The 72,089-nt window shown below is 40.6% G+C and overlaps 1 protein-coding gene across 1 annotated transcript; it reads right to left on the minus strand.

The window, feature by feature from the left end:
• Positions 1-28,439: 28,439 nt before the first annotated feature.
• Positions 28,440-55,291, minus strand: LOC126187800 (venom allergen 5.02-like). The gene is made up of 4 exons (XM_049929084.1): positions 55,167-55,291; positions 46,600-46,681; positions 36,483-36,618; positions 28,440-28,954 (listed from the first exon to the last, which is right to left on the minus strand). Exons 1-4 carry the CDS (start codon positions 55,176-55,178, stop codon positions 28,726-28,728), a joined length of 459 nt encoding a protein of 152 aa, XP_049785041.1. The 5' UTR covers positions 55,179-55,291; the 3' UTR covers positions 28,440-28,725.
• Positions 55,292-72,089: the final 16,798 nt, after the last annotated feature.

Consider the following 72,089-nt stretch of genomic DNA (forward strand, 5'->3'; position numbering starts at 1 on the left):
TTACCTGTCCGCTTCTTTGCGATATGATTGATTTCATTTAATGCAGTTTGAATGCGCTGCGGCACCACGAATAATATTTAAATAGCTGAAAATCTCTTAAAAGGATGGGATAAAATACCAGGCAAGCTTATTAGAAATCATATTGCAAGTTTTCTCTAAGTAACTCTATTCTAAACATTTAGACAGATTAAATTCTTACACACTTTTACAAATCAATGCCTAATGGCGTCCTTCTCTCAGTCTTGACAAAAGAATGCTACACAAGCATACAATATAGCGTCAAGGCTCTTCCTACTCACGTAACTCCAAAAAGACAACAGAGAAATTAACGCTCGGTCACTACTATTTATACTCTATTTAATACATTTACATCTTTGTTTGGTACTTAACAAGATTCGTCTGTGGCGGTTACAGTACTCGCCGACACAGATATTATCTTTAAAAAATCGATACATAATTCTGTTCAAGTATAAAACATGACACATAATGGTTTCTCTTTATTACACGAATTTCACACAATCATTGCCCATGCAGTAATAAAATTTTAATTATCCAGTTAAATTATTTTTTCGTTTTTTTACCATATATAATATGTGTTTTGCCAGGAGACGTTACACCAGATGAACATCGCGAATCGTGGTGGCTTTATTGTAATTATTGTCTTTGAATAGCAGTGTTATTTCTGTGAGGTTCATTGCTTTTAATTGTCTTCTGTACTACTGCAGCAATAGATTTGATTAAAAAAAACTGTAGAAGTTTTGGTCTCACGTGAAATCAATAAGCGGAACGAAACCATCTATCCTCTCGCTCAATGACACAACTGCAATGGAACGGGAGATGACAGATATAAGGCCGATATAGTGATTTTCGTCTTCCGAAATTCTTTCACCGCGCAAGGTCATAATATTGTTTCTCCGTTCAACCGCAGCACAAACACCGAAGAGATAGATATTGAGAGAAATGATCGCGGAATAGAAAACCAACGAAAATCTCTTGATGATGGGAAGCTATCGCAGTCGGATGAGAAACGTGTGAGATTCTACACAGATTATGCGAAAGAACTTGCTTCCCTTCTGGAAAATGGTTACAAATGGTTTTAAGCCCATGTCGCTGGCATCAGTTCGTTGCAGGATTATGGAACGTTTTCAATGATCACACATTTTGACATTCTAAAGAACGAAATTTTCCTCCACAAAAACCAACAGGGATTCCGTGAACACTGATCTTTACGAAACATAGCTAACTCTATTCGTTCATGAAATCTGGAGATCTGTAGACAAATATGCCCTGGGTTTTCTTTGACTTCCGTATGAAATTCCATGCAGTTCCGCGCTGTCCATTAGTGAAGAAAATACGAGCTTTCCGATTTGTGACTGGATCCATGACTTTATAGCAGATACAATCAAATATGGTATTCTTCACAACACGAAACTGGCAGATGTGAAGATAATTTCTGGAGTACCCCAAGGGACTCTTGTAGTGCCTTTACTTTTTGCAATATATAGATAAATAATTTAGTGGATCGCGTCGAAAGGTAAATGAGGCTGTTTGCAGACGGTGCTGGAGTCCGTAGGAAAGTAGCAACGCCAGAACACTGTAGCGTATAGCAGAAAATATTACTGGGTACCGCCGACTGGTTGAGGGACTGTCTCACCTGAGCATAAATGATAGCTCCACCGATGCTCTGCCCTTTCATACCTTGTAGACACGATGCTACCGCCATCTGTATATCAGCATATCCCTATCTCATGACTTCTGTCACCTTAGAATATATAAATGCGTGTTTGATAACCCTGAGTTTCCATGAGGCTTTTCACGGAGATGCTGTTGTACGCAGAGGAGTTGCGACACTAGTAAATTGTAGCGAAATGCGGAAAGGTCTGCAGAGGATCGACGCTTGGTGCTAGAGTACCAACTGACACCAACATAAACAGCTGCAAGACATTGCAAATACATGAACAAAAATTTCCTGCCACATTAAAACTGTGTGCTGGACCGAGACTCGAACTCGGGACCTTTACCTTCCTCGGGCAAGTGTTCTACCGTCTTTCTTTCGCGTTTTGTTCGTTGTATTTGGTCGTAGTGGACGTCACATTATATCCGTTGAAGTTCGTTGTTGATCCATTCACTCAGTTTCTTTACTACAGAGACCAGCAACGTCTTTGACCAAACACGCTGAGCTATCGTGCCTGCGACCGTCCGAGCTACCCGAGCACGACTCACGACCCTTCCTCACAGCTTCAGTTCTACCAGTACCCCGTCTCCTACCTTCCAAACTTCACAGAAGCTCTCCTGCGAACTTTGCAGAACTAGCACTCCTGAAAGAAAGGATATTGCGGAGACATGACTTAGCCACACCCTGGGGGATGTTTCCAGAATGAAATTTTCACTCTACAGCGGAGTGTGCGCTGACATGAAACTTCATGGCAGATTAAAACTGTGTGCCAGACCGAGACTCGTACTCGGGACCTTTTCCTTTCGTGAGCAAGTGTTCTTTGGTCCCATCTATGTCTCTTAGATAACTAATAATGTTCAGAATTAGTGTTAATTTTCTTTGTTTCCATTATGTCACAAATAATGCAATTGGTTTTAATATCTAATTTTTGTAATAAGTGAGTTTCGTAATTGTTGAGTCTTCCTATGGTTTTTTGTTTTTTTGTTTTGTTTTTTTTTCACAATAATCAGAGTTTAACTTTTCAGAAAAAATTTCTTTAATTTTAAACCCTCCTCCATCATTCTTAGTTAAGTTTTAAATAGTTTGCCACGTGTTCAGTGCACCTTACGCCACACGCAGCCATACAATGTTTCTGACAAGCAAAGAAAATTATAATAGTGGTTGTGTATTGTTCATAGAACCGAGGACCTAGAAACGATGGAGAGGCTGTAGCCCTCAGTGGTTCACCACCGCACAACAGGCTACAGCACTCTACCCACCTCACCACCCGCCCCACTCTGAACCCAGGGTTATTGTGCGGTTCGGCCGCCAGTGGATCCCCCTTCCCCCACCCCCCCACCCCCCACCCCCCCACGGCCCCTGGGGGAGGTAGCCCCAATCTTTGCATGGTACAGTAGTAATGGTGCACGCGTACATGGAGACAGTGTACGTGCAGCAATCGCCACAATTGAGGGGAACCAGCCCGCATTCGCCGAGGTAGATGGAAAACCGCGTTAAAAACCATCCACAGGCTGGCCGGCGTACCGGACCTCGCCACTAATCCGCCGGGCGGATTCGTGCCGGGGACTGGCACGCTTTCCCGCTCGAGAAGCAGCGCCAGCCGGGCAATTTAGCAGTGAGTGGATTAGTTTTCTTTAGCTGCTGCATTTGTTTTCGCGAACGTCAGTAAACAAACCAGAAAATAGCGCGCTGAGCAAGAGGTGAGTTATTTGTTTTCAGGGTAGATCTCTCTTTTTCATTCTTGGGAGCAAATAGAACGTAATCAGAATTTTCAGGTGTTGTCCTAAGTAAGCACAGTGAATAGTGAAGGTAATCTCAAAGAGTTAATTTCTTCTGAACTGAACAGTGTTTTATTTTGTGGATATTTGAAGTCAGACATTGCACTTCATGTTATATAAGTTCCATAATGTACTTCAATGTTGAGTTTCAGTTAAGTAATTTTCACAAAATACACAATTAGTTTCTTTTGGTATTTGATTAGATACATTTTCATTATTTCAAATTCATCATTTCACTAAGATTAAAGTTTTGTTTCACGACACTGCTCACAAGCGCAATACAGGGTCAACCATCAGTCAGTACTGCTCAGCAGTTGAATAAGATACGGTAAGGGCCAAGGGCGTACCCAGGATCTGAACTGGGGGGGGGGGGGGGCAGGTCATACTAGTCTCTGGAAACATACAGCACTTCTTATTAAATAAAACAGTAAACCAGTGAAAAACTGCTTTTAATAAACATTTCAAATACGAGAATGCACTTGTAAAATCCGAGAAAACATGCAACATTTCTTATTAAATAAAACAATAAACTAGTGAAAAACTGCGAACATTTTCTAGGGGGGGAGGGCAGCTGCTTTAATGGAGTATCTCCCACATACAAACCATTGCAGCTCTGTGTGTGTGTGTGTGTGTGTGTGTGTGTGTGTGTGTGTGTGTGTGTTTGTGTGTGTGTATGTGTATGTATATGTAGGTGGAGAGAGACAGAGGGAGCAGAAATGATTTTTATGTGTGATATGTTTCATTAAAGCAAAGCTCTTCTCATCTGACGTCTCTGCATCACAGGTAAAAGTTCTGCACTACCAAATGTGGACGAGCCATGTTGGCTTGTCGATAGCTAACTGGCTAAAATGTTGTATGTTGTGGCAGAGTGGATCTCATAAAACGATGCAATTCACCAAATAGGTTGTATCTTAAACGATTTTCCAATGTAAGTTGAAGAACTGATCTTCGTATGCGTGTGCTAAAGACAATACGCGTTTCAAATCACTTTGATCTATGTGGATTCTACAGATTTTATATATATGGGACACAATGACAATCCAGGATAACATAAATCGTACACTTTTAATTTCAAATCCGTGCCACACGTAAATACTGTTAAATCAGATACAGTTCTACTGAGATAATACATACAGGCAACTATAATGACTTCCACGAACGGTTTGTGTGGCAGTAACTATGTTAAACATTCTCAAAGTCAATTCAATTAGTATTTCATTCAACACTAGTCTCGATAGCCACAAATTATCAGAAATAAGTCCCCTTTTCTGTATTAAGCTACGTTCAGGTCACACACGGTAAGTCACCTCGAGAACTTTCAGAAGACATTGCATCACTTTCTGATTAAATTTTTTACGATACGATGGTATTAAACATGCATCATTGAGAAAGGTAGTCACGTTGTATTTCAATGCGCAAACGTGGACTCGTACCTTATTAATTAGAGTAAAGCGGGCCGGCCGGGGTGACCGAGCGGTTTTCGGTGCTACAGTCTGGAACCGCCCGACCGCTACGGTCGCAGGTTCGAATCCTGCCTCGGGCATGGATGTGTGTGATGTTCTTAGGTTGGTTAGGTTTAATTAGTTCTTAGTTCTAGGGGACTGATGGCCTCAGAAGTTAAGTCCCATAGTGCTCAGAGCCATTTTAACCATTTAGAGAAAACCGAGATGTTAGTGAGTTTCAGTTTGGTTTCAGTAGAAGGAAAGTTAACCCGTGACTAACATTAATTTATTTCAGTTTCAAATGTAACGTCCATTCTGCTATTTAAGTATCAGTGTCTGAGAACCATAACTAGGAGTAATCAGACTGAATTATACGAGGACGTGCTGAAAAGAAATTCCTCCGAATTTTTTATCCTGTTCTCAACATTGGTTGAGGTATTACACGTCATGCATATTACCCGGTCGACATTATCGCTTCGCTGACGCTAGTTGCAAACTTCTGCCGCTAGAGAACTCCGAATTGCAGTGTGTAACTTGGTGAAACTGGAGCTGAATTAAATATGAATTGAACTGGCCAGTGGGTGAGGAGAAATAACTTACTATAATCGTGTTTCTAATCGCAGCAAACGTACAACCAATTGAAATCCATGGAAGCATGAAAGCTGTGCACGGTGATGTGCATCAGTAATGTGCGACTTTGGGTTGATCGTTCTCGGAGTGAACGAGACCGTAATGATAACCTCAATGTGTGTGTGAATGACACAGACACTCGAGGGCGTGTACAGGCCATCATTGCAGAAGCGCAGTGCAGAAAACTGTATGCATGGTAGGTTCCTGAGCGGAGGAGATTGGATACCTATTAACATTTTCTTTTGAGTTTTAGTGTGAGGGTAAAGGGTTCCTTAACGACAATTTGAAGGGTGAAGAAAGCCACGTTTACCATTTTGACCCCGAAAACAAAAGAGCATTAATGGAATTCCACCAAAAAGGTTCACCGATGCCAAAACGTCCAACAACAACAGGCTAAGTTACGTTTACAGTGTTCTTGGATGTTTAAGGTGGGCAGCATTTGGAATTCATGCCTGAAGCCACCACCATAAACTTTGGAAGTCACCCCGACGCCCTCAGAAGACCGAAAGCACGAATTTGAAGAGTTCGTCAACACATGGAGAAGCCTCTCTTTCAGCATGACAATGTTATACCACACAAGCGTTGTGATATCTTTAACAATCCGATTTGGTTCACCGTCATCGGTCACCCTTTCTTCAGTCCCGACTTGTCCCCATCCGATTTTCATGTGTGTACAAAACTTAAAGAACACCTTTGAGGACTTCACTTTGACAGTGATATGGTGATTTCTATGCTACCTGGATGTTGAACTTCAGCTGTCTGATCGTGCCAGCTCATACTTCGTTTCTTGCCAAACTACAACGTGGCTGCTAGGATATTTTAATAGAACACGACAAGAAAATACTTTTCGATTCCATTCCTACATCAGCCTATTACATCGCATGTTGACATAAATTTCAAAGCAAGAAATTAGTCTGCAATTCTTTGTCACGTGCAGACCGATGGAAATTTGTTTGGCAAACTCCAGTATGGTTGACATTGCAGAGCACATGAATATGCGGACACGCTGCAGTTCTATACTCAGAGACCAGACGTACACATCCAGGTTGTATAGACATCATTGGATGAAGCGGAGCGAGCAGAGGTGTGACTATATCAATAAAGTCAGTCATTCTCCAGTGATGGTATCAATAAAATGAGCTTTCGTTTGAATAAATGTGTTCGTGACCAGGGTGACTATGTTGAGAATTAAGTATGTAGACATGAACTAAGGTGTTGAATGTAAATAAACTTTGTTTGATTTAAAAACCTTTAAAAGAAATTCAGAGGCATTACTTTTCAGCACGAACTCATATTTAATGTCTCCTGCGTGTTAAAATATAACAAGGCACAAGCAGTGCCTCGCAGTTGTCTGTTGGTGTGAATAAGGTATCCAACTCCGTGAGTCAAAATGAGTACTTGTTCAAACATTGCTCATTTTCTGTTTAACACCTTATGCACAGTCATTCTGCTAACTGGATTGCCGGTAGCAATGATATGGTGTGCTCAAAAGTGGTTCAAATGGCTCTGAGCACTATGAGACTTGACTTCTGAGGTCATCAGTCCCCTAGAACTTAGAACTACTTAAACCTAACTAACCTCACACACAGTAATGCCCGAGGCAGGATTCGAACATGCGACCCCAGCGGTCGCGCAATGCCAGACTGTAGAGCCTAGAACCGCTCGGCCACCCCGGCCGGCGTGGTGTGCTCATTTCATTCTTAAGCTCAGTCTGTATTACACCCGCTTTTTCGTCCAATGTGCCGCGTGCTATGAGGTACTTTAAAATATTTAATAGTCTTCTTAATAAATAAACATACAGCAATAATCTTTTTCGGCTTTTTCAAATCTTCTGCAGTCTTTTCTACCCATCTGAAACACTAATAAAATGAATACTATTGTGCGCGGTGGTAGCCAGTTCACTGGGTAAATACTATTATCCCAACTGAATAGTTTCATTCAACAACTATTTGATGTAAGGTAGAATTTACCATGACGGTGTGTAATCAGTACTGTGTTAGGAGAAGCACTGAAACAGGCAATTAACTGTGAACTGTGGTATGCCTTTGTTATCAACAAACACTCTTACTCACTAAAGTTACAAACAAAAACTAACTAAATCGCTCACATTTTGTCTCTTAAATGCAGAAGACTGCTATTACTGTGTTGTGCTCACCATCACGAATGATGATAGGGTTACCAGCATTACAGAGGAAAAGAACCACTCCACTTTTTAATTTTTCCAAACACACTAATAGTATATCTTTCTTTGATGATAATCTTTGTAAGCTCATAATATTACAGCATGTGGGACATTATCTGGATGGAGTCTTTGTTTAAAAAAAATGGCTCTGAACACTATGGGACTTAACTTCTGAGGTCATCAGTCCCCTACAACTCAGATCTACTTAAACCTAACTAACCTAAGGACATCACACACATTCATGCTCCAGGCAGGATTCGAACCTGTGAAAGTAGCGGTCGCGCGGTTCCAGACTGTAGCGCCTAGAACCGCTCGGTCACTACGGTCGGCGGAGTCTTTGTCTCTGGATTATTTGTGTAATGTCTAGATTTCTCACTCATGTGGATTTTGTGTGATTTGTATATATACGTTTTCTCTAGAAAATGAATGTCAGTGTTTTACGTTTTTGTGTAACATGATAATCTATGAAGAAACTTGTTACAATTATGTTGTAAAATCATGCTGTATGATGGCAATTTGTTACAATTTTGATGTGACGTGGAGTGCAATCTCTTACATTATTGCTGTGACGGGGAGGACAATTTGTTACAATTTTTCTGTAATGTGGACAGTTTGTTACACATTCACTGTAATATAGAGGGCAGTTTCTTTGTTATAACATCGGTCAATTTCTTACACGAAGGACAATTTCTTAGAATATTGCTGTAACATGGAGGGCAATTTATTACAATTTTGCTATAACATGGACAGCTGGCTACATTTTCACTGCAACATAGGTGAAAATTTGTTGCAACTTCGCTTTAACATGCACAGCAATTAGTTACAATTTGATAGTTAATCTGTAACCAACTATAAAAAGGCCGTATGCACAATATGTTACGTTTTGTTATAAATTGTTGTGTTATATATAGCTGATTTCCTTGTGAGGATAACGTAAGAAATTACAAACAGAAGAAGAAAAGTGGCACAATGACAAGAGAGACATAAAGTGAAGTGACAAACAAAGTAATATCTTGTTCTTCACTGATGAGGAAGCCCGCTAACAAATACGGAATAAATCGGTACAGCGATTCTGTCGAAAAATGAAAACTGTTTCTGCAGGCAATATATGCTGTAGTTAGGAAAACTTTATTTTATTTAAAGTAACTTAGAGAGCATTTCCACATGAATTAACTTTGAAGTGCATTGCTACCCTCCACAACAAACACAGTGACTCAATAAAGTAAATACAATATTTGTATAGTCCCTTAACATTGCTGAATAGAGATATTATTTCAGTCTTAGTTTCAAACTGATATTCATTTATGCCTAATGTTGGATAGAAAAACTCTTGCCAGAACTTCTCAGAGGGGAAGATGTGACTGAAGAAGCATGAACTTCAACTTCCCATCAGATCTGTGTCCTAACCACTACTCAGATTTGGGCAGCTATTGTAAAAGAAGACACGCTGAGAGTGATTATGATGAGAAAAGTGATGATGATTATTATGATTACAGTGAGGAAAAAGAAGAATAAAATAATTACAATAAGGAAGATGACATTTATGACTGGAAAACAGTCTCCAACAAACCCCCCAGCACGTATCATCTGGAATAATCTGAAAGAATTGGTAGGGTGATTAGTTTTGAGGCAGTCTTCGAAAGCAGCAGGCAATAATTCACTAGATAATGAAACAATTTCTGTTGAAGAGAAAGTTCGTGAAACACCAATTATTGTTTGAAGTTGCAGAAAATAAAGTGAAAGACTCAATGGTAAGCTGCATATAAGAACATTAAATCTTACCTAGAGAAATGAAGAATGTATTTTTTACACTGAACTGCTTCTGCATCATTATGACAAAGTGACTGATTGTTACATTAAGGACACACTGTTCATATTATATATGATTAGCCCACAAAATACAGTTAATTGCCATTCCTATTTTAACAGGCATATGCAGCAGTAGAAGCTTGGTTGTCTAATGGGGATACCTCAAATATTAATTCAAATCGTAAGAATTTACTTTTTGCAATAGATGACTGGAAAACAGTCTCTGTTGCGGATGAAAATTAAATTAATATTTTTTCCAATTCGCCAGACAGCATAAATTATCAAAGTTCACTGTGAAAATGTTTTGCAATAGGATTTCTATTTATAGTTTTTCTTGTTTTCTTTTCATTCCCACTGTAATACATTATAATGGTGGAGCAGTTGTAGAAATAATTTGTGAAAACACATGACAGATGAAATTTAATGACGAGGCGGTATAGCATTTGCCGAGGTCGAACGTTATGCAGTGTGTGTGTGTGTGTGTGTGTGTGTGTGTGTGTGTGTGTATTTGCTACTAACAGGCAAGTTGCTTACATTATTTCATATTTATGTAGCAGTTTTGACACTAAACTGATAACATAGAGAGATATATGTATATGGCTACACAACAGAGAAGAGAATATATAACGCCATTTTACGAAAATATCTCTGACTTCCAAGTGAAGGTTTCGGAAATAATTCATATCTTTCAACTTGGTGCCATTTTATCGAAGTGACTATCTTATTTTAGTACTATGCCAATGAAATACAGAAGTGTGTGTGCATACACAGTTTCAGAGGTAAACACACACTGAAGGAGAAAGATCACAATGCCAATAAATAACTAATGTACAATAATGAAATTTCGGCAGCATATTTGCCTAGGTAACATATCACAGGTTCATATAGGTCCGAAATAAGTCATGACGAATGTGAAATGCTGATACAATAATATCATGTGTAACTGCCAGAATGTTGAATGCAAGCTTCCAAGTGTGCATGCATTGTGTTGTAGAGGTGCCAGATGTCAGTTTTAGGGACGGAGTTCCATGCCCGTTGCACATGATTGGTCAATACAGGGATGGTGTGATGATGCTGGTGTGAATAATGCGGATGATGATGTTCCACATGTGCTCCATCGGAGACAGATCTTGTGATCGAGCAGGCCAAGGCAACATGTTGACACTTTGTAGAGCATGTCTGGTTACAACAGCGGTATGTGGGCGAGCGTTGTCCATTTGGAAAGCACCCCCTGGGACACTGTTCATGAATGGCAGCACAACCGGTCGAATTACCAGACTGCCACACAAATTTGCAGTCAGGGTGCGTGGGATAGCCAAGAGAATGGTATTGCTATCGTACGGAACCGCATCCCACATCATAACTTCAGGTTTAGGTCCAGTAGATTGAGCAAGCAGATATGTTGGCTGCAGACCCTCAACTGACCTTTGCAGTAACCAATACAAAACCATTACTGACGCCGAGGCAGAACAAGCTTTCAAGCTTTCATCAGAAAACGCAACAGACTCCCACCGTCCCTCCAATGAGTTCTCGCTTGACACCACTAAAGTCGCAAATGGCGGTGGTTTCGGGTCATGGAATGCACATCTGTCTCGGATCTGTCCTTGAAGTAAACAATTCTTTGTGTCACTGTGGTGCCAATTGCTGCTCAAATTTCTGCTGCAGATGCAATAGGATGCGCCATAGCCATACACAGAACACGATGGTCGTCCCTCTCTTTTCTGCCATGTGGTCGTCAGGAACCTGATATTCTTGTGACCACACATTCTCGTCACCGCCGGTGCTAGCAGTCCTGTACAGTGGCTATATTCCTGCAAAGGCTTTCTGCAGTTTCGCAGGAGGAAGACTCAGCTTCTCTTAGACCTATTACACGATCTCGTTCAAACCCTGTGAGGCTTTTATAATGGAGTTTTTGTCACCTTCACGCCCGGGTTCCCGGGTTCGATTCCCGGCGGGGTCAGGAATTTTCTCTGCCTCGTGATGACTGGGTGTTGTGTGCTGTCCTTAGGTTATTTAGGTTTAAGTAGTTCTAAGTTCTAGGGGACTGATGACCATAGTGCTCAGAGCCATTTGAACCATTTTTTTTTGTCACCTTAAAGTCTTTCTTGACTAACATCATCTCACCACGTCCAAACTCAAAAGCGAAGCTCCCGACCATTACAGCCCGTATTTGAAGCAAACGTAAATTGCGTCCTCATAGCGGTGCTACTGGATTCACTTTAATGCCACTGGTGTGAAACTTGAACAACCATCTCTCAGACGTAGAAGCACGCCTGCCAATATTCGTTTACGTTGCACAACTCCTCCTTGGAGTGGCGATTTCTTTCCGCCTGATTATCTTTTAAAATGACGTCATTTTATGTAAATATCTTTGAACGTGAGGCCATTTCAAGGGAAGCATACGTAACTTTTTTGGAAATAATGTATACTGTATCTTCGAACTTGCTGCCATCTTTACGCAACTTCCTGCCTCATCTTAATATTTCGCTGAGATTAACTGGAGGAGGAGAGAGGCTGAAAATCAAAACAGGCCTAGTTACATCGTCTTGTTTTTTTTTTAACTTCTCAGTATCACTTATTGGTTTCCTCCACCATCTTCCGGTTTGATTGGCTCGAGATGAGATTTATACCAAATAAATTAACAAATGTCGGAGCTGATCCTCCTTGGTACACAAAACGGGTTAGAACACTGTTGCAGAAACAACGAAATAAACACGCCAAATTTTAACAGACGGAAAATCCCCAAGATTGGCGATCTTTTACATAAGCTCAAAATTTAGCGCTGACTTCAATGCGAGATGCCTATAACAGTTTCCACAATGAAACGTTGTCTCGAAACCTCGCAGAAAATCCAAAGAGATTCTGGTCGTATGTGAAGTATGTTAGCGTCAATAAACAATCAATGCTTTCTCTGCGCGATAGCAATGGAGATACAGTCGAAGACTGTGCTGTCAAAGCAGAGTTGCTAAACAGAGGCTTCCGAAATGCCTTCACAAAGGAGGACGAAGTAAATATTCCAGAATTCGAGTCAAGAACAGCTGCCAACATGAGTAACGTAGAAGTAAATATCCTCGGAGTAGTGAAGCAACTTAAATCACTTAATAAAACCAAGTCTTCTGGTCCAGACTGTATACCAATTAGGTTCCTTTCGGAGTATACTGATGCATTAGCTTCATACTTAACAATTATATACAACCGTTCGCTCGACGAAAGATCCGTACCCAAAGACTGGAAAGTTGCACAGGTCACACGAACATTCAAGAAAGATAGTATGAGTAATCCACTAAATTACAGGCCCATATCGTTAACGTCGATATGTAGCAGGATTTTGGAACATATATTGTGTTTGAACATTATGAATTGTAACCTCCCCACAAAATTTCGTAAGACAATTATTTAATATAAATGGAGCCAAGTGAAACCTTCCCACAAAAATGTAGAAAGACTATGATTTGAATGTTAACAAGAATACAACCTAACGTAACCTCCCAGCAAATAAATTCAATGACAATGACCATTAGACAAAAATTAGCAATCTGACCCAAGTATAAGTTCCTCACATCATCATCATCATCATCATCATTTAAGACTGATTATGCCTTTCAGCGTTCAGTCTGGAGCATAGCCCCCTTATACAGTTCCTCCATGATCCCCTATTCAGTGCTAACATTGATGCCTCTTCTGATGTTAAACCTATTACTTCAAAATCATTCTTAACCGAATCCAGGTACCTTCTACTCGGTCTGCCCCGACTCCTCCTACCCTCTACTGCTGAATCCATGAGTCTCTTGGGTAACCTTGCTTCTCCCATGCGTGTAACATGACCCCACCATCTAAGCCTGTTCGCCCTGACTGCTACATCTATAGAGTTCATTCCCAGTTTTTCTTTGATTTCCTCATTGTGGACACCCTCCTGCCATTGTTCCCATCTACTAGTACCTGCAATCATCCTAGCTACTTTCATATCCGTAACCTCAACCTTGTTGATAAGGTAACCTGAATCCACCCAGCTTTCGCTCCCATACAACAAAGTTGGTCGAAAGATTGAACGGTGCACAGATAACTTAGTCTTGGTACTGACTTCCTTCTTGCAGAAGAGAGTAGATCGTAGCTGAGCGCTCACTACATTAGCTTTGCTACACCTCGCTTCCAGTTCTTTCACTATGTTGCCATCCTGTGAGAATATGCATCCTAAGTACTTGAAACCGTCCACCTGTTCTAACTTTGTTCCTCCTATTTGGCACTCAATCTGTTTATATTTCTTTCCCACTGACATTACTTTCGTTTTGGAGATGCTAATCTTCATACCATAGTCCTTACATTTCTGATCTAGCTCTGAAATATTACTTTGCAAACTTTCAATCGAATCTGCCATCACAACTAAGTCATCCGCATATGCAAGACTGCTTATTTTGTGTTCACATATCTTAATCTCACCCAGCCAGTCTATTGTTTTCAACATATGATCCATGAATAATATGAACAACAGTGGAGACAGGTTGCAGCCTTGTCTTACCCCTGAAAATACTCTGAACCATGAACTCAATTTACCATCAACTCTAACTGCTGCCTGACTATCCATGTAAAGACATTTAATTGCTTGCAAAAGTTTGCCTCGTATTCCATAATCTTGTAGAACAGACAATAACTTCCTCCTAGGAACCCGGTCATATGCCTTTTCTAGATCTATAAAGCATAGATACAATTCCCTGTTCCACTCATAACACTTCTCCATTATTTGCCGTAAGCTAAAGATCTGGTCCTGACAACCTCTAAGAGGCCTAAACCCACACTGATTTTCATCCAATTGGTCCTCAACTAATACTCGCACTTTCCTTTCAACAATACCTGAGAAGATTTTACCCACAACGCTGATTAAAGAGATACCTCTGTAGTTGAGGTATCTCTTTAATCAGCGTTGTGGGTAAAATCACAAACAAAAAAAATCAAACTCAATTCAGTGATAAGAAAATCTCAGTGATAATGAAATTTCAATTAAACCGAAATATCGGTCTTTGGCCCTGTGTAAAAAAAATCATAATTAATTTCTTACCTCATTCGAAACTGCATGTCAAAGTTCTGCTCTTATTGTTGGCCACGGCTTGGAGGAAATGCATTGTAAGTATTATTTTTTTTGAATTTAAGGGAAACTTTTCTGTAAGGAAATGCAAGGGAAATATTATTGCAAAAAAGGATTGTTTGTTAAAAATGCTTAGTTTGAAATCAAATTATTATTGGGGCGATTCTTGTGAACAAATTTAAACACATTTAAGATCCATTACAATACATTGTTAGCTGAGCGCAAAGCTTATTTAAAAATATACCTCGTCCTGAATCTTGACCAGAATGCCATGTCGACGCCCGTCGACTCCTCACACACAACTGCACTGGGCTGCTATTACCGACAGACTGCCTACATGCAGCTGCACTGCAAACTCTCAACCGACTGCCTCCTCTCGCGGCTCGCTACTCACTACTACTGCATCTCGCAACAAACTGCTTACTCTCGCGGCTCGCTATTACTCTCTGGTCAAAGATTGTTATGCCTCACCATCGCTGCGTACGCGTTTCATAACCCTCCACTGGGGGGGCAAAAATTTGGCAGCGATGGTGAGTCATTTGGACTTGCCAATCGTGGCAAAATTTTTCTAAGTAATTAGCTTTACAATTTACAGAATATTCAGATGTAGTACATGAATTAAATGTGGTGCACATGCACCGTGTACAAAACATTTCAGACAAAGACAAAACATAAGTACAAAACATATCAGGAAAATGTATATACAAATTATTTGATAGATAACAATGTGCACACGCACTGAAAAATTCTTTAGCATTTTCACAACAAATAAACAATGGCAAAAAATCATGTTGACAAGTGCACATGCACTGCAGTTTAAAACATATCATCAAATCACAAAATGTATTAATAAATGGTAAAAGTGCACACACACTGTAGTACAGAAGATGTTTTTCTACAACAAACAAACAAATCAAGAAGTGTAATAAAGTGCACATGCACTATAGAAGTCTTTAGTAATTTCAGGATAACTGATCTCATTAACAAAAGAAAAGAAGTGCACACGCACTGTATATGACCTTTTCATTTTACAATAATTAGGGAAGGAATAGGAAGGATTGCGTCATGGTTGTAGCACTTAGGTTGCACGCAGCTGCACTGAAAGTCCATATATTTCCACAGAAATACAACACCAAGTGAGACCATTTGCTGTTCTTTTCCCAGAAGTATTTATCAGCGTATCCAAGACACTGAGATGTCGTAGTAATATTCCCAGTTTTCATTTTGACAGTATATCAGGTACACCAAACAGTGGGACCATAATAACATCTTCATCGCTCATGGTGGTGGACAGCATGTCGTGTCAACACCACGCTTTTACAAGGCACACCAACGTAGAATTAGTGCAAAACCAAATATAGTGCTCCATGATCATGAGGATGGACAGGACAAATGGATATTACAGTAATTCAGGGTAGTTAGCTCACATACAATTCGTCATTAGTAATAATATTAGTAGTTTGAGGCATTCATAGTCCAACTATTGAACATTTCTGTACCATGAATGTAGTATTACAGAAAAATGTTCACAAAATTAAATTATTGGCATCATGGGTAATCTTATTACAATAAACAGTGGCAGTCCTTGGCCAGTTACAAAGCATATTTAGTATGACAGAATAATGTTCATCTGAACTCTTCATTGAAAAGGAGAGTCAATTATTGGCATAGCATTAACATAATTCATTGAGGTATACTAATTATTGGCACTCAGTGGCCAGCAAGTATTGAATAGTACAGAACATTACACTAATTATTGGCACTCAGTGGCCAGCAAATATTGAATAGTACAAAACATTACACTAATTATTGGCATTTGGCACTCAGTGGCCAGCAAGTACTGAATAGTACAAAACATTACGCTAATTATTGGCACTTGGCACTCAGTGGCCAGCAAGTACTGAATAGTACAAAACATTACACTAATTATTGGCACTTGGCACTCAGTGGCCAGCAAGTACTGAATAGTACAAAACATTACACTAATTATTGGCACTTGGCACTCAGTGGCCAGCAAGTACTGAATAGTACAAAACATTACACTAATTATTGGCACTCAGTGGCCAGCAAGTACTGAATAGTACAAAACATTACACTAATTATTGGCACTCAGTGGCCAGCAAGTACTGAATAGTACAAAACATTACACTAATTATTGGCACTTGGCACTCAGTGGCCAGCAAGTACTGAATAGTACAAAACATTACACTAATTATTGGCACTTGGCACTCAGCGGCCAGCAAATATTGAATAGTACAAAACATTACACTAATTATTGGCACTCAGTGTCCAGCAAGTATTAAATAGTACAACTTTTTTTTTTCATTCAGTATTATTCAGAAATCTCTTAATTCATTATAAAAAAATCAGTTAATTACAGTCATAGCATTAATAATCAGTATTACTCAGAAATCTCTTAAGTCATTATTCGGGACTGGTAATACATATTTTTTTTTTTGTGCTAGCAAAGCATTGCTTTTGGTAATTATAAGAGAAAGCAAGAAGAGAAAAAAGGAAAAAAAAATTTGGTACTTATGAAACAAGGCAGTATATGTGATCACATTTATAAATGATAGACACAAATGGGCAAAAAAAATGTAAGTGCTAGTACAGGTATAATAAGTAACAGGTTTAGTAAGTATCATAAAAAGCTTCTGCTCGAAAAAATACAAAATGGATTATTGAACTGAAAGAAGAAACGCATACTATGCTGAAAAGTAGTGAACTTCGAATTAACAGGTAGTGAAATGTGTATAAAAATATGTTCCATAGCTGTCCTTTCCAAAACCTTCAGTCATCCTACTATCCAATATAACACCTGCTGTTAAAGCAAACTGCAACAAATACTTAAATAACTACATAGTATAAATACATAAACTTCAACATCATCCTCATCTGTAAAGAAAAAAACTTCATTATCCATCACTTCATTATTCATAACTCCATCATTATCATCACCTGTAAAGAAAAACTTCATTATTCATAGTATCACACTCTTCAACATTATTCATCAGCATTCATTATCATCTGCAAAATATATCACTTCATTATTCATTACACAATTATTCCTTATCTCTAACATATTTCATCACTAAAACTAAAATGTGTAGTTCTGTCTGACAGCCTGCATCAATTGCTTCGTATTCTGAAAGAAAAAATTAGTTAAGACTGCTATTCTGCGATGTGTATTGTATATTCTTGTTAATGCTTGTTAATTCTGATCCATTTACTCTTCCTCATAAAGTTTTTTTTTTTTGCATCTTCTTTCGTTTATTCCGTAGGTGAAATTCCCATTTCTGTTTAATTTATTTTCTTTACACGTTATTTCTTTCTGAAAATGATGAACAAAGATTAATGTCTTGCATTCAAATCATATACCCACTAAATAATTACTGATTAACGGTAACAGAATCAAGCATACAGCATAACATGACAGAAAACGTAATATGTCAAAAGCATAGACAGTGTTCAAAGGCAAAATGTACACGGAATATCACAATGCAGCAGCAAAAAATGTAAAAATAGTCACGATGTTGAGATATCTTAAAGCAAAAATGTCAAAGTCAACTGGTGTTTGCTATGTCTTAGCTAATTCATAGTGCATACAAACAAAACAGGAAAATAATCATATATACATAAAAAAATGGAAAATGTGCACGGTCTGACGTGTAACGACAAGAAAAGCGACCTGCTAACCTTATCTTGCCGAGCACTTGCCAAGAAAAATACGACAGTCATCAGTAGGTAATCATATAAATATAATTGCATAAGTGGTCATAAAATGTGTAAGTTCGTCTGGAAAAAATATGCACGGTCTGATGTGTAATCGACAAGAGGAGCGACCTGCTAACCTTACCTTGCCGAGCACTTGCCAAGAAAAATACGACAGTCATCAGTAGGTAATCATATAAATATAATTGCATAAGTGGTCATAAAATGTGTAAGTTCGTCTGGAAAAAATATGCACGGTCTGATGTGTAATCGACAAGAGGAGCGACCTGCTAACCTTACCTTGCCAGGCACTTGACAAGAAAATATACGATAATCGTCAGTAAGTGTTCATGTGAGTATAATTGCATACGTAATCATAAAAAAATTAGGAAATGGCATTACTGTGCGATAAATCATAAAGTATGTTTATTGAATAAAGGGTTTGATGTTGGAGACGTGGTGATTGCCTTTACTTTTTTTCGTTCTCAAAGTTTCGACGTGTACAACATTGGGGTGAGGAATGCTGCGAATCCGATATGGACCTGCGTATAAAAGTTCGAATTTACTGCACTTACCTTTTATTCTACTGGATAAATGGTGTGTACGTACTAATATCTTCTGTCCAACGTGAAAGTCTCGACGTGTACAAACCTGTTTTTGCTGTCTTCTCCGGCGCTCTGCGGCACGTTTGATGTTGTTCAGTGCAATGTCAATTATTTCGTGGTGTCTTAGTCGACGATGTCTCGGAAAATTTACTAATTCTTTAATCTTGTTAGGTGGTTCTACATTTTTCAGTATAACAGACGGAGATAGCATAGTGGATTCATTTGGAATGGAGTTAATTACATCTTGGAATGAGAATATGTGTGTGTCCCAATCAATATGTCTTTTGTGGCAGTATATTCTACACAGTTTACCAATTTCTTTCATTAATCGTTCACAAGGATTCGAAGAAGCATGGTACTTGGATATATAGATCGGAGAAATGTTTCTAGCTCGTAACATACGTGTCCATATTGCAGATCGAAACTGTGGTCCATTGTCGGAAATTACTTTCATCACATGCCCTACATGAAATAGAAAATGCTTTACAAATGCTTTCGAAACAGTTTTAGCAGTAGCTTTGCGTAACGGAGTGAAGGTAACAAATTTTGAAGTGAGTTCAACAGCGACAAAGATGTAGCAAAAACCTCTATTAGTTCTAGGAATCGGACCAAAAATGTCTACTGCGGCCATATGTATTAATTTAACAGGTACAATCGGATATAATGGAGGAATATGTGAAGTTGTGTCTGACTTAGCTTTCTGGCAAATTTTACATGACGCTAAAACTCGTCGTATACGTTTCTCCATGTTGTTAAAATAACAGTTCAGTCTCAATATAAGAAAACATTTTCTTGCTCCGTAATGTGCGTAACTTAAATGAGTGTACCAGATTAGTTTGTTAACAAGTTCGTCAGGGATGCATAATAACCAATTGTTGCTGTCAGGGTGAGAGCGGCGAAATAGAATGTTATTGCGTACAGTGTAGTGATTTCTAATCGTAACATTATTCTTATCTTGGCAAAGGTGTTTAATTTCTTTCCACACATTGTCTTTACTTTGCTCTTTTGCTATGTCCTGTAATGACGACGAAATAAAATTTTCAAATGCAACTTTTGCTGGATGTACATGACGCTGAAATTTGCTTTGCAGAAGTTGGTTGCTACGTCTTGCTGATTGTTGCAAAGAGAACGAGATAATGCGACTGCTACAACATTTTGTGTGCCGGGAATATGAACAATTGTGAAATTAAATTCCTGCAAGTAAAGTTTCCATCTGCTTAACCTGTCGTGAGTGAATTTAGCTGAAAGTAAAAACTGTATCGCTCTGTGGTCTGTGTAAACGGTAGTGTGTCTTCCATAAAGAAAATGCCTAAATCTCGTAAAAGCCCAAACAACACATAATGTTTCAAGTTCAGTAACGGAATAATTTCGTTCAGCAGGTGACAAAATGCGGCTTGCAAATGCGATGTTTTTGATTACTGTAGAGCCATCTTCTTCAATTTCCTGAAAAATATGTACGCCTAAAGCTGTGTTGGAACTGTCGGTGGCAATGGAAAAATCTCTGGTAAGATCTGGGTGCGATAAAAGTGGTGCATTCAACAAAGCGTATTTCAAATAACATTTTCGTGGACAAGATTCTGTGTGTCAAAAGTATTGCTTACATTATTGGAATATGCAACCTGTACTGTATTTAATCAAATTCTATCTGACGTGTTATTGAATGTACGCTGAAAATTGTGCTAATTAATTTTACGTATGTCGTGATAGTCATTTCCATACGGCGCATTGCGATAGAGATTGAAATACTGTTTTTTCTGTACGTAGTTATTTCCTCATGGCTATGCGTTACTATTTGTTGTAGCTGGGACTATACGTGCACGCGGCGAAACATTAAAGCTTGGTTGACCTTGTAGACTGCATTGTTGGTTAGGAATGCTAAGCGGCTGACTTTCATGCTGTTGTGGTGAAAAACGTCTATTGTTACAAAAATGTGTTTACTGTTACTGATAATTTTACACGTACTGATGATTAAAATTTTGTCAGTTATTAAAATTACGCTGGTAGTTGTGGAGTGCCTAATAAAAATTGTCACTTTCGGTATAACTTGTCAAATCCGATTTTCTTTACATATTCTTAATTCTAAATAGAGCAATGGTTAAAGAGCGGTTTTGATAGATATAAAGGATAGTAGAAGAGAAGGCAGCAGTGCAGAAAACTAAAGATGAAACAGCACTACTACAGCTCGGGGCCCTATGCTCGCTACGGCACATCTTCATTAAAGCGTAATGAATCCCCTGAGGTTCATTAAGCGCTACAAATAAATTTTAGCTTTTGCGTTAGACGCAATGGCGGTAAAAATTCAGAAATAAATTGCTGTATCCATACTAATTCATGTTTTTGCATTACACGAAATGTTGGTAAAAATTCAAGAGCAAATTGTCGTATCCAGTTCAAAGCTAGTTTCTGCGTTACAGGTAATAGCGGTGAAAGTACAAAAATAAATCGTCGTATACAGTTCAAATCGTGTATCTGTGCTCTGTCATTATTAAATTCCTTAGTTTTTCTTACAGATAAAAACTGCTCGTAATCAACGTTATCGTCTCTGAATTTGTGAACACGTTCAGGTTTGTGCGAGAATCTGTTTTTCTGTGTCAGTTCGGATTTCAAGTTGCGTAGCTTTTCAGATTTTAAATCGCGTACTCTTTGTAGATTACCCAAATTATATGCACTGCGTGAATCTGACAAATGTTCGCTAAGTGGCGTCTGCTGTGCTGTGTTATTATGAAATATTTTTCATCTCTGTTACCTCTTGCTGTAAACTTGACAATTTTCTGCGCAACGTGTTGTTAGACGAATCGATCTCATTAACTGTCTGCTGCAAATTTTGAAATTCAGGTGTTTGGTTAAATGAAACCGGTGCAGTATCGTCTGATTTGCTGTCATTATTACATTCAATAGCGTCAATACGACTGGCCAATTCATCATATTTTTCAGTCAGTATTTTTGCCTGATCATCGTTTTTACTGTCATAAGCATTAATCTGTTTTTGTAACTTACGTGTAGTTTCGTTCAGTTTTTTAACGTCAGCTTTCATGACATCGGAATCCTGTGTTAGTTCTAATTGTTCGAGTCTGTCGGTCACTGTTTGGAAATCGGTTGTGTATGTGTCTGTTTTCGATTTAAGATCAGAAATTTCGTCACGTAATTCTGTGTTCGACTGTTTGATGGAATTAATTTCGTCGGACACTGTAGCAATATTGTTGTCTACGTATGTCTTCGCTTTCGCGAACAATTTACGTTTGTCTTCCTGTCTCTGTGCAGTGATTGTTTCCATTACCTGACGTTTTACTTTATTTTGATCCTGAATAAATTTGCGGAAACGCGTATTACTGTTTTCTATGTGGTGATTAAAACGCTCGTCAATTTGAGTGTTCTGTTGGTCGAATTTCGCGTCAATCTTTTCATCCATTGTGCGCGAAAGTTCTGTTGTCATTGCTTTAAACTCATCGCGTAATTGTGTAGCTTTTTCAGAGCATTGTTTAGCGACTCCGCTAATTTCCTCTCTGAGTGTTTCTGTTGCAGCAGTCTGCATTTCCCTTAATTCCTGAGCAACAGACCTAATTTCTTCGCTACTTTTCTTTGAACAAGCCTCAATTTCCTCGCGTAACTGTTCCTTAGTGTCATGACACTGCGCGGCAACGGCTGCAATCTGCTCGCTAAGCTGTCTGGAATTGTTGTCTAATTTTTCATTTAACTGTCTGGAATTGTTGTCTAAATTTTCATTTAACTGTCTGGAATTGTAGTCTAATTTTTCATTAAACTGTCTGGAATTGTTGTCTAATTTTTCATTAAACTGTCTGGAATTGTTGTCTAATTTTTCATTAAACTGTTTGTTCTGTTCTCTAAGTTGATTGTTATCTTCCTTAAGGTTGCCTTTTTTGCAATAATTTTGTTAACTCGTTGTAGCAATAGTGCCATAATTTGATCCGAGCCAAAATTAGCATTTCTATTCTCTGTGTTGTTTGATAGTGTACCTACAATTGTCACGTTTTCTGTAACCATCCGGTCATTCTGCGATTCACAAAAGAGATTATCAGTCGGATGTACACTGTCAGACACTATTTCGGAGTTAAATAAATCCGTCGTACTTTGAGTATTCTGTTCATTTTCATTGGAAAAAATTGTCTGTGCGTTACCTGAATTTTCTAAACCGGGTGTGTTAAGCTGGACAGCACTCATTACAATAGAGCGCTCCGCGTCATCAATTGTCGTCAAATTCACAGAGGAGACAATTGAGTTGGCTTGTTCATCATTAAGATAAAAGTCATCATTAGTGATTGGAATGCACTGATTGTTAGTGAACGCAGGATTGTCATCATTACACTGCGTGTCACAATTACTATCGGTTACATTATTTAAGTCAGTAATTTCATTCACAATACCTCGCGATACACTATTCACAGTCTTTCGCGGCATTTTTACAATAGTCACAATTATTCACAAAACAAATAAGCACAATGCAAAAGCAACACACAAATACAACAGAGCAACGAATTGCCGTTGACCTGTAGAAAGAAAATCACAAGATTAGTAAAAGTGTTGCACCAAATCCTAATTATATCTAAGCAAATAAGAGCAGATTTCTGACTACTTTTCAGAAGATTCTCAACGAAATACGATCCTGGACCGGATGTCGCCAAGTGTAACCTCCCCACAAAATTTCGTAAGACAATTATTTAATATAAATGGAGCCAAGTGAAACCTTCCCACAAAAATGTAGAAAGACTATGATTTGAATGTTAACAAGAATACAACCTAACGTAACCTCCCAGCAAATAAATTCAATGACAATGACCATTAGACAAAAATTAGCAATCTGACCCAAGTATAAGTTCCTCACAAACAAAAAAAATCAAAGTCAATTCAGTGATAAGAAAATCTCAGTGATAATGAAATTTCAATTAAACCGAAATATCGGTCTTTGGCCCTGTGTAAAAAAAAATCATAATTAATTTCTTACCTCATTCGAAACTGCATGTCAAAGTTCTGCTCTTATTGTTGGCCACGGCTTGGAGGAAATGCATCGTAAGTATTATTTTTTTTTAATTTAAGGGAAACTTTTCTTTAAGGAAATGCAAGGGAAATATTATTGCAAAAAAGGATTGTTTGTTAAAAATGCTTAGTTTGAAATCAAATTATTATTGGGGCGATTCTTGTGAACAAATTTAAACGCATTTAAGATCCATTACAATACATTATTAGCTGAGCGCAAAGCTTATTTAAAAATATACCTCGTCCTGAATCTTGACCAGAATGCCATGTCGACGCCCGTCGACTCCTCACACACAACTGCACTGGGCTGCTATTACCGACAGACTGCCTACATGCAGCTGCACTGCAAACTCTCAACCGACTGCCTCCTCTCGCGGCTCGCTACTCACTACTACTGCATCTCGCAACAAACTGCTTACTCTCACGGCTTGCTATTACTCTCTGGTCAAAGATTGTTATGCCTCACCATCGCTGCGTACGCGTTTCAGAATTACCTCGAAGAAAACTATTTATTGACACACAGTCAACATGGGTTTAGAAAACATTGTTCGTGTGAAACACAACTAGCTCTTTATTCACATGAAGTGTTGAGTTCTTTGACAAGGGATTGCAGATCGATTACGTGTTTCTGGATTTCAGGAAGGCTTTTGACACTGTACCACACAAGTGGCTCGTATTGAAATTGCGTGATTATGGAATATCGTCTCGGTTATGCGACTGGATTTGTGATTTCCTGTCAGAGAGGTCACAGTTCTTAGTAATTGACGGAAAGTCATCGTGTAAAACAGAAGCAATTTCTGGCGTTCCCCAAGGTAGTGTTATAGGCCGTTTGCTTTTCCTTATCTATATAAACTATTTGGGAGACAATCTGAGCAGCCGTCTTTGGTTGTTTGCAGATGTCGCTTTCGTTTATCGATTAATAAAGTCATCAGAAGATCAAAACAAATTGCAAAACGATTTATAAAATATATCTGAATGGTTCTAAAAGTGGCAGTTGACCCTAAATAACGAAAAGTGTGAGGTCATCCACATGAGTGCTAAAAGGAACTCATTACATGATAAATCAGTCTAATCTAAAAGCCGTAAATTCAACTAAATATCTAGGTATTACAATTACGAACAACTTATATTCGAAGGAACACACAGAAAATGTTGTGGGGAAGGCTAACCAAAGACTGCGTTTTTTGGCAGGACGCTTGGAAAATGTAACAGACATACTAAGAAGACTGCCTACATATTCTTGTCCGTCCTCTTTTTAGAATACTGCAGCGCGGTGTGGGATCCTTAGCAGATAGGACTGACGGAGTGTATCGAAAAAGTTCAAAGAAAGGCAGCACGTTTTGTCTTATCGCGAAATATGGGAGAGAGTGTCACAGAAATGATATAGGATTTGGGCTGGAAATCGTTAAAAGAAAGGCGTTTTTCGTTGCAACGGAATCTTCTCACGAAATTCCAATCGCCAACTTTCTCCTCCGAATGCGAAAATATTTTGTTGACACCGACCTACATAGTAGATAAGAGCTCATACGGAAAGATATAGGTGTTAATTCTTTCCGCGCACTATACGAGATTGAAATAATAGAAAACTGTGAAGGTGGTTCGATGAACCCTCTGCCAGGCACTTAAATGTGATTTGCAGAGTATCCATGTAGATGTAGATGTAGATGCAGAGAGGAGCAAAGGAGAAAGGGTGTCTGGCTTGTCACATGGTGATGAAAACGATGTCAGTGGTAAAGGGATAGTGCTTGCTTCCATCTTCGGTCGTAATGTCATTACCCCTGCATGTGGGCTACCAGCACAAGCCCTTGCACATAAAGTCAATGACATCGCAAGTTCAAATACCGCATTTAAGCGCGAAGTGTTCTAGAATCGATATAGATCTACTACTAATGTTCCAACAACGACGAGATCATTAGAGACTCAGTTCAGACTCGAGTTATAGAAAGATGATTAAGGAACTGGGCCATATCTTTTTCAAAGTAACCAGTCTTACATTTTCTTTAAGTATTTAGAAAACCACAGAAACCCTAAATCTCAGTGGGTGTATGGGGATGCGACCAGTTGTTCTCCTGAATAGAGTGTATTGTGTCAACTGCCGCATTCACTCAGTTCTCCCATACACTCGTTGTATATTAAGCCCATTGCTGAGTAGGGAAAAGCTGCATTCACTCAGTTCCCCCAAACATTCGTTACTTGTTAAGCCCATTGCTGAGTAGGGATAGACATTTTTTCGTGTACTTCGGTGAGATTGTACGTGGTGAGCAGAATTATATCATCTATTTTCATTTTTGTTAGGCTTCGTGCATTCTGAGGGAACAATGAAGTCGTTTTCTATCTATCCACTTGGTTTGTATGGTCACACGCTCACACAGTTATTCTCATGAGTACCGTCAGGTGTAATGCGATATGCACCTTACTAAGTGCCCATGTCATAAATTAACCGTCTCCTTGAACTCATAAAACAAGTCTTGTGATTATGAACATTGAAGTGTTCTTTGATGATGTCACTTTGTCTTTAGCTTTAATATCACGAACGAGAGAAGAAACAAAGTTTCGCTACAGGTTCAGTAAACATTGTCCAGGAAATGACCAGATATCTTTTTAAACTGTTCTTCACCTCTGCCTGATCAGACGCCACTCATTCTTTTCTTCAAATAATTAGCTAGTAAGAACCTTGCTTAAGTAATACTTTGAAGTCGCTCTAGGCTGCTGACGACATTTTCAAATTAGTGGATAGGGTTTGTCCTGCCTTGCCTCTGTTCAATGTTTGTTTAAAACTAATTTACCATTTTATGTTTTTCATTTAAACTACTTGCACACATCGCTGTAATTTCTGAGCACATCTACTTTACAAAATGCTCGTGCATGAACTCCATGTGCTGTCAATAGATTTACGGAATTCTATTTTCTATAGATTATATTCATGATAAACATTACGACATGAAATTTTTTAAGTGAAGACAATATTGCATAGAAAGTAAATATAATATGTTACTGATATATCACTGCTTGTTGTTCTTTACAACCTGGTAATAGCAGTTCTTATTGTCTATGGGGCTACCTTGAATGATTCCTCCTCAGTATAGAAAGAAATGTTAAGGGGAAATAATTTCAAACTATATTTGTAAACTCTTCTGTTGTCTGTCAGGAATTTTATTTACTTGGACAGATTACCAAAGACTTTTTCATTTCCTCCTGCCCTAAATTTTGATTCACTGGAGGGAAATAAACGATCATCTGCAAAATAAATGTACCGAAAGACTTCTTTTACTGATTAATTTGCTGGAAATACTTGGAACAAGAAGATATTTTACCAAAAATTAGTTGGGACGTATCGTCAGACATACTGAAACTAACATATGTCTAACAAGTATAGAAATTAGAATGTCTATCAGTTCGACAAAATTTACAGCAAAAGAAGTCATCTAAAGAGTAATAAAAGGAATCTGCTAAATGTCGGTTACACGATAAATCACATAAATATAAATACTTAGCGATTACAATTACGAACTACTTCAGTTGGAACGATCTCACAGATAATGTTGAGGGCAAAGCAAACCAACGACTGCGGCTTTTTGTCAGAACACTTAGAAAACGCAATAGCTCTACTGAACAGATTGCTTACACAGCATTTGTTCGACGTGTTCCGGAGTACTGCTGAGCAATGTGGGATCCATATCAGATAGGATCGCCAGAGGACATCGAAAAAGTTCGAAGAAAGGCAGCTCGTTTTGTAATATCGCGAAATAGTGAAGAGAGCTCCAAGGATATAATAGGCGAATTGGTGCAGAAGTCATTAAAACAAAGGCGTTTTTAGCTGTGGCAGGATCTGCTCATGAAATTTCAATTACCATCTTTCTCCTCAGAGTATGAAAATATTTTGTAGGATCCCACCTACAGAGGGAGGAATGATCACCATAATGGAATAAGAAAAATTAGTACTAGTACAGAAATATTTAATTCTTTTTTCTCCAATGAGCTGTACAAGAGTGGAATGATTGAGAAATAGCTTGAAGGTGGTTCAATGAACCCTCTGCCAGGCACTTAACTGTGAATTGCAAACTAATGATGTTGATGAAGATGCAGAGGTAGAACAATTTTAGTCATGTTGTCGTGCGATCTTGAACACTGTTCTACTTCTACATTGTCTTTTCCAGACTATCTATCTATCTATTGTCTGTTACTGTTCCTATATTTTCATCTGCCTTCCAGAGTCTCGATTCTTTTTCTGTTTGTATCCCTGTATTTTTACTGCAAATACTTCTTTCATTTTTTACACTCTTAAGTAGATAAAATTATAAATGACCTTTTCTGTCAAATATTGTGTGAAGATTTTCTGCCGCTAGATATGAAATCTATACAGTTTGGACTTGTGTTACCGATAATGTGTGTGTGGATATTCCAGTAACAATGTGCTCCATATCTATGTCACTGTTCTGGATTATTAAGATAGTCAGCCCTACACCAGCTTTTATACCAAATATATCAAAACCAGCTACACCAAAGGGCTTTGTTATTTATTTTATTTATGTGTACATATTTTTTATTTAGCAATTACGCAAAGCATTATGCATTCAAAAAAGATCAGAATTTGGAAAGATAATTTAATCCTAAACCCTTCCCTCATAGAAAATACAGGTCGTATGCAAGTGGCTTTGGGTGACTGATGTCCTGTGAGTGTGAAACAGTCTGAAGAAAGACTAACCACTTTTTGTTTCATATACTAAATTGAGTCTTTGGTTCATGCTATCCAATAACTGTTGCAATCTCGTCGTATAACAAAACTGTGGTATGGTAACTGTTGATGTTTAATTCTTCTCACTAGGCACACAGTGAAGTGTAGGTGCTATGGCATCCTCTGGGACACCTGGAGCAACTTCTGCCAATTGTGTAGACACGACGCCCTATGAAGTTCCCAGCTGGTCCGTAGTTGCAAACGTACAACTGGGTTGTCCACCGACTTGTCTCATTGTAGACTGTGTAGCCACAGCCAATGTATTTTGTGTTGCCCCACACTACCTGTGAGTAGTGTCCAGTTTCTGCACTGAATCTGAAAAAAATATGATGATAATATTTATAATATTCCACAAATTAATAAGTACGTTTTAGAGAAGATGAAGGATGAATGAAGCAGAAATACTATGAAAGAATATGTGGGATGTCTACATACCAAGTTGAAAAAAGTAACTTGGCAAACAGAAGGGGGCAAGGTGTTTATAAAAAATACAATTTCATTTGAATGTTATGTAGATTGCTCATTCAAAAAATCTTTTCATTTCTATAAAATATTTATAATTTCCCCAATCTAATTTTTTATACTTATCTGGCAAATTGAATGCTAACAAATCATATTGTTCTACAAGTATTGTAGATTCATCATTAGTACATCCCTGACATACAAAAATTATAAAATATTCTTCAGGTTTATTCAAATTATATAATTAGGCATATTATTTCTGATTAGAAAATTTTTGAGGCTGTATTTGATCTGTTAATCCACTGACACAAGAAAAACATGTAAAGGTGGGGGCTAACTAATTTCAGTTATTGTAATCAATGTGAAAGACACACATACACAACTATAACACCGAAATTTTATTTTAGATAAATTAGCCTAATAAATATCATTAGCAGAACTGAACAGTTCAACAAAAATTTTTATTTGCCTAATAGTGTGGTGTTTCTGTGAACCTACTACATTCTCATAGCAGGTGGAGAGGTGATTTTCTGACGTGGCTCCTCCCAGATGGCAGATAGTGGGATCCTCACAGGCTTTGCCGGTGGACGTGAGTAAAATAAAAAAGCTCTGGCAGACCAAACTCACAATAACCTCTACAGTTAAGAATCAAAGTTGTAAATCGGCGCTTGCTCCATACAAGGTTGACTACCTTGGAATGTCAAACATAGAAGTAAATCTTGTAAGAAAAAATCCACCACTTAGCAACTGCCAAAGAAGACTGCACTTCACATAGTGGGCAGTCACTTGAAAGGTAACTTAGGTGAGACAGAGCATCTGAAGACACTCAAGACTAGCAAAAGTTCAAAATTTAGACTCGTGACAGGACAGATAAGCTACATAACGACACACAGCATGAATTCCATTATACAATCAGGAAAACTCAGAATTTTGACAGATAAAATATATCGCAAAGGGTTCCTAAGAAGTGGATTTCAAAATCACAAGGAGACAGAATTTACAAGGAAATGCTGGGAAAAAGAGTAATGAAGGACTACCCACAATTTGGATGGGATTTTTGGTCAGATTAAAAATAACTGAATCTGTCACAGAATTTAAATTACAATGTCCCAAGCTATCAGCACTAACTATAAAAGCTGCAAATAAAATAAAACGCAATAATAAATGTCCAGTTTCCAACTAACTATAAAAATAATAACAAATAACACAGAGAATATGTGAATGGACTTGGGGAGCTTTAAGTCCAGATGACAACAAACATAAATAAAAATCACACCAAAATTTTAATTGGCGATTTTAATTGCCAGTTCGAAAGGGGAAAGAATTATAGAGATGTAATAGGGAAATGGGCAGCACAAAGAGGAACAAACAGGAGTGGTATGAAACTAGTTGAAATATGCAGAAACTATGACAGGATCTCAAAGTTAACATATTTCAAGAGAAGACCAAATAAGCTTAAAACTCGGAAACACCCAAGCTGGGAAAGACAGAATGGCAACTGGATCATGTCTGTAGGGATAAAAATTACCACAGGAAAATTTACAATGTGAAAATTCTGAGGAGGACAGATACTGGATCAAATCGTTATGTGATAAAATAAAAATTAATTCACCCATTGACAAATAAAAACTCCCACCACATAAACTGATAAATAACAAGGAATACAAAGAACAAACAAGTATTATAAAAATAACATATAATCTACAGGAAATGTTACCCCAGTCGAAACAAACAGCTGAACAAGTAACCCACAATAAATCAAAGGAAAAAAATGAAACACCAATGGTATATCGATGAGTGTCATAAAACAGTGCTATATTGACACCAAGCCTAGTTAAGGTAACAGTGTCATGAAACAGAAGAATCATCCTTCGAAATTACTGAACAAAGAAACATAACCAAGAAAATAATAAAAAGGATTAAACGAAAATATCAAAAAGATATACTACTAATGATAGAAACAAATTGGGAGAAAACGACTCAAGGAATTACTACAAAATATTTACCAGACACCAACAGGGATATGTCCTGCAACGTTAATGTTAAAGGATAAAAATAATAATATGGCACACAGCAATAAAAAAATACATATGTTTTAGCAGAAACATTTACAAAATTACTAAATTGCGAAGATCCCCCCAAAACTACTTCATATAAACATTTACTCCGCTGTTAAACCACCAACAGAACATATAAATCCACCTACAGTCCATGAAGTATACAAAATGTTGAAAGAGCACAACTACAAACCAAGTAGAGAAGTTCAAACATTTGTGGAACTTTGGAAATTTGCAGCACAACCAGTGAAGATACCGTTGCATCAATGCATACTGAAAATCTGGAACAAAGAAGAACTACGAAAACGCTGGACAACAGAGATAATCCATCCATTACACAGAAAAGTAGACAAATCTAGACAACAGTAGAGAAATTCCCTTTTTGGTATCCCATACGAAGTATTGACAAGAATTCTATGTACTCGTCAGAGAGATAAACTTGAACTGGAACTAAGGGATTACCAAGCAGGTTTTAGACCCTGGAGAAGCTTTCGAATGATATTTGGAGCCGTATTTCTTGTGCAGTATTTTGTAGTCTTGTTATTTGATTTCTGGCTTCTTGAATGTCATTAGCCAGTAACAATAAGTCTTCTGTGAAGCCAAAGCAATTTACGTCCATTTGATCTTTTTTAGTTCCAGGGTCTAAATCCTGCTTGGTGTAAATAATTTGAAGTTGTTAATGGAATACTATAAAAGAAAAAAAAATAAGTCGTAACCTTTGCAGATTTCAAAAAAGCTTATGACTGTATCCATCCCAAATTCATAAAAATGGTAAAATTAACAAACAATAAATCTGATGTAAAGTTCAGATGGGAAATACCTGAGTCATTTACAATTAAAACTGAGTTAAGTCTAGGAGGTGGTTTATAGCCATTACTTTCCAACTGACCTGAAGAGTATGTGGTAAGGGAATGGTACAAGGACGATCCAAAAACATAAGAACTGGAACTAAAAAAGATCAAATGGACGTAAATTGCTTGGGCTTCACAGAAGACTTATTGTTACTAGCTAATGACATTCAAGAAGCCAGAAATCAAATAACAAGACTAAAAATACTGCACAAAAAATATGGCTCCATATATCATTCGAAAAGACTGAGGTAATGGTAGCAGATCCACTAAAAATCAACCACATAACTGTAAATAATGAGAAAGTAAAAATAGTACAACAGTTTAAGTACCTTGGACAAATTGTAATGTGCAACTTGGAAAGAAACCTGCATGGAAAGAAAGAACTAGTAAAATGACAAAAGCTCAAAAAGTAACATGACCTACATACAGTGAAAATGTCTATCAATCAAAACTAAGTTAAAAAATTTACAAACGGCGGTTCAGTTACAGATGAAGAATGAAAGAATTGAAACTATTTTTAAACTCGCTCAGGAAAACATTTAAACTGATCATAGCTACATAAGATAGGTTTTGTGAAGGCAGGTACAATAATAGGAAGAACAATATGCATGAAGAAGGGAATGAGATAGGTCGATTATGAGATTTATTTAAGAATTAGAAGGGATACCAGCTTCAATTAATCAAACAGTTCAGCGTCTTACAAAATGTTGATTATACAGACATAGACGAAATGACATTTACTTACTAACTAAGTAAATGGTAACATAGAAGCAGGTTCAAAGAAACAATGGAGAACACAAAACAGTGTGGAAATAACTTCAAGAGGATGTGAAACTGTACATTAAGGATTTGGTACGAAACGAATAAAAACAATATGAATATTAAGGAAATAAAATAGAAATTTACGTTGGGTTGACGTTATAGTTCATCAGCATGTATTACAGTAACTAAGAGCAAAGAAAATACAGTAAAACCATTCTAAGGTTTCTTTAAATTTTTGAATAGTTCACGAGACCAATCAGGGACATGAATAGTTTAACATGAACCATAAGTCAGTTATACACCCACTGCGCTACTGAAAGGTAACGCCTCCGAATTTTTTATTGTGTTCTCAGCATCGGTTGATGTACTGCATGTCATGCATATTTGCCGGCCGAAGTGGCCGAGCGGTTAAAGGCGCTACAGTCTGGAACCGCACGACCGCTACGGTCGCTAGTTCGAATCCTGCCTTGGGCATGGATGTGTGTGATGTCCTTAGGTTAGTTAGGTTTAAGTAGTTCTAAGTTCTGTGGGGCTTATGACCACATCAGTTGAGTCCCATAGTGCTCAGAGCCATTTGAACCATTTTCATGCATATTTCTTGGTCGGCTTGTATTGCATGTCATGCCTTTTGCTTGACTTCCAAGCTTCGCTAACGCAAATTGAAATCCTTTGCCGCTAGAGGGCTCCGAATTGTAGCGTCTAAAACGGTGGTATGTAATATAACTATGTCGGTGCTTGAGCCACAGAGTGTTGTTTCAAGTTTATAACTGTAGGAAACTGAATCGAAGAGTTCGTCCACGCATTGAGCACCCTCTTCTTCAAAATGACAATGCCAGACCACACACGGGTGCTATGACATCTGCAAGAATCCAGTCTCTTGGGTTCACTGTCATCGGTCATCCTACATAACACTCGCAACTTGGCCTCATTAAATTTTCATATATTTCCAAGACGTAAAGAACAGGATTTGACTTTGTTAGTGATGTAGTAACGCAAGAAGGGGTAACGATGTAGCTCTCTCGACAAAGCTAAACATTCTACACTGACAGCATCAACCAACTCGTTGGAAGAGATTTGTTCGTCGCCGGGGTGTCTATGTTGATAAATAAATTTGCAGAAGTGCAGAACAGAGGTGTAGGATGTTGCTAAAGTTCTTTCTGTTTAAAAGGCTTTAAGAGTTTTCGCATAAAAAATTCGAAGGCACTACTTTTCAGCACGCCCTTGTATATCACCGGTTTTGACTTGCAGCTGTGAGTGACGGTATTTTCACGCTAAAATATTAAAAAGAGCTAAATGTTGCCCAGTGGCCATAGGAGCAATACGTGGTAGCAGTTACTACTGGATGCAGGGAAATAAACAAACTGGTCTCATAACAAGCCAACTGGAGAATGTAATTGTAAGAGCATTGAAAAGAAACACTTATAGATGAGACATACAATCAGACAAATGGATTCTGGATGTTGCAAGAAAACTCTCTATTGGCTTCCAAGGGATAAAAAGTCTTTTAGATGATGGTGAGAAGATGATTACTGAAAATATACAGCAACATGGATGCATGTATTTTAAGATTTTAATGGACTATAAGCTTATAGCAGTGGTTCTCAACCTTTTTTAGGCCATTATCCCTGAGTGCAATCAGACATTAGCTAGTACTCCTACCTTTCCACCCCCTTTCCCTCCCCCACATTATTACGAACTTAATCATCTAACTAAACTGTCGAATGAAGGACTTTCTTGGAACTCTTTTATTTTTAAAACGATGAAAGATGAGTGATATTTAGTTTTGTGTGTGCGGAGGGGGAGGGGGGTATGTTCGGAGGTTGCTAGTATCAATGAAGAAGGAATTCGTGGTGCATTGCAAGTGCTACCCACAACTTCTTCTGAGATAATGAAGCTAACTATCCACAGTGAAGGTAGACACTTGCTACAAAACATACTTCCCCTGCATTACTCCTCTCCATTGCAGCACTAGCTTGACCTACACACTGTAATCCTATTTAAAATCAAATAAAGTTCAGATGTGTGCAATATACTTATTGTTTGTGAATCACTTGATTGCTGTACTCCTTACTTCTGAACTGGCAAAAGTTGTATGACTTCAGGATGTTAATGCTTTGTGTCTAACCAATCTAATAATAATACTGTGTACAGCCTTATGTAGTTACAGCTGTGTTGTGCTGACAATAATTCGTTTAACTGTTTCAAAGCGAGTAACAGGCGACTTCAAGAAGTGGAGAAGACATTTTCTTGAGGTATTTAGCATTTGTTACGTGTATGCCTCATTTTTATCATCAGCAATGTATGTGAAAAAGCACAACTTATGTTCGTAATGGGTGGGCTTTGTGAGGAACCTGTAACCTCCACCCAATTAATGCTAGTAACTGAGAAAAGTATTGATAACTTATATAATCAGTATATGATCTTTTGAAAATAATTTAGTTTTGTGACTGAAACAGAATTGAATTGTTTGGTTTTCAATCAACAGAAAATTTCATTTTACCCTTCATGGAGTGATAACCCCCCAGGTTGGGAACCACTGGTGTAGAAGAACTATCTGCCAAGTAGTCGATGTCACATGGATAATGATGGTGACTGTTTGTCTCATAGATTTGATCTCCACTTAAGTGATCTTCGATGTCATGAGAAATCGTAGTGTTCCTGTCCTCTGCGTTACATTCCGTCGGTTATCTGATGTATTCAATGTCCCACATAATCAAAGGTCTTAGTGATAAACTAAAATAAGACAGCTTCAGAATCAATAACACATTTTATAAACATAGTTTTAGTTTCAAATAATATGCTGTGATGAACCAAGTAATATTTTGTAAGTCTCTTAATTAAAGACGTAGTTCATTTCTAGACTATATTTTAAGTAAGTTCTGTCAACAGACTTTTGCTAAGGATTTTTCTAATGTTATAATGTTAACCCAACGAGATGATAGAGTGAGTTTAAGTATTTGTTAACCTAGGCGTAACATAATTTCTAAGTGGCACTTAATTTGCATTAAATATTTCTCTTTCATTCATCTCTGAAAATTATGTTTCAGTAGTTCGTTGAGCTCTGTCGGATCTGTACATATAGATTAGTTTCATCAGGAAGGATGAGATACATTGTACTATTACATTTGTCTCCTCATTTGAAATGTTTATTAAATCATTGTTTATTTCATATAAGTTTTCTATTATTTATTGACTTATTTTCTGAAAACTTACCCCTTGCTATTTTTGCTGGAAACACTGAAGTGTAGAAGTCTTGTCATCAGATCGTGCCCAGTTGTATCTGATGCACAGACCAAGTACAGATGACTGTTTTTAATGAGTATTATATGTGGTTTTCTACTCTTATCTGTAGGATAAAATAACTGAAATGTCTCACCATAACTGCATACACATCATTCAATTTAATGACATTCTTTGTTATTCAATCTCATATGTACATCTCTACATCTAATCTGGGGTCTGCATTTTATAGGAGTTGTTAGTTTGGCAGTTAATTATGTTGCGTCACTTCTAAATATCCATACATCTATGAATATCAGTTAGCTGTGTGAATATGCTGTTCTCGCCGTGTCTAGTCGTTTTCCATAACATCGTGACTGCATTTTTAGGTCAGGTTAGGTTAGGTTAGAGTCTCTTGCGATGTTATATGTATCCATAACAACAAACACAGATTGTGATTAAAGTAGGTAGCATCGTAAGTAGATAACTTACTGATATTTGTTGACAATGTTTTTGCTGAAAGCTCTGACCTCATCATACCAAGCTTGAACCGCTGTCGACCACTCAGCTCCTCTTATTGGTCCTGTGGTGCTGGAGAGATAGACATTTTGACCAACTTTAAACCTTTCTGTAACAAAATTTCAGAGTCAATAAATGCATGCTGAGAACGCTAACAGTGTGAAGATAGTTGTTACATCGACTTTAAGAGAACTAAGTGTGTGCTTCTAGTAATTAAAATTTATACAGTTTCATTATTTCCAATTTGGATTACTTTTCTTATGAGCTTAGCAACGCTGTGTTCAAACAATGGACACAATTTCATCTCTTGTACCACCTCCACTTCTTTGTTATCCTATCCATTATTTTCCTAAATTGTCTTACTTCGGCTTCGGCGATTGGTCTATTATGTTGAAAGGGAGAGATCATCGATCAGTGGAATATTTTTATCTGATGGCGAGGCTTATAGTGAATGCTGTCCTCTTGCCACAAATCAAGATCGTTTTGTTGAAATCAAAAATAATTAGTACTTGAGTGGAAGTAAAATTACACAAATAATTGCGTTTATTGGTCAGTGAAACACACATGAACTCTCTATAAAGCCTAAAGTCCACTCATTACCAGTAATGTTCCTTCAATGGTAACTTCATTATTTGCTTTGCTGAAGTGATACGTCTTTCATAATCTTTTAACCATTGTTGCTTTTATAAAAATATTATTGTAAAAGTTTTTTAAATGACCGCTACCAGTCACAAACTTTGTCAACTTGCAGACATTTTGACTATTTTTCGACCGTGACTGTCTCAAGAAATATGTAAAGGTTTTTTTTAAATTACCGCTACAAAGTTTGTGACTGGTAGCGGTAATTAAAAAAAAAGCCTTTACATATTTCTTGAGGGAGTCACAGTCGAAAAACAGTCAAACTAGCTTCAAAGAATATCATTTCGCTATCACTCTGGACAGCATCAAGCTGATTGTTGCTGACGTGATGTATAGTAATTTCCTGCCAAATATCAGCATTATTATAAGCGGAGTACATCCTCGGATCACGAAAGAATGGGGAAGAAGATTGGCTGAGAGTTTTCCAAGGAAACGTTCGGCATTCACAGAAAACGAAACTGAAGCGCTGTCTTTGTAAATATATGTCCAGTTTGCTAACCACTGCTTCAGCCTCGTAACTCACTTCGAGAACTCAGTGAAACTCCATGAGCTGGAATGAAAACTTGTAGTCATCGCCACTCAGAGTTAAAAAGTGGCTGGAGAATCTTTTACCAAGTCTTTATTACCTGCAGCAATGGTTACTGAACGAATACGACAAACAGACTGGCAACAGGGAGTGCTCAGTGAGAGCTTGTGATAGACTGGGGAAGCAATGGATCCATTGTATTTTTATGAAGGCTCAGACTTCCCTCACCACGCGCGACCGGTTGGCGTTTGTGGCTCTTCACTTAACGTTTCCAGCACTTCCGCTAACAGCTGGAACCAAAGGAAAGAGGTTCCTATACATTTTGTGCAGGTTTTGCTCCACAGCTTGAAAATAAATTGTATTACAGAAAAAGTGAAGCACCTTGAAGATTAGCAGGAAACTTAATTGGTTGAGACGAGATGTAATTGTATTTCAGTGATTGCAAAATCGAGCCATATTTTACAAAGAACTTGGTAGTATGGGTTCACTTATCAGTAGGACGTTGCATGCAGTCTGGCCTGGAAGAATGCACTGAATCGGTTGGGTGGAGTGTCGTAAAGCCGTTATGTTCTCCTCTGGGGCAAGCAAGATTACAATTGATGAAACAGATCCTTGATGTTTCGGGTACTGACACTGGGATGCAGTTGACGTCCGAGCTGGCCCCTCACAGTCTCTAGCAGGGACATATTTGTCGTCCTTGATGGCCATGGGAGTACCTCAGCACCACTCAGACAGTTCAGAGTGGAGGATCATTATGCTACTGAAAAATGGTGTCTCGATACTGTAGCATCAGACCTAACATGTGAAGACGCAGAGATCTGTGACGTACCTCTATGTCACCTGAGTGCCCCCAACCACCACCAGACGTGACCTAAAGTTGTGCTCGTTGGCTCCCCACACCAACACGCCAGGAGTAACACTGCTGTGCCTTTCAAAAACACTGGAGGAATGTAACATCTGTCCAGATCACAGGAGGACGTAGAAATACACATCCCTGGCACTGAGAAACAACTGAGAGAGGAGAGAAGCTATCCCACTTCGGTTTCACACAGAGTACTCTCTAACACTGGACCCATAATTAATTTGCGTTTATCATGAATCTCTCGCCCAAAAGAAAGTCTCAAGCGACTGGAAAAAAAGTGGAAATGAGTCCTGCATACAGAAGGTTAAAAGAACGGACCCGCAAAATGTCAGGCCAATATCTTTAAAACCGATTAGCTGAAGAATTCTTGAGCATATTTTAAGCTAGAATACAATAAATTTCGTGGGGCAGAAAAATCTTTGCCCAGAAATCAAGGCCGGCCGGTGTGGCCGAGCAGTTCTAGGCTCTTCAGCCTGGAACCACGCGACCGCTATGGTCGCAGGTTCGAATCCTGCCTCGGGCATGGATGTGTGTGATGTCCTTAGGTTAGTTAGGTTTAAGTACTTCTAAGTTCTAGGGGACTGATGACCTCAGATGTTAAGTCCCATAGTGCTCAGAGCCGTTTTGAGCCAGAAATCAACACGAATTTAGAAAGCGTCGCTCTTACGAAACTCAGCCTTTTGTCACATGATATCATCGATCGATGGATGAAGGGCAACAGGCAGATTCCCTATTTCTAGATTTCCGGAACGCGTTTGACACAGTACCCCACAGCAGATTATTACTGAAGGTCTGCGAATTCGAAATATGTTCTCAGATATGTGAGTGGCTCGAAGAACCCTGGTAAAGAGTGCTCATCACAGCCAAGGGTATCATCAGGGGTGCCTCAGGGAAGTGAGACAGAAATATATACATAGACGATCTGACGAACAGGGTGAGCAGCAAATTACGAGTGTTTGCTGATGCTGTTGTAGTGTATGGAAAAGTATCGTGGACTGTAGCAGGATGCAGGGTGACTTATACAGAATTTGTGTTTGATTTGATGGGTGGCAGCGCGCTCTGAATGCACAAAAATCTAAGTTAATGCAGATGAGGAGGGAAAACAATCCTGAAATGTTTTGAATAGTGTTTTGGTGTGCTGCTTGATATAGTCAAAAATGGTTCAAATGGCTCTGAGCACTATGGGGCTCAACATCTGAGGTCATCAGTCCCCTAGAACTTAGAACTACTTAAACCTAACTAACCTAAGGACATCACACACATCCATGCCCGAGGCAGGATTCGAACCTGCGACCGTAGCGGTCACGCGGTTCCAAACTGAAGCGCCTAGAACCGCACGGCCACACGGGCCGGGGATACAGTCACGTCGATTAAATATCTAGGTGAACCGCTGCACAGCGATACGAAGTGTAGTGAGGACGTAAGATTGGTAGGAGACGGAAGGCGAATAGCCAGCTTCGGAATGTTGGGAGAGTTTAAGGGAAGTGTAGCTGAGCTATAAATTTAACATTAGTGCACTCTATTCTTGAGTACTGTTGGAATGTTTGGGATCCCATCCAGTGTGGATTAAAGAAGGACATCGGAGCAAGTGGCAGTGGCAGAGTCGATCAACACACGAGCAAGATGGAAATACTCTGTGAACTACAATGGAAATCCCTGGTCTTTTTTCGCAAAACACTCTTGAGAAAACGTAGATAACTGGCTTTTTCAACTGACTGCAGAACGATTCTGTTGCCACATTTCGCATATCGACCGCGATGCAGAGTCAGGGATGGAGAAGCGTGTACGATAGATGGTGAAGCAGGGCTAGTAGTGGTCAGAATAATATGCAGTTCACCATTGTAAGTGTGGTTGCAGTAGTGTGGCCGCTGGTTACCACGTGGTTGCCCGACATCCCATCTTGGAAACAACAGTTTCATAGACATATAACATGCTCTTTGTCAAAAATACAACTATCTTGAACTCGCAGTGGGCGGCCTGAGTCGCACATTGGCCTACGTGAGTGCCGGAAGTACTTGTCTCAGCAAGCAGCTTCACTGGCACAGTCGACAGTGGGGAAAGCAGTCTGCGGTGGCAGCATACTCCGTCAGCAAAGGAACTACCAAGCCAGGGCCCTGCCAAGGCGACCGTGGCTGTAGAGGTTCCTGTAGTTACTTTAGTATTGACAGCTGTGACGGAAGTGGTAGAAAAAAGGCCGCACTGGACGCATGGCTCGGATTCAGCCAATCCCACAGCCCAGCCCAGCGGGCATGTCAGCCTGAGTTGCCAAATCTCAGTCCACAACACTTTCGCTTGTGCCTCAATTTAGTTGCAGTGAGTGAGTCTGTGTGATTGCTGCACGCTGTGCTTGTTTCGTTGCAGTTTAGGAGTTACCGTATTGTTTCTGTGACAGTTATTTGTTGCGTCTTACTTAACATGTCGGAAGAAAGTACATCGAAAGTTAGAAGTGGAAAAGTTTGACGCCGTTCTCGTGGACAGGGGATTGCTTTACAAGGACAGTGTAGAGGTATGGTTTGTTCGTTAAGAGCTTATTTTGAAAGTGAAAAACTTAATAGTGGCTGACTACTCTCTGTTATCAAGGTAGTAGATAGAACTGCAGCAGCCCTGAATATGAACAAAAGCACTGTCATACAAATTGGGAAGGAACTGTTAGGGACAGAAAAGAAAGGTGGAGAACCATCCAAACTTGGTACACACAGGAAGAAAGGTTCTATGGATAAGCGTGTTACAAATTTAGATTTATTTGCAGCGATGCAATTTGTCGACATGTTTACGATTATTATTGCAGAAAGGAACATTCCACAATCTCGAAGTTATTGGTGACACTTAAGGAATTAGGAGTAGGTATTAATATTCATGGAGAAGAAGTAAAAACTTTGAGGTTCGCCGATGACATTGTAATTCTGTCAGAGACAGCAAAGGACTTGGAAGAGCAGTTGAACGGAATGGACAGTGTCTTGAAAGGAGGATATAAGATGAACATCAACAAATGCAAAACGCGGATAATGGAATGTAGTCAAATTAAGTCGGGTGATGCTGAGGGAATTAGATTAGGAAATGAGACACTTAAAGTAGTAAAGGAGTTTTGCTATTTAGGGAGTAAAATAACCGATGATGGTCGAAGTAGAGAGGATATAAAATGTAGACTGGCAATGGTAAGGAAAGCATTTCTCAAGAAGAGGAATTTGTTAACATCGAGTATAATTTAAGTGTCAGGAAGTCGTTTCTGAAAGTATTTGTATGGAGTGTAGCCATGTATGGAAGTGAAACATGGACGATAAATAGTTTGGACAAGAAGAGAATAGAAGCTTTCGAAATGTGGTGCTACAGAAGAATGCTGAAGATAAGGTGGGTAGATCACATAACTAATGAGGAGGTATTGAATAGGATTGGGGAGAAGAGAAGTTTGTGGCACAACTTGACTAGAAGAAGGGATCGGTTGGTAGGACATGTTTTGAGGCATCAAGGGATCACAAATCTAGCATTGGAGGGCAGTGTGGAGGGTAAAAATCGTAGAGGGAGACCAAGAGATGAATACACTAAGCAGATTCAGAAGGATGTAGGTTGCAGTAGATACTGGGAGATGAAGAAGCTTGCACAGGATAGAGTAGCATGGAGAGCTGCATCAAACCAGTCTCAGGACTGAAGACCACAACTAACTAAGGAATTAGGACTTTTTCAGGGCTGTCGATCATCGTAGGATTTCACTACAGACAATTTTACGGCCTTAAGCTATTGATGGAAAGGGAGGATATTGCTGCATGGCGATGCCGATTTACCATAATTGTTAATGAAGTGGTTTGGCTCGATGAAATGTGGGTAAATTCTGATCGCGTAGTTATTCAGGGGTGGACAGGCAACACGATTAAAGGAACAATGAAGGTGCCGTCTGCTAAGGGGGGGGGGGGGGGGGCACACTGATTCTGCTGCATGCAGGCACCTCGCAAGGTTTCGTACCAAACTATCGCCTTCTCTTCACATCGAAGAAGACAGGAGATTATCATGAAGGTATGAACCACATTACATTCACAAAGTGGTTCGTAGAAGCTCTAATACCCAACAACTATTGTTTCAGACACTGCTCCATATCATTCAGTTGTTGATGAAGCACCTACCGTGGCAAAGCGAAAGGAGGAAACGATTAATGGGCTTGAGCGTCGAAACGTAAATGTATCTAATGACCTTAAGAAGGTCGAGCTTAAGGAAAAAATAAATTTCCATAAACCGCAATTTCCAAAATATGGAATCGACGAACTGGCAAAAAAATATGGACATACAATCGTCAGGCTGCCACCGTACCACTGCCACTTAAACCCTGTAGAGCTGATATGGGCCCAAATTAAAATTTACGTTGCCAGAACAACCAAATATTGACGCTCTCCGCAGTGGAAGCAAGCACTAATGAAGCTATTACACACCTTACCTCCAAAGACTAGAAGAAAGCTGTCAAACACACACACAACATTACGGAAAGAGCATGGCAAGGTGAAGGTGCTTTAGAGACTTCAGTGGAAGAGATGATTACCTCTTTAAGTGACAATAGTGACAGCGAAACTTCAAGTGTCTGTAATAGCGACGAGAGTGATGTCAGTGGAGTTTTACCATTATCCATATAGAGATGCAGCACAGACGGATTCAGCTACACGTCTGGAGTGCGCAGTTTGCACTTGTAAGTACTGGCATCACAAAATTAAATTTTTAAATTTTAATATAGCAGCATTATCAAATATTAATTCCATAGAAAGTACATTTCCAGAATTCAGTCTGTGCATACATACTGCAGTATACAAAATATTGTCTGCAATACATTGGCCGTTTTTTTATTGTTTTTGTTGCCCAATTTAAGATACCAAAACAAGTTGTTGTGTTGGAAATAAGATGCATATCAGAAATATATCAGGTCTTTACAAATATAGAGATCTGTTGCCTATCGCTACTGTACGCGAGCAGACGATTGCGCGTCATATCATTTACAGTCCTATATCTCGCGTTAGAGGTCTTCGACACAGCTAAGGTTTGAATCAGATGAAAATTTGATGTTTTCTTGACATTTCATTCACATAATGTGTACATAAACATTTAAAAAAATTAAAAATGAAATCATCACATAGCGACACTATTTCACAACGAATTACAGTCGGCTCCACATTTAAAGATCAAATAGTTAGAGTGTGTGAGTGAGTTGAATGAAACATGAGATAACGCGTGAGTTCCGTGCGAGACTTGGCAACTCTGTTCCGCGCTCACCTGTGCTACTTCCGAACTGTCAATCCTAAAGTAATTCTGAGTGCACTATGGGTCGGACGAGCACTCCGCTTCGTTGGCGTGCGTTTCAGAGCGCGGCGCGCCAAGGCGTGCACAGGTGGGCTGTGGAGCTCCACATGAGCGGTAGTATACAAGTTCCAAGAGAACGAATAATTCCTGCTTTCATGTTAACGACAATGAATGGAAACAGAACTCTTGCAATCGCTCTACTACGTCGATCCTGGAGTGATTATTATTGGCGATGAATAGCCTTCTGTGACGAGTAATTTCGTACTTCACAAAATGGTGTAAGATTGGCATTACCTGCGGGAAACGTCGAACAATCAACGCTCTATAACGATCATTGAAAGTGTAAGTAGTGGCCGAGTCAGCACTATAACGTGGTGATTAATTTTGTAGCCCTTCTAGAACTGTTTGCCGACTAGATATCACTCTTAACTGAACGGGTCGTATCCACATGATGACGATAATTACTTTTTGAACTCAGTTGCCTCGGCGGATTACAAAAAGTATCAACTGAAATTAGTGCAGTGTGGTACACTGCCGGCCGTGGTGGCCGAGCGATTGTAGGCGCTACAGTGTGGAACCGCGCGACCGCTATGGTCGCAGATTCGAATCCTGCCACGGGCTTGGGTATGTGTGAAGTCCTTAGGTTAGTTAGGTTTAAGTAGTTCTAAGATCTAGGGGACTGATGACCTCTGAAGTTAAGTCCCATAGTGCTCAGAGCCATTTGAACCATTTTTGTGGTACACTGTTGTAGTATGGTATTTTCTGTTAGACATTCCTTCTCGTATCAACATACTGAATTGCTATGTCAGTCTCCACAGATATTTTAAAAACGATCTCCACATCGAAATAGATGGATGATTATTGAAATCTCTTTTGCTAACTTTTTCATATTTACATTTAAAAGTGAGGTATTTTATACCTTCTGGAGAAGTGCTCACATCTCGTGATTACACATTTAAATGAAGGCATTACATATTTACTGTAAGCAATCAATGTTGTGATGCATACCTTTTGCAAAGAGCCCTAAATACTTCCACAAGGCAGCCATGAATTCGACATGTCAGTGGGGTCAACATTCCTCATTTTACATTTACCGAATCCCAAAGCTTTCAGAAGCAACTTCGGCTGCATTCCTCACTGACTGCCGCCCCTTTTAACGTGATCAGATACTAGGAAACAGACTGTAATGAGGAACTGGTGAAAGCCTGATGAGTAACTCAAGCTCGTCTCGTCGTGTCGCCTGATACAAACGCCCTGTAGCGATTTATTGCTGAAGCGATAAGATACGCGCGGCCCAAGTTTTCTGTACGAGAAGATACATGATAGCTAGTAATTTAAGAAAATCATCGAAGGAGATGTTTAGGTACATGTGTACCATCTGACGAACTGTAGGTATCTTGTAGAAATGTAGGTAAATTTGGAGAGAGGAAGATATTGAGAATCCTGTAACAGCAGCGACTGCAGGTGAAAGACGTATTACTTCTAGCCAATGGCATAAAACTGACTGATGGTGATGTCTGAGTAGATACAGAGAATGCAAACCACAGATTCGGGAAGGATGCAGACACATGAAAAACACTACGTGTCTGACGTCACTCGTCACTGATCTTCGTAGTCTGTTATCACTCTTTCAGAGGAACCTGCCTTCACCTTCACCTACTGATGAAACTCACCAGCGATCCAGATGCAGAATGGTAGGCAGCTATAACTTGAGACACTTTAAACTGGTTAGGCTACAACTCCTGCTACACGGCCACAAACTCTTGTGAAGAGAGTAATAAATGCTACCTACTCACAGCACAACGGATTAATTCTTCCGTTTCACCGGAGGTGACATGACTCTTGGCTCAGGTGCGGGAGGAACGTTAGCGAAATATGCACACAAAGGTAATAAAGAGTCCACTAAGAGTAACTGGCTGAAAATTAATTTTTAACCGAGAACAACCACTCTCAGAGGTACTAGCCTGTGTTTTAATTTCCTTGTTAAATTTCAATTGCTTATTAATAACAGATTTGTCGATTTTATTACATGCAGTGCTTCATTGGCCACTTTTCCTTCATTTAATCTATTATCAACTTTCTAGAGTTGGTCGTTGGAGATTTGTATCCAGTGGTCTGGAACCCAGAAATCGTTAAAATATCAATAGTGGAAAGTCTACCATACAACTTTTGCCAGTGTTGGCCCTATCAGTCTTTCCATCACAATCTGGTATTAGTCAGAAAGACCATGAATTCAGGGTGAGGTTTTATTGCTGGTAGAATGTATACTTCTTTTAATCTACGATTAGGCAGTGCACAAAACGCCTAGCTGATTTTTATTTTCATTTATAAACTACGTGTTCGGCACACAGTGTACCCTTATCTTCTAAGCGCGACTGCCCACATCTAAGGAATGATTATAAAACGTACTCAGCAGACTGTCAATATAACTCATGATAATGAGAGATTAATTGTGAAATTACCTGACATTATCCTTTCTGCTATTGGTTGTTATGACAACTTCTCTATTATAGTCGAGATTGATCTGACTCTGGTTTCCGAATTTCTCGCTATGTGTGTACGCTCCAAACTTTTTAATAACTTTAGTAACACAATGAGAAAAGTTTTGCACGGGCAAAATACAAGAGGAACATTCCCTATTATTCAAAGGAAATAGTAAAACCGCACCACTTTTAAAACAGTACAAATGAAAACATGGTTTGCGGTTGTTTTCTGTATTATTGATAAGTAACTTAATTTAAAGAAAATATCAGTTCTAACAGCTAGTTCTAACGTTTTCTGGTACTTACCAACATCCCTGCAAGAGTCATGACCAAACGTGCACTGGTCAGCCCACCGCTGGGCAACCCTTGCCAATTCATCGTCCCACACCTGTAGAAAACAGAGTTCTCCACTTATAGCCGTACTCACTTAGGTGAGCATGTTTTGCAAGTGTAACAATCCAGTTGCTACAATTGGGAAGGGTTATCTAACTATATAGGTAAGCTGTTCATAGCACTGTAGACGGTTGCGTGGGCGGTGAGTAAATCATGATACAAATGAGATCTCATTTCCGAAGTAGCACTGTTCGGTGAAACAACAAGCGATAATATAAGATTAACAGATACAGATTTTACAAGTGTAACTTATTACTTTCATTCAAAATATTAATTCTCTCAAGTAAATATGAAGCAGCTAATTAAGATAACTAAAGCCTTTTTTATATTAGAAGCTATCTTTCCAACTAATTTGAAAAATTTTTGAGAGATATCACATTTATCAACACCAAGAGCTGCTGATGAATTTAACCTTTGGTCGCTGACGCTGTCTGCCGAATCATCATTATCAAACGACGTAAAATCATTTACATCATCGTGTACAGTATCATTCTTACTGTGGCGTCAACGAAACCAAAAATAAAGCCATCCTGCAACTTTTTATCTTGATTTCTGTATGTTCTCCATTCCCCAACCTCATGCGAGCATTCGCACGGGCCAAGCTATAATAATAAAATTAGTTTTTTTTAGTTTCATTTATGTTGATGACACAGTAATAATGGTACCATGAGGCTGATTCTGTGTTGGCTGATGATGAACAGTTCGAGTGAAACTGGTAGCGGCTAGAAGTAAACTGCAACTGCAGCTGTTGGTCGTTCATAAACATCACTTCTTCAAAATACGCTAGTGTCCAAGATTAAAGCAACAAAAGGAAAATTTGTAAGGTCGCGTTTATTTTGCCACAAAACAGTGGAAACAGGTGATAGTAAAGTAGAAAAATTCAAAGAATACGGAACCCAAACAACTGCAAGATGCATAACGGTAGACAAAAATTTACTTCGTTTTTCCAACTTAACGTATTTGCACACATGTTTCGACAGCTGATTAATGTGCTCTGTATGGGGTGCGACCACCTCTGGCAGCAATACGGGCCTGACAATCACGCGGTATACTGTGAATGGTCTCATCACTCATATATTGAGGCAGTAACACCCATTCTTGCTGAAGAACTGTTCGCAGTGTTGGAGAATTGTTGGTGGATGCTGACGTGATACAGGCCGTCTCCCTAGTGCATACCAGACATTCTCTATAGGATTCAAATCAGGAGAGCGAGATCGCCACGACTTGCGTGCAGTATTTTCCGTTTCCAAGAAAACATCAACCACCTGTGCTTATGAGGTCGAGCATTGTCGTCCACATATACGACATATGGGCCCACAGCACCTCGCAAGAACTGCGAATGAGGTCCTAAGATCTCGTCACGATACCTGACAGCAGTTAAACCATGCCGATTCACCCGTACAAATTCATGAAGACGAATTCAAGTGGAAAACAAAATCCCTGCCAACAGCTTTAGGAATCCTCCTCGATCTCGGTCTCTTTCCATAATGTTTGGGCACCGAAATAGTGTTCCAAGTCCCTCCACATGCGAATCCATCGAGAATCACTCCCCGGTCAACATCGGGACTCAACTGTGAAAACAACATTGGCCCATTGCTCGACCGTTCAAGTGGCTTGTTGATGACTCCACTCTAGACGCTCCCTTCTGTGAAGACGCATCAGAGGTAGACACACAGTACGTCTCCGGCAGTAAAGGACACGCAGCCAAAACCTTCTGAACATCGTTTGCGTCGGTACAACACGTCCCGTGGATGCTCCTAGCTCACATGACAGATGCCGTGCAGTACTAAGGCGGTACTGTCGTACCCTTACAGCCAGATAACGGTCTTCATTTCTGAAGTCAAACGTGGTCGGCACAGACCTGGTCTCCGGGCTACCGCTTCTGACTTTATATACTGTCGCGACATCCGAGAAACAACAGAACGATTCACACTATGCCGTCGGGCCTCATCAGTTTGCAGCTGCCCTGCTTCCTTTCTTTCTATGGCCCTCCGCCGCAGAGAGTACGGTAGGCATCTCCTCTTTGCCATACTGTACCGTCTGTGACCGTGCACCCAGCCATTGTGGATGTGGGGCTATCCGGCAAACACTACCTCGTTTCATAGGTGCCCTGACGTCATCGTTGCAACGGTTGTCCGTTGACCGGAATGCCATCTTCTGAGAAGAACACTATCGTACGGACATCTGGTTGACAGTCTGCATGATTATATCGTGAATTAGGCACAGGGCGGGAAAATAGCGATTTGTTGGTTTAATTTTTGACACTAGCGTATTTACGAGCTATGGGGTACCCCCTGCATAATATGTATTACGTGATTAAAATTAGCTGGCATTAATATTGACTAGCAATAAGGAATATATTGATAATTTATCATAAACGAATTGTACAGATTAATTTTCCATCATTAACTCAAATATTGTTAATGTTTATCTTGATTCGTTGCACATCTCTGAAGCTTACATTTCTTGATAGGATCCATGGAGCACGATGAGTGAACGAGTGAGTGAAAGAGCCAATCCGTGTGCTTCCCTCTACTGCGTTTTCTGGTTTAGAAAGGGACGGTACTCTCCCGTGGGTCTGGCAGTTGCTGCATTTTTCAACAGCCAGCTAATGTGATTAGAATGCCCAGAACTTAAGTACAGCAGACTCGGGTCAGCACACGGTGGGTCATCTCCTGGTTATACACTCCTGGAAATTGAAATAAGAACACCGTGAATTCATTGTCCCAGGAAGGGGAAACTTTATTGACACGTTCCTGGGGTCAGATACATCACATTACCGAGCGAGGTGGCGCAGTGGTTAGCACACTGGACTCGCATTCGGGAGGACGACGGTTCAATCCCGTCTCCGGCCATCCTGATTTAGGTTTTCCGTGATTTCCCTAAATCGCTTCAGGCAAATGCCGGGATGGTTCCTTTGAAAGGGCACGGCCGATTTCCTTCCCCATCCTTCCCTCACCCGAGCTTGCGCTCCGTCTCTAATGACCTCGTTGTCGACGGGACGTTAAACACTAATCTCCCCCCCCCCCCCCCCCAGATACATCACATGATCGCACTGACAGAACCACAGGCACATAGACACAGGCAACAGAGCATGCACAATGTCGGCACTAGTACAGTGTATATCCACCTTTCGCAGCAATGCAGGCTGCTATTCTTCCATGGAGACGATCGTAGAGATGCTGGATATAGTCCTGTGGAACGGCTTGCCATGCCATTTCCACCTGGCGCCTCAGTTGGACCAGCGTTCGTGCTGGACGTGCAGACCGCGTGAGACGACGCTTCATCCAGTCCCAAACATGCTCAATGGGGGACAGATCCGGAGATCTTGCTGGGCAGGGTAGTTGACTTACACCTTCTAGAGCACGTTGGGTGGCACAGGATACATGCGGACGTGCATTGTCCTGTTGGAACAGCAAGTTCCCTTGCCGGTCTAGGAATGGTAGAACGATGGGTTCGATGACGGTTTGGATGTACCGTGCACTATTCAGTGTCCCCTCGACGATCACCAGTGGTGTACGGCCAGTGTAGGAGATCGCTCCCCACACCATGATGCCGGGTGTTGGCCCTGTGTGCCTCGGTCGTATGCAGTCCTGATTGTGGCGCTCACCTGCACGGCGCCAAACAAGCATACGACCATCATTGGCACCAAGGCAGAAGCGACTCTCATCGCTGAAGACGACACGTCTCCATTCGTCCCTCCATTCACGCCTGTCGCGACACCACTGGAGGCGGGCTGCACGATGTTGGGGCGTGAGCGGAAGACGGCCTAACGGTGTGCGGGACCGTAGCCCAGCTTCATGGAGACGGTTGCGAATGGTCCTCGCCGATACCCCAGGAACAACAGTGTCCCTAATTTGCTGGGAAGTGGCGGTGCGGTCCCCTACGGCACTGCGTAGGATCCTACGGTCTTGGCGTGCATCCGTGCGTCGCTGCGGTCCGGTCCCAGGTCGACGGGCACGTGCACCTTCCGCCGACCACTGGCGACAACATCGATGTACTGTGGAGACCTCACGCCCCACGTGTTGAGCAATTCGGCGGTACGTCCACCCGGCCTCCCGCATGCCCACTATACACCCTCGCTCAAAGTCCGTCAACTGCACATACGGTTCACGTCCACGCTGTCGCGGCATGCTACCAGTGTTAAAGACTGCGATGGAGCTCCGTACGCCACGGCAAACTGGCTGACACTGACGGCGGCGGTGCACAAATGCTGCGCAGCTAGCGCCATTCGACGGCCAACACCGCGGTTCCTGGTGTGTCCGCTGTGCCGTGCGTGTGATCATTGCTTGTATAGCCCTCTCGCAGTGTCCGGAGCAAGTATGGTGGGTCTGACACATCGGTGTCAATGTGTTCTTTTTTCCATTTCCAGGAGTGTAGTTCGCACCTTTAGCCACTCCTATCAAGGCGATTAGAGCCAGTTAGTGTTGCCACGCTACTACGCCCGTCACGAAAGTAGACACCTCAAGGTCACACACGCTCTCTGCAGCCCGCCGGCGCTAAGCGCTGTGATTCGCCCTCTGATAGCCTTGTTGCCGCATATACACTGTTAAACTGAGGGGTAGATCAGGCCAGCTCAATGTTCTGTGTTCTCGTGTAATATCATGTGTTCACGTGTGATTTCAGTCGGCCGGTCGGGATGGACGAGCGTTCTAGGCGCTTCAGTTTGGAACCGCGCGACCGCTACGGTCGCAGGTTCGAATCCTGCCTCTGGCATGGATGTGTGTGATGTCCTTAGGTTAGTTAGGTTTATGTGGTTCTAAGTTCTAGGGGACTGATGAAGTCAGATGTAAAGTCTCATAGTGCTCAGAGCCATTTGAATCATTTTGATTTCAGTCTTCGGTGGAACGGTGCATTGACGCGTGTCTAGTCGTGAGCGAAATGCAAGAGCAAGGGCTACGTGCATCGCTACTCGGGTCAGTGTGCGTGAAGGGCGAAAAGACATTCGAAAACAATCTAAAATTCTCTTATAGAATGTACTGAAGATTTTTTTACAGGTGAAGAAGACAGGAACCATATAAAGTTTACGCAACAAAACTTTGTGATAAAACCAAATCAACTGTATTTCGTGTCTTGCAGCTACACCGATAGAATCTATAGATATGACAAGAAAAACATATAAATCGTTACGGCTATTACGGAATTTCACGCTTTTGACGAAAAGTTAGTGTGTAGAACTATACTCCGATACTATGACAAGGGAGAGTATGCAACGACTAGAAAAATATAAGGTTGAGACATCTCCGTTCTTTGTCTTTCCCAATCACTTGGTTTTCGATTCAGAAAATATAATGATGGACAAAAAATTTTAATGGAATGCGGTGACATTGCAGATTCGGGAACGACGTTTTGTGTAAAATGCACTTACTGTGTGCGTAGGATAACGGTCTATTGGTATACTTCGATAAAACTTGAGTTTCACAAAACCAGATGAAAAAATATATTTTGCTGGATTTCAACGGACAAAGTGGTGTGAAGTATGGTTCAAATGGCTCCGAGAACTATGCGACTTAACATCTGAGTGCCATCAGTCCCCTAGATTTAGAACTACGGGGGTCACTCCAAAAGAAATGTATATTACTTTTTTTAAATCCATCTTTTATTCTACATGTTTGAAAGTTTTACAGCGTTTAGATACATCCCTTACGAACAATATTTTCATTTCTCCACATAATTTCCATCCCTCTCAATTGCCTTACGCCATCTTGGCCCAGCGCCTGTATATCCGCACGGTAAAATTCTGGACCAACCTGTTGGAGCCACTGTTTGGCAACGTGCGCAAGGGAGTCATCATCTTCAAACCTTGTTCCACGAAGAATCTTTCAGTTTCCCAAAGAGATGATAGTCACGTGGAGCCAGGTCAGGACTGTTAGGAGGGTGTTTCAGTGTTGTCCATCCGAGTTTTGTGGTCGATTCAATGGTTTTTTGACAGACATGTGGCTGTGCATTGTCGTGCAACAGCAAAACATCCTGCTTTTGCCGATGTGGTCGAACACGACTCAGACGAGCTTGAAGTTTCTTCAGTGTCGTCACATATGCATCAGAATTTATGGTGGTTCCACTTGGCATGATGTCCACAAGCAAGAGTCCTTCGGAATCGAAAAACTCCATAGCCATAACTTTTCCAGCAGAAGGTGTGGTTTTGCATTTTTTTTCTTGGGTGAATTTGCATGATGCCACTCCATTGATTGCCTCTTCGTCTCTGGTGAAAAATGATGGAGCCATCTTTCATCACCTGTCACAATTCTTCCAAGAAATTCATGTCCAGAATTCTCGTACTGTTCCAAAAGTTCGCTGCATGCCATTTTTCTTGTTTCTTTGTGAGCCACTGTCAACATCCTGGGAACCCACCTGGCACAAACCTTTTTTAACGCCAACACTTTCAGTATTCTGCAAACACTTCTTTTCCCCTATCCCAATGTAGTGTGACAATTCGTTCACTGTTATGTGTCTGTCAGCCGTCACCAATTCGTTAACTCTCTGCACATTGTCTGGAGTGTGTGCAGTACGAGTCCGGCCGCTGCGAGGGCAATCCTCAATATTGCCTTGCCCGCTTTCATAACGTAACCTGCTTGCCCACCGACTAACTGTACTGCGATCTACAGCAGCATCTCAACCTCTTGTGGATGTTTCCCACTGTCTCGTTTTCACAGCACAGGAATTCTATGACAGCACATTGCTTCTGACGAACGTCAAGTGTAGCAGCCATCTTGAAGACATGCTGTGACGGCGCCACTCACGGGAACAGGCTGAACTAAGTTTCAAAACAAGCGGGAAGGATGTATCTACACACAGTAAAACTTTCACACACGTAGAATGAAAACTGTATTTTTACAAAAATAATGTACATTTCTTTTGGAGTGACCCTGGTACTTAAACCTAACTAAGCTAAGGACATCACACACATCCATGTCTGAGGCACGATTCGAACTCGTGACCGTAGCAGCAGCGCGGTTCCAGACTGAAGCGCTTAAAACCGCACGGCCACAGCGGAAGGCGGTGTGAAAGTACCTAGAGTTACCAGAATGACATTTTCACTCTGCAGCGGAGTGTGCGCTGATATAAAACTTCCTGGCAAATTAAAACTGTGTGCCCGACCGAGACTCGAACCTACAGTTACTTTTATATAGCGTATATCGGCGACATGGGTGATGGTGCAGTGACGAAGAGTCATTAAGAGTTGTAAATACATTTTTGGGAGGTAGAGTAAATTCTCGGTCGTATTAAGGCGAGCCGTCGGAACTAAAATCCTGGCGGCGGCACGCAACTTCTCTGGCGCTGTCGGACACACGTCTCTCGTAAAAACATGCGTTCATACGTGACACGGTACCATAATGATGTCTCAGATGTTACCAAAATTAATTTCATAGTTTTCTTAACAACTTCCTTGCCAGAAGTCTCTACAAGGTGCAACAGAACGCGAATTCCCGAGAGGTCACATTTATCGTTACACAGGCGGAACAGTTTCACACCTATTACGGTATTTTATTTTTTACCTCGAAATTCTTTTATGTTTTCACCGAAAAGCACGTATCATTTGCGTCTATACACTTTGAGAATGTTCGTATATTATTCTCGGTCCAAATGTATGAGTCGTTCAGTTTTTCCCACAGGTCGAAGTAAAAAAAAATATTTTCTTCAAAATTTTTTCTAACGTTAGCTTTCATATTTTTTTCTTAGCAGCTGGCAAGAATTTTCTTTTGCAAAACTCCGCCATATACTAGACAATAAACTGAGATGTCTAATATTCTTTCCGAATTTTTATTAACATTTCAAATTAGTAGATGGGAACAATGGCAGGAGGGTGTCCACAATGAGGGAGTCAAAGAAAAACTGGGAATGAACTCTATAGATGTAGCAGTCAGGGCGAACAGGCTTAGATGGTGGGGTCATGTTACACGCATGGGAGAAGCAAGGTTACCCAAGAGACTCATGGGTTCAGCAGTAGAGGGTAGGAGGAGTCGGGGCAGACCAAGGAGAAGGTACCTGGATTCGGTTAAGAATGATTTTGAAGTAATAGGTTTAACATCAGAAGAGGCACCAATGTTAGCACTGAATAGGGGATCATGGAGGAATTTTATAAAGGGGGACTATGCTCCAGACTGAACGCTGAAAGGCATAATCAGTCTTAAATGATGATGATGATGATTTCAAATTATCACTAACTGATATTACTGTAGGACAGTGAGATGACCTGTAAGTGCCTGTTTTCTTGACGGCCGCTATAGCTGGTAAGGTAATGACGAAGGATTAGCACAAACTATTGCTGATCTTTGACTTAGCAGAAACGACTCTATGGAGTAAATTCTTTTACATGTTCCTTCAGGTATATATGATAACGTTAAAATTAATAACGTACTACACTTGACAGTGAAACATCAAGCTGACTACACTTAAAAGCTAATTCTATGTTGTTGTAATTACACTCAGAAGATGAGACATTCTGCTCAACGGTTTAACTTTGTGCGACGAGTACAAACCAGAACGTTCATGTCGGCGGCCGCTGGCTGGGGTCCAGGTCTGCCGCGGCGCTCTCTGCCGGCCGCCACTCTGTCGCGGAGTCTGTTGTGGGCTTCCACGACGGACGTGGCGTCTGCTTTTGTGGTGCCGCTGTGTACCACCTTGTGGCAGGCGCTTCCATAACCCTGAAAATCGCCAGGTACACATCGTTTCATACACTAATGGCCATTAAAATTGCTACACCAAGAAGAAATGCAGATGATAAACGGATATCCATTGGACAAATATATTATACTAGAACTGACATGTGATTACATTTTCACGCAATTTGGGTGCATAGATCCTGAGAAATCAGTACGCACAACAACCACCTCTGGCCGTAATAACGGCCTTGATACGGCATTGACTCAAAACTGAGCTTGGATGGCGTGTACAGGTACAGCTGCCCATGCAGCTTCAACACGATACCACAGTTCATCAAAGGTAGTGACTTGCGTATTATGACGAGCCAGTTGCTCGGCCACCATTGACCAGGCGTTTTCAGTTGGTGAGAGATCTGGAGAATGTGCTGGCCAGGGCAGCAGTCGAACATTTTCTGTTTCCAGAAAGTCCCGTACAAGACCTGCAACATGCGATCGTGCATTATCCTGCTGAAATGTAGGGTTTCGCAGGGATCGAATGAAGGGTAGAGCCACGAGTAGTAATACATCTGAAATGTAACGTCCACTGTTCAAAATGCCGTCAATGCGAACAAGAGGTGACCGAGACGTGCAACCAATGGCACCCCATACCATCACGCCGGGTGATACGCCAGTATGGTGATGACGAATACACGCTTCCAATATGCGTTCACCGCGATGTCGCCAAACACGGATGCAACCATCATGATGCTGTAAACAGAACCTGGATTCATCCAAAAAAATGACGTTTTGCCATTCGTGCACCCAGGTTCGTCGTTGAGTACACCATCGCAGGCGCTCCTGTCTGTGATGCAGCGTCAAGGATAACCGCAGCCATGGTCTCCGAGCTGATTATCCATGCTGCTGCAAACGTCGTAGAACTGTTCGTGCAGATGGTCGTTGTCTTGCAAACGTCCCCATTTGTTGACTGAGGGATCGAGACGTGGCTGCACGATTCGTTACAGCCCTGCGGATAAGATGCCTATCATTTCGACTGCTAGTGATACGAGGCCGTTGGAATCCAGCACGGCGTTCCGTATTACCCTCCTGAACCCACCGATTCCATATTCTGCTAACAGTCATTGGACATCGACCAACTCGAGCAGCAATGTCGCGATACGATAAACCGCAATCGCGATAGGCTACGATCCTATCTTTATCAAAGTCGGACACGTGATGGTACGAATTTCTCCTCCTTACACGAGGCATCACAACAACGTTTCACCAGGCACCGCTGATCAACTGCTGTTTGTGTATGAGAAGTCGGTTGGAAATGTTCCTCATGTCAGCACGTTGTAGGTTGCGCTACCGGCGGCTACCTTGTGTGAATGCTCTGAAAAGTTAATCATTTGCATATCACAGCATATTCTTCCTGTCGGTTAAATTTCGTGTCTGTAGCACGTCATCTTCGTGCTGTAGCAATTTTGATGGCCAGTAGTGTATTAAATTGATATAATTTCACAATCGATTGTCGAAGCAAAGTCGATCTCTACACCTAGCAACAAATTGTGAATCCAATCAAAATTTACTCCAGTTTTATTCCATTTTTTTCTTGTCTGTGAGACATATTAATCACAAGATCATAGTATTACTGAGTATTTGTTGATACCGTAGACATTTTAGAATCCTTTCGAAACCGTATTTTACGTCTCCTGCAAGAGATCCATATTTCGAACTTTTAAGCCACTTCAGTTTGTAAGGTGTCCACATTTTCGGGCCTTACATAAGCTGCATAACGACGATACCGAATAAAATCCCCAGCAAATAACGATATTATTGACAACAGGAAATAATTAGAGCCATCTCATGTACGGAATAACAAACGATTTACCCTTTTAACGACAGGGGCATGAGTAATACAACAAAGTGAGCGCAGCTTGGAGACGGACAGGGCAGGTGGCTAATTATATTGGAAAGGCTCAATTACCTTTAACAAAAGAAAGCCCTGGCGCATTGCAGAAAGAAATAAGCGAAAATCAATATAATACCTATCAGAATAAACACGGCCGAGACGCAAGTAAGTGGCCAGAGTACATTAACGAGTGGGGCCCGGGCAAGAAAAATAAGAATTTACCTTTAACGTTGTAGCAGTAGCCAGCCAGACGTGTGACGCAACAGAATCAAGGTGGGTATGATAACGTGATATTGAATCACTTTGAGAACTCAACTAAGACCCAGAGACAGAGAGAGCGGGCGCTCACGTCTAGCGGCGGGCCACACACCTGCGTGTGGTAAAAGCGCGATTCTGACTCTGATTTACGTTTGCAAAGTGAGGGCGATACGCTTCACGTATCGTGGCGACAAACGTAAAGCGATAGTTAAATATTACTGCGGGAATCTTTTCTGGCTGAATTTTGCGCACGTCGCTTCAACCCAGACCGAGTGTGCAATTGCCATTATTTTCGACTAGGGAAATTTGAACGTTCGACGGAACGCATAGCGTTTGAGACTGATTGCTTTCAGTCAAGGCCAGAGTAGGGAATTAGCGATTTCAGATCCAGCACGGAGACAACGCCACCGCAGTTGCAGTTTATTAATGTAGGAAGTGCTTTTGGCGAAATTAAATGTTCAATCCAATTTTGCGAGAGCTGCATACTCCAGCATGCGTACGCTTTGAATAGAGAAATTAAAGAGCTAATTACTAACGTACCCACCAATGAGTACACGAGAATAGATTACATAAAGTCATCCTCCCCCAACTTTTCACTGTACAGCTACACCGTATGTTTAATTTTCACTGCTAAAGATTTACTTGTTTCAATTGATAACATTTTCACATATAGATATATACTTTGATTAATTACATATTCAATGTTTAAATATTAATTGATTATTGAGATAAGAAGTAATTAAATTTGCTTATTGATTATAACTTGATTCTTGAGAGCTTTGGTAAATTAAATGTAATATGGAAAACGGAGAGATTGTGCTATCATTTTAGGTTAAATCCCAAACTTGTCATTAATGTCAATTTATGTATTTTTGGAATGTAACAGTAGCATTTTTGAGTCTTTGAGATAGGGCCAGAATTAATAGCTATGTGGAATGTCTGTTTACCACGCTGGGCTTGAGAAGACAGTCAGAACGTTATCCTTTGTTGCATTCAAAATTAACAAATCTAATGACACATTGCAAGTTCATCATCTCATATTTTATTACCATTAAGAAATGCAATGCATTTTGTTCTGAAATCAGATTGGTTTTATGCAGGATTACAGTACACCATACTGTTCCTCACTCCTTCGGCTACAAAACCCTATTTTTTAACAGGATGTGCGTTGAGTGTGGCGGCCTTACATTACTTTAATGGGAGCGCGTGTGTGCCCACATGGTACCACCGTTCTGGTCGACGCTGGAGCCAACGTTTCGCTGTGTCAGTAGCCTCCTCGCCACCCAAGTACTGCTTCCCACGGAGCACGTCCTTGATTGGGCCGAACAGATGGAAATCGGAAAGGTGTGAGATCTGGGCTGTAGGGTGGATGAAGAAGAACAGTCCAAGGAAGTTTTGTGAGCTCCTCTCGGGTGCTCACACTTGTGTGAGGTCATGCGTTGTCACCGAGAAGGAGAAATTCGTTTCCATTTTTGTGGCGATGAACACACTGAAGACATATCTTCAGTTTCCTGACAGTAACACAATACACTTCCGAGGTGTTAGTTGCAGATTGAGGGACGTCTTCCATCAGAATACCCCCTCCAGAATCCCAAAAGACCGTCGGAGGGTGCGGCTCTGAACTTTTTCTTCGGAGGAGAAGTAGTGTGGCGCAACTCCATGGATGGCTGTATGTTTCCGCTTCAAAGTAATGAATCCGTGTTTCGTCGCCTACGACGATGTTCAACTGTTACGATCAGCTTCGTAACGTGCAAGCAGTTCCGCACAGATGTTCGTTCGGTCTTCTTTATAGTCCTCTGTTAGGGAACGGGGAAACCAGCGCGCATAAATTTTGAGTACCCCAACTGGTGGACGAATGTGGCAGAACTATCAACAGATTTGTCCACAGATATGTTGAGCAGCAACGTATTTGATTGTGATCTGTCAATCACCTCGAATGAGAGTGTCCTCACGTTCCAGCATTGTGGTTGGCCAGCATACGGGAGATAGAACAGATATGCGCGACCTCGCGATGATTACACACGCCTCGTCCTACGACTCACCATGCTTTTATTCACTGACAGGTCTCGGGAGACATTCTGCATGCGCCTATAGATATTTGTGATGCTCTGTTTTCCGCCAAAAGAAACTCAATGACAGCTTTCTGCTTGGAATGCATCTCCATTACAGACGCCATTTTGAAGGCTTTGAATATTTTTTTGAATTTAACTATGAGAACTTCAGGAAACAATAGCGGCTGAAGCGGTAATGGTCTACGATGTTCCACGACAAATTCCACATTTTTTCAAACGAAACTAGCCAAGAAAAAATGTGTTGTATTAATTTTTGAACTTCCCTCGTACAACAACTAAGCATCATCGTAGAATTATAGGTTACCCCTGCGGACTTACTCATTTGACTAATGTAGTTACAAAGGCAACTATTGTCCAGTGTTTAAATACAATTAAAAGACGCTTATAAAAAGCTACATTTATTCAGCTGATGCTGGAATACAGAAGAATATATTTTACATATAAAATTGTAATCCTAACACATCAGCTAAATTAATATTACTAAACTATAAATCAATGATATGTACATCTACGTGACTGGTCAGCAATTCAGCCTCAACCGTTCGGCAGTGGGTTCTTAGAACTTCATTCAGACTATTTTCTCGACCGTTCCACTCTCAAATAGCATGTGGGAGAATGAATAACGAAATCTGTCCGTGCGACCTCTGACTTCTCTCACTTTATCACGATGGCTGTTTCTCCCTTGTGTACGGTGGAGATAGCTAAATATTTTCGCATTCGGAGGAGAATGTTGGAACTTGAAATTTCCAGAAAAGGTCTCCCACAACGAAAACCGCCTTGTTTTATTAATACCGATTCCAAATCGCTTATTGTGTCCGTGATGCTCTCTCCTCTATTTCACGCTAATACAAAACGAGCTTCCCTATTTTGAACTTGGTTTTGCCTTCCATGCAAGACTTTCTGTGTGATGGATCCAGTTTAAGTTGTTCGTTAATTACAATCCCTAGGTATTTAGATGAATGGACCAACTTTAAATCTGTGTGAATTATCGTGTGATCGAAATTTAACGGAATCTTTTAAATATTAATTTTATGGTTCAGAGTCAATTGTCACGTTTCTCACCATGAAGATATCTCGTGTAAATCATTTTCTAATTCGTATAGATCTTTCGATGAATTCACTAGACTGCAAACGACAGATGCATCTGCAGAAAATATAAGAGGGCTGCACAGATAGTCTCCTAGATCGTAAATTTTAAATTCTTCATAGTTTAGGAAGTAATACAGATTCGCAAAATCTAAAGCCAGTTTTGGAATCAGCACAGAAATTCATTTAAAATGAGACACTTTCTGTATTAATTTTGAGTCGTTTTAAATCTCGTAGAACATTTGTTTATCTAATGTTGCTAAAACGGCAGACAGTGTTATGGAAAGTAATCATTGATTCAAGTATGGTTACTACCACGTTATTCTACATCCAAACACATTTCATATGCAATAGAAGACCTCTTTTAACATTAATAAAGATTAAGTGAGTGCATTAGCTTAATTCTACGCTGAAGCTCCAAAGAAACTGGTGTAGGCATGCCTATTCAAATGCAGAGATATGTAAAAACGCAGAATTCGGCGCAGACGTTGGCAACTCCTACATAAGACAACAAGAGTCTGGCGTAGTTGTTAGATCGGTTACTGCTGCGACAATGGCGGGTTATCAACATTTAAGTGAGTTTGACGTGTTGGTATAGCCGACGCACGAGCGATGGGACACAGCATCTCGGAGGTAGCGATGAAGTGCGGATTTTCCCGTACGGCCACTTCGCGAGTGTACCGTGAATATCAGGAATCCAGTAAAACATCAAATCCTCGACATCACTGAGGCCGGAAAAAGAGCCCGCAAAAACAGGATCAACGACGACTGAAGAGAATCGTTCAGCGTGACAGAAGTGCAACCCTTCCGCAAATTGCTGCAGATTTCAATGCTGGGTCATCAACAAGTGTCAACGTGAGAACCATTTCAACGAAACATCATCGGTATGGGCTTTCGGAGTTGAAGGCCCTCTCGTGTATCCTTGATGACTGCAAGACATGAAGCTTTATGCGGCACTTGGGCACGTCAACACCGACAGTGGACTGTAGATGGCTGGAAACATGTTGCCTGGTTGGTCGAGTCTCGCTTCAAATTATATCGAGCGGATGGACGTGTACGGGTATGGAGACTGCCTCATGAATCCATGGACGCTGCATATCAGCTGGGGCTGTTCAAGTTGGTGGAGGCTCTGTAATGGTGTGGGGCGTGTGCAGCTGGAGTGTTATGGGACCCTTGACACGTCTAGATACGATTCTGATAGGTGACACGTACGTAAGCATCGTGTCTGATCACCTGCATCCATTCATGTTCATCCATCCCGATGAACTTGTGGGCAATTGCTGCACGACAATGCGACATCACACACGTCAGAATTGCTACAGAGTGGCTCCAGGAACACTTTGCTGAGTTTAAACAGTTCCACTGGCCACCAAACTCACGAGAGCATATCTAGGATGCCTAGCATCTTGCTGTCCAGAAGAAATCTCCACCCCGCTGTACTCTTACGGTTTTATGGACAGCCCTGCAGGATTCATGGTGTCAGTTCCCTCTAGCACTACTTCATACGTTAGTTGAGTCCATGCCATGTCGTGCTGAATCACTTCCGCGAGCTCGCGGGGGCCCTACACTGTATTAGGCTTGTGTACAAGCTTCTTTGGCCCTTCATTGTATTATTAACTACATGTTTGTACTTCGTCACTGTGACCTCTCATTCCTTAAATAGATGGGAAGAGATATGTCTTTGAATATATTTTAGAGAGGCACCAAACGGCAGTTCAAAGTGGACTGATGTTGTAGTGTATGACTGCAGTACTTTTAATTTCTGTAAACGACATCTAAATATAGGTTGGTAACAGTGCACAAATATACCCGATGTCAGTCGTGACTGTGAAAGTCTTGTGTGAGTTATTTAGGAAATAAATATTGTGCTATGAAGGCATGTTTTTATTTATCAGTATTTACACGGCACATAGCAAAACCTCATAGCACCAGTCAACAATAGGAACATGGACTTGGAGTCGTCTGCATCATTAAGCTGATCACATGACACTGATGAAACTTGCAAGACTGATCTGCGGCATGAATGAATGTGAGCGCAGATTATTTTTATCGAACCCAATCATGGGAAACGTCACAATGTCTCCTATAGCAGTGGTTGTGGTAGTAATAGTAGTAGTAGTTTCAGCAGCAGTTTTATTCATCCATGGGTCACCTTTACAAGGATGTTGGACATGCCGTGGTATTACAGTTTAAGAACAAAAATAATATGAGTCATAAGAAGAAAAAGAATGACGCATCACAAAGACATTATCCGATTGGGACGGAAATCGGTAGATGCGATGTATCAGAAAAAGTTGGATGATTCAAGAGACAGTGCTTCACAAACTGAGGAAGTCAGTAAAGCGTTGCTTCTTGCGCAAACGGTTACTCGGCTTGGCATTGGTTGACGGAGTCGTTGAATGTCCTCTTGAGGGATATCGGGTAAACTCTATATAGTTAGTGCATTAGATCTTCAAAATCTCAAGACGGTTGAAGGACCCTCCCCAGAATGCTTTAAACGTTGGGAGGAGATCTGGGGACCTTGCTGGTGAAGGCAGCTTTTGGCAAGCAGTAGAACCTCACGACGTGTGTGCGTGGACATTATTTAGCTGAAACATAAGCCCAGGAATCGGCCTAGAATATCATTGATTGTCTTCAGTGCTGAACTCCGCTTGGAACTGAGTCCCGACGGCCGGCCGCGGTGGTCTAGCGGTTCTAGGCGCTCAGTCCGGAGCCGTGCGACTGCTACGGTCGCAGGTTCGAATCCTGCCTCGGGCATGGATGTGTGTGATGTCCTTAGGTTAGTTAGGTTTAAGTAGTTCTAAGTTCTAGGGGACTGATGACCATAGATGTTAAGTCCCATAGTGCTCAGAGCCATTTGAACCATTTGAGTCCCGACGATCAGCGGAGACCTGTCTGGAGACGCCCGGAGCAGCAGTGAGACAACAACCTGACTGTCGCCCGCCGTACGGACCGACAACCAGGTGTGATGGTCTGGGGTGCCACCTTTGGTTGTCAACCGCCTATCCTTACGGTACAGGATTACGTCGAAATATTCTACGCCCCGTTTCGTTGGCCTTCATCGAAAGACACAATGTGCTTACATTTCAGCGAGAAAATGCCCGGCAACACACGGCTAGAGTCTTCGTGTTTGCCAAACCATACCTTGGCCAGAAAGATCGCCTGAACTCTCCCCAATCGAATACGTTCGGAGTATTACGACCAAGACCCTCAAATAGCTCGGGAGCGACAATCTATCACGCCGCTTGGACAGAATTCGGCACGATATCCCTCACAGAAATTATATGAGGATATCGGAAGGGTAATACTGTACGTAAAGAGAGATGAAAATGTAATAGTCACGGGGGACTGGAATGCAGTTGTAGGGGAAGGAGTGAAGAAATGGTTACAGGAGAATATGGTCTTGGGACAAAGAATGAGAAAGGAGGAAGAATAATTGAGTTTTGTAATAAATTTCAACTAGTAATAGCGAATACTCTGTTCAAGAATCACAAGAGGAGAAGGTATACAAGGAAAAGGCCAGATGATACGGGAAGATTTCAGTTAGATTACATCATGGTCAGACACACATTCCGAAACCAGATACTGGATTGTAAGGCTTACCCAGGTATCACAATGTAGTAGTGATGAAGAGTAAGCTGAAGTATAAGAGATGAGTCAAGAAGAATTAATATGCAAAGAAGTGGGATACGGAAGTACTAAGGAATAACGAGATATGCCTGAAGTTCTCTGAACCTATAGATACAGCAATAAGGTATAGCTCAGTAGGCAGTACAGTTGAAGAGGAATGGACATCTCTAAAAGGGCAATCACGAAAGTTGGAAAGAAAAACATAGGTACAAAGAAGGTAACTGCGAAGAAAACATGGATAACAGAAGAAATATTTCAGTTGATCGATGAGATAAGGAAGTAAAAAAATGTTTAGGAAAATTCAGGAACACGGAAATACAAGTTACTGAGGAATGAAATAAACAGGAAGTTCAGGGAAGCTAAGGCGAAATGGTTGCATGAAAAATTAGAAGAAATCGGAAAATAAATGATTGTTGGAAGACTGATTCAGCGTTTAGGAAAGTCAAAATAACCTTCGGTGAGATTAAAAACAAAGGTGGTAACATTAATAATGCAACGGATATTCCTCTGTTAAATGCAGAGGAGAGAGTGTTGGTGGAGAGAGCACATTGAAGGCCTCTATGAGGGGGAAGATTTTTGTAATGTGATAGATGAACCAGAAAGGAGTCGATTTGGATGAGATAGGGCATCCAGTATTAGAATCAGAATTTGAGAGAGCTTTGGGGGACTTAAGATCAAATAACCCAAAAGGGATAGATAACATTCCTTCAGAATTCCTAAAATCATTGGGGGAATTGGCAACAAAACGACTATTCATGTTGGTGTATAGCATGCATGAGTCTGGTGTCATACCACCTGACAATCGGAAAAATATCATCCACACAATTCCGAAGACTGTAAGAGCTGACAAGTGCGAGAAATATCGCACTATCAGCTTAATAACTCATGCATCCAAGTTGCTGACAAGTACAATATACAGAAGAATGGAAAAGGAAACTGAGTATGTGTTAGATGACGATCAGTTTGACTTTAGGAAAAGTAAAGGCACGAGACAGGCAATTCTGAAGTTGCGGTTGATAATGGAAGCCGCGCGGAATTAGCCGAGCGGTCTGAGGCGCTGCAGTCATGGACTGTGGGGCTGATCCCGGCGGAGGATCGAGTCCTCCGTCGGGCATGGGTGTGTGTGTTTGTCCTTAGGATAATTTAGGTTAAGTAGTGTGTAAGCTTAGGGACTGATGACCTTAGCAGTTAAGTCTCATAAGATTTCACACGCATTTGGACTTTTTTTTTTATAATGGAAGCAAGACTAAAGAAAAATAAAGAAACGTTCATACAATTTTTCGATCTGGAATAAGCGTTTGACGATTTAAAATGGTGTAAGATATTCGAAATTCTGAGAAAAATAGGGCTAAGCTACAGGGAGAGTCAAGTAATACACAATATGTACAAGAGCCAAGACGGTATAATTAAGAGTGGACGACCAAGAACGACGTGTTCGCATTGAAAAGGGTGGAAGACAGGGATGTAGTCTGCTGCCTCTACTTTTCAATCTGTACATCGAAGAAGCAATGATTAGTTGAGATTTTCTTCCTTGAATAAACATTATTCATCATAAATCTCTGTTGTCTACATCAATTACAGACGTTGAACAGAATCATTTTTATTAAATTATTCATGTATCTTGTATTTTATATTTGTGTTTGTTAATTTGTTGTTCTAGCCAATGCATAGACTATTGGAACGCAGGATCACAGCAACAGATTATTATTTGCAGCGAGTTAGCTGCTGGACACGAAAAGAAACGTGTGCAGCTTGGCCTAATGACTACACCGAGATATTATTTTTAAATAGAGCCATGAGCACCTAAGTACCTAAGGTACTAGTTAGCATAGGTAGAGACGCAAGTGCTTTGCTCGTAAGGGGTGTTGTTCAGAAGAGCAACAACTCAGCAGTAACCATTAAGTACGTCTGGGATACGAGTTTAATCCCATTAGAATTACTTTACCATATTCTGTGATCCAGGTCCCAAATCAATTGTATAATTGTAATTTGTGCGGGGGCTTATAGCGTAAGGGTTTGCATAATTTAATGCCTTTAGAACTACGACTTTAATTCTAAGAATTTACCATATTCTGTGAAGCAGGTCCCAAATGTATTGCATAATAGGCAATTTGCGTGGGGACTCCAAGCATACGAGTTTGCAGCAGTTGTGTGCGTGAGACTCAGTAGCAAAAGTTTGGTGTGGAGAAGTTAGGCCCGGAACTTCAAGAAAAAAGAAGAACGCTGCTCTAAGGCATGCTGAGTTCGAATCTGCAGCTGCCAGCGGCAGCTGAGATCCCGATGGCGGCAACGGCACTGAGGGCCACCGGTGGCGACTTCGTTCATCAGCAACAGCATTACTTGCGCTGCTGGCTTTAATATCTGTGAACCTACAGGATCATTATCAGAGTTGGAGCTTACAATGACTAAGCAATTACCCATTCTGTGTAGTTCAGATAATGCTAGTAGGCCAGTTAGGTGTGAACATAGTAGTATTTACATTGTTTCAATGGCGTGGTCAAAGGAAGTTTTGTCAAATTTGAACTATAATTTGGAGACAATCCAGTCTAGCATAGGGGCACTGAGTACTAAAACGGAACAGGGGAAGTCTGAGCTCAGTTCAAATATAGAAAGTGTACAAGATGAGGTGGAAAATAAAAATCAAATGTTGGAGGTGTTTTCGACAAAAATTAGAAGTTATAAGACAGACTTGGGCAAATTTCTGAGGAGTCAATGCGATAGAAAAATATTTCGGCGGAAAGTTGGGAAAGATTCAGGATGAGCCGGATAGTGGTGTCAAGAATTGTATGCTGAGGCAAAATACGTTTGAGGAAGTGGCAACTAAAGCGGTTAAAAAAAATGACTCTGAGCACTATGGGACTTAACATCTTAGGTCATCAGTCCCCTAGAACTTAGAACTACTTACACCTAACTAACTTAAGGACATCAAACACATACCTGCCCGAGGCAGGATTCGAACCTCCGACTGTAGCAGTCCCGCGGTTTCGGACTGTAGCGCCTAGAACCGCACGGCCACCGCGGCCGGCAAAGCGGTTGAAAGTTTAGCCGGTAGAGTAGTAGAATGTGAGAAAGAGATGCTTAACAAAAATGGTTCAAATGGCCCTGAGCACTATGGGACTCAACATCTTAGGTCATAAGTCCCCTAGAACTTAGAACTACTTAAACCTAACTAACCTAAGGACATCACACACACCCATGCCCGAGGCAGGATTCGAACCTGCGACCGTAGCAGTCCCGCGGTTCCGGACTGCAGCGCCAGAACCGCTAGACCACCGCGGCCGGCAGATGCTTAACAGTAGATAACATTTTGAATCTGTTTTAATTAAAGAAGGTGTGCAGCATGAACGGTAGTTTAAAGACGTAAGGACAGAAAGTAATTTTTTATCAGCAAAGCAGGCTACTACTTTGATGGGTGCTCCATGGTTTCGAAACGTCTCTGAGCACTATAGGACTTAACAGCTATGGTCATCAGTCCCCTAGAACTTAGAACTACTTAAACCTAACTAACCTAAGGACATCACACAACACCCAGTCATCACGAGGCAGAGAAAATCCCTGACCCCGCCGGGAATCGAACCCGGGAACCCGGGCGTGGGAAGCGAGAACGCTACCACACGACCACGAGCTGCGGAACAACCAAGTGTTTCGCAAATGATACAAAATGCTATCCAGTTGATTTTCTTGTTAGAGGAATGTCGGGAGAGGTAAAAATTAAGTTCGCTAAGACATCTTGAGGACAATGCACAATTACGGTCAAATTTAATGAGTGCTTCATTTACTGCCTATGAAGTGTATGAGAGTTATTTCCTGAACCAATTCTGGAGCGAAGCGAAATACGAGTTCAGAATTAGTTTCTAAATGGACCAAGTTTCAGACACGGAAGTGCGTCGGTGCGGGAGTTTTGTCTCTCAAGCCAGTATGGCACGATTCTGGCTTTGTGACGCGGTAAGCTAGCGGGTAGAGGCCACGGTGTCGGGGAAGGCATCAAACGAACTGTTGCAGGTGGCCCGCAGTATTCATTTAATTTACAGCCATCATAGTGCCTTGTATTACTATCACAGGTCGAATGCAAGCCCTAGTGAATGTTCTACATATCATAGTACTGCCTCCACTGGCCTGCCACCTCGGCGGAGTGCATGTGTCGAGCAGCCGTGAATGACGCAGTATCCGGACACAGCTATCCAGCTGGTGTAACAAGAAGCATGATTGATTCCACAAGACGATACGTTGTAACACCTCGGTTCAGTTTACAGTGATGAAAGCTATAGAAAGAATAATTTAAAATTAAGAATAGAATTTTTAGAGGGGAAAATAGTGCAGAATCAGAGTTCGGTAATTGCAGATCAAAATTATAGCATATCAGCAAGTAGTTTAACGTCTAAGTACAGCAAAGCCACGGAAGCTCCGTCATGGAGAAGGCAGTGACGTTAAACTCTTGTGATGAAAAACCTATAAAAAGGCCTGATCGTCGTTATTGCCGCCTTTTTCCCTTGATTGTTTCGTTAAAAGAGCGGGGAACCCGTGTCAGTCAGCGAGACAATAATTAGATTGGACTTTATCGTGTTAAGATTCATGATAAACTGTTAGAATATTACGGAGATTAAAAGTGATGCAGTGTACGATCTCTGACTGTTGGTGGCAACGGAGTATTAAGGGGATTTTAGGACTTTAGTGCTAGATTGGAACTTTACGGACATATAGACGACAGCAACTCAAATTATCTCCTGATACGAGTGAATTCAGAAGTACTGGTATTCAGATATTAACGTGTGGACTTTTGAAAGTGTTGTGTGCCATTAGTTGCGAATCTGGACGTAGAGCGCTTGCATATCGGCATTTGCGGACTATTTAGATTCCTCCAGGCTAGGAACCTTTTAAATAGACCATCATCCATCACCATCTTAATCCTTGAATATAGAGTGAAAGTGAAATACAAGAGTGTTGTACTTATTTCATTTACGTAGTAGTAATCAGTGAAGGTTTTACGGAGCCAAAGCTATTCAGTAGTAAGTCAGCACCATCTAGCGGGAAGCGCAGGCATTAACTAACACGCTAACTGAAGTGAACGTTTACGTGTTTTACGGACTGCTTAATATGAACTTTTGTTACTCTTTCACGTCCCCACTCCCTCCGAAAGGTGGCGCAGGCTGTCTTAATCATAATAGGGGAGAGTTTTAGCCGGGCAAATTACTAAATAAAAGCGATATTTACAAGACTCGCAGTAATAGAAAAACACAAGGCCCGCACCTCATCGGAGAGTCGTCACTGTCACGTCGTGAAGTAAAGCCGGAAAACCAACCAATGATACGTACCTACGAGCAGACGTCGACATGGAGTACCTAAAAAGGGAACCACAAGAGAGTTCGGATGCTTTAACGTTCCTATTGATCCAGGGCCCAATCTCGATGGCAGTGTCCTCACTGAAACCGTAACTGACTGTTCATTACGTCAGTATGGGTACATGTAGGAGCTGTGTGGCGTGGAGCATGCCTATGCCTCTACGTCCTGTATCTACCTCTACATACATACTCCGCAAGCTACCGTATGGTGCATGGCAGAAGATACGTTGTACCCCTGGTAGTCACTACCTTTTTCTGTTCCATTCACAAATAGAGGGATGGAAAAACGGTCTTTATGCCTCCGTACGAGCCCTAATCTTTTCTAGTCTGACCGTCAGGGTCTTTAAGCGAAATGAACGTTGGTGGCAGTAGAGTCTCCTCTGCAGTCAGCGTCAACTGCCGGTTCTTTAAATTTTCTCAGTAGCGCTCCTCGAACAGAACGTCGCCTTCCCTGCAGGCATTCCTATTTGAGCTCCCGAAACGTCTCCGTAATACTTGCGTGTTGTTCCAACCTATTGGGAACAGATCTAGCAACCCGACTCTAAAAGTTCTTCCATGTCCTCCTTCTACTCAAACGCATTAACTTACACTTTTTGTCACATTTAGAGCTAGCTGCCACTCATCACACCAACAGAAATTTTGTCTATGTCGTCTTGTATCCTCCTACAGTCGCTCAACAACGACTTCAGATACACCACAGCATCATCACCAAACAGCCGCAGACTGTCGCTTACCATGTCCGCCAGAACAGAAACACCAGTCCTATCACATTTCCCTTGTCTCTGATGAATGCCCGCCGTCGAGGACAACAAACTCGATTTTCTTTCGTAAGAAGTCATCGATCTGCTACTCGTACACCAGGGAATCTATTCCGTGTGCTTGTACCTACGTTAGCAGTCAGCAAGGCGGCACCGTGTCAGAGGCTTTACGGAAATCTAGGAATATATGGTAACCTCCCTCTTACTAATAGGTCTATCCTGCTTGCGATATAAAATATGACCGTGGATCGCGTGTATGCCTAATGGATTTTTTAAAAATTGGATAAGGCTATCTTTCCCGAAGAAGTGATACCGATAAGTAGGAGGAAAAAGTACAAACCACCCTTCTGATTTACTGCCTATGAAGTATGCTAAACGTAAAAAGTAATTAAACCAAACAGAGCTATAATTTGGAAAATGTAATTTATTTTGTGCATTCACTCACGAATAACACTGGACAGGAAAGGAGTACCACGAATCATGAATACAAAAGTTACACTAATGATCGAAAAGGAAATAATTAACGGTCGTCATCCCACAAGGGCAATTTACATCCAAAATCCTGTACAAGATGATGGGAAACAAAAACATGTATTATTAAACACTGACGTGGAAACTGAAGGTTGTCACGTTTTTTGACACTAATTTTAAGTGAACATGTAATGATAAAGAAAACTGAGAAGTCACTCTTACGCTACGTTTGGCATGAAATTTTGAAAAAGGCAATCGAGTAATGCTTTGAAAATATGTAATTAAACTGTATGTTATTACTGAACTCTGTTATGTGAACAATGACTTTCAGTGACCTCAACATAACTTCATCAAAGAAATTTAGAAAAAAACCAAGCACTTTTTACTTTGCCATTACTTATTTTGCAAATTGGATTTCGTATTACTGTCTGAACAACTGTACCTTTTTTACTGACGTGAACAGAATTAAACATTAGAATACGTACCAAACCAAACAGCCATGTGCTCCAAGCTGTATGTAAAATAAATAAAACTTCCGCACTCTTAATTTGTGCATTGCTTTAGATTTGGATTTTTCCAGTGATTGATTCTCAAACTTGAAAAATTAAATTGCTTTACTTTAGTCATATACTGACACCTCTGTTGTACAACAAAACATGGTTCAAATGGCACTGAGCACTATGGGATTTAACTGCTAAGGTCATCAGTCCCCTAGAACTTAGAACTACTTAAACCTAACTAACCTAAGGACATCACACACATCCATGCCCGAGGCAGGATTCGAACCTGCGACCATAGCGGACGCGCGGTTCCAGACTGTAGCGCCTTTAACCGCTTGGCCACCACGGCCGGCTGTTGTACAACAGTTAATTGAAAATAGACTGAGGCTAAAATTCTTAAAAGTGAAATTATTCATCAATAAACTTTCTCTAACTATTCAATTTGTTTCTTATGACACTCATTTAGCATATAAGGAAAAAAACGGGACAAGGATTCTGCTTGATAACAATGTCTGGAGGCAATGAGGACATAATCGCTCTGATTTTGACTGATTATTATTTAAATAAATTTTATCAATCAAATCACATTCAGTTGTGCTGCTGGGTTAGCCATTAATACTTTCTACCAATGAACAGTCTTACTTCAGTGTTGTGCATACGACGAAACTCGAAGCCTTGCTGGATCTGCTGTTGTCGTTAAAGAAGGTAGCATCTTGTGGAGCCACAGCTGATTACAGGAGCGTGCAATCGTAGCTAATACAGCCTCTTCCGCCCGTGCTCTGTCCGTACTCCTGCTCT

This window comes from Schistocerca cancellata, chromosome 5 (genome assembly GCF_023864275.1).
Source record: "Schistocerca cancellata isolate TAMUIC-IGC-003103 chromosome 5, iqSchCanc2.1, whole genome shotgun sequence".
In the NCBI taxonomy this organism is placed as follows: domain Eukaryota; kingdom Metazoa; phylum Arthropoda; class Insecta; order Orthoptera; family Acrididae; genus Schistocerca; species Schistocerca cancellata.

Excerpts from the sequence above, each read along its gene's own strand:
- LOC126187800 (XM_049929084.1), bottom strand. Across the intron at positions 36,619-46,599 it reads TGACTCTTGCAGGGATGTTG|AAAGGTTTAAAGTTGGTCAA; the intron begins GTAAGTACCAGA and ends ATTTTGTTACAG. Across the intron at positions 28,955-36,482 it reads AACATTGTCAACAAATATCA|ATTCAGTGCAGAAACTGGAC; the intron begins GTAAGTTATCTA and ends TATTTTTTTCAG.